Here is a 72089-nt window from a genome sequence, read left to right as displayed (position 1 = left end):
TAATCACTACCACATTTATTATCACCTTTTAACTTCCATTTCTAACTTTTAGCACGCGAATTCAACATCAAAATATACCGCGCATACAAAATACTGAATATCTGTACCACATTCTGATTGGTCAAAATATTTGTAAGCTGCGCCCTGATTGGTCAATTCAATGCGGTATCTTTCAAGTAACCAATAGTTTGCTACTGTTTTCTTCCAAACCTCGACACTCTGTTCAAAGACTATGCAGCACAAATATGTCGTGCTGGTATAAAATGAAATATGAGGTCTACTTCTTACTACTTACTACTTTCTATCTTATATATTAAGAAGGGACCAATAATAATAAAAAAAAATTGAAAATTGCTTGTGTCGTCTATTATAATCCGTTCGAAATTATTCGATCAATGGTGAATAAGATTTACCCTCATTTTGTCAATATTTTATAACTTTGAAAATAAGTTTAAAAAAACAATGATTACCTTTAGTTGAAATACTGATACTGACAGTAAAAAAATAAAATATATACTATAAAAAATATGTCACATCTGCACATAATATTTATCAATGGCTGGCGAGGCTTTTTGGCGCCAAGCCTGGCGACGTCTGGCTCCCTTCAGATGAAATCATTTTCCATGCTTTAAGAGATGTCATGCAAATTTTATAACGTTATTCTATGTTTAATGTACCTATTTTATGAGATATCTGAAATCAATTTTTTATATTTCTTTGAACTATTGAGATCTACTGAAGGCAATACCGACGATATTGCTAACATTGATTTTTATTGTTCTCATTTTTTTAAGAGCTGTGATCATCAATAGGTAATAATAATGAGCTATTTTAATACGTAGATATGTGTCATAAAAACTGACATGTAGGTAGGCATTGAGTTACTATACCTACTACGTACAATAATACCTCAATGCATGTAGGTAGGTAATTGAATAGTGAGGTTGCTAAAATAGCAGTAAAGCTTTTTATTTTGGGTGCACCAGAAAACTATTCACGCAAACGCTTATAATTTTTAAGGCTTTTATAGGTAACTGATAATATTTTAATACAATATTATAAAGCTGAAGAGTTTGTTTATTTGTTTGTTTGAACGCGCTTATCTCAGAAACTACTGGTCCGATTTAAAAAATTGTTTCGGTGTCAGATAGCCCATTTGTCGAGGAAAGCTATAGGCTATATATCATCACGCTAAGACCAGCAGGAGCTGAGCACTGCGGGTAAAACCGCGGAGCACAGCTAGTTAATATATAAAACATCATATGTAAGGTAAAGGGTAATGAATAGACTAGGTTAGATTCGGTAGGTTTTTGAGATTGTTCAACTAGTTGTTACCTGTTTTCATTATTGATATATACGATATTATACTACCTACCTATTTTATATAATTAGGTGGGTATTATTTTAAAATTATAATATTTTGTTTATATTTTGTTCAAAACAGTATTTACTCACCTCATTTATAATCTACTAGATTTCCGCCCGCGGCTTCGCCCGCGTTTTCAAAGGAAAACCCGCATAGTTCCCGTTCCCGTGGGATTTCCGGGATAAAACCTACCCTATGTGTTAATCCAAGTTACTTTCTATATGTGTGCTAAATTTCATTGTAATCCATTCAGTAGTTTTTACGTGAAAGAGTAACAAACATCCATACATCCATACTTACCAACTTTCGCCTTTATAATTATAGTAAGTAGGATATCTATATACTTAATATAAAAATAAATCTCTATTTCCCATGGTCACGGCATCACGCGTGAACGGGTGAACCGATTTCGTTTGTCCTTTTTTTATAATATTCCTTGAAGTACGAGGATGGTTTTTATAGAGAGAAAACGTAAGACATGTACCACGGGCGAAGCCGGGGCGGACCGCTAGTATAATATATGTCTAGACATGTCAGGTTAATATTAATAAGCATAGGTACTTATATCGTACATAATTTTCTATATTTAAGACAGAAAACTGACATAAACAATATAGGTACCTAAATCTCTTTTTCATCACAAAGATAGATACTGAAATATATTCTGAAGTAAGTTAATTTTAAGCACAATTTTGCAAACAACTTATAAGTTCAAAAGGGAGTTAATACATGAAAGGTTAAGTTACGGACCCCTAGTTAGCGAATAAGTTTAGAAGCATACCTTGAAATGCTTAAATTACTTCTGTTCATACCTTAAAAACAAAAGAATGAATACCATATTTTAGAAACAGTCTTATGAATATATCCGATTATTATAATATATGATTATTGAAGAAACTTTAACGACCTCATAAAAATTTTATAAAACATATTATGTACAAAAATTAACAAACGACTTAACTATTCCTAGTCCTATCGAATACACACAAAAACTTCAAAATCGATCAATCCGTTCTGAAGAGATTATCTTCAAACTGAAACGGAAACCTTATACCTATAAATATTTAGCACATCCCCTGATCCCGTACTAGCAAAGTATTAACCAATTTATTCAAAGGCGACAGCAGATAGATCGTAATTTGGTTAAAAAGGCCTTGATTAAATTCAGGACCACATGGCGTGCATGGCATGACGTTACACATCCTATCATTGATATATGATACTGGAAACGCCAAGCAATGAAATGCTTTTAATTATTTTAGTATTTCTTACAAAAAAAAATATCGTGTGTGCCGATCACACGTGTCAGAAGTGAAACTTATTTGTCTTGACAAATTGAATCTTGATTCAAATTGACCAAAATCGTCGCCTTGCTCTATGACGTGACGGTATTGCCATCACGTGACCTTGAAATTTTACTAGGTACTTTTTAAGTTTCACTTAAAAAACAACAGCAGTGCTTATGTTAAAATCCACACAATTTTGTTGAGATAATATTAATAGACTTATGTCTAGCAAGTAATGAATCTGGAGATAGAGAGATAGTTTTGATATATCAGTCACTTTTTACAAATCTTCCAGTGACTGATTACATCAGTAGGTATTTGAAAATTTTTAAAGAATAAAAACAGTTTGATTATGAAGCGGGATTCGAGCCTGCGTTCGCCGTAGCGAGAGCCTGACCACTCGGCCACACAATTATATTTTATAAGCATACTAGTATAGTACAATTCAAACTTAATGGCGCGGCGGCTCGGAACATCGTACGATCCGATGCGCAGAAAACAATTTTAGGTATCAGCGGGACGGGGACCTGTGTGCACCCGCACTCGCACCTGCACCTAACTTCCGAGCCGCCATTAAGTTTAAATCGTACTGTACTACGTAAGTGAAAATTAAAATGCATCAACATTGTTAAGAATAATAATGAACCCTCTTCATTTAACAATTATCATATATTTCATAAGTATTTCAACATTCAGATACGTACTTTTCAAAAATCCATTTCTGGTTTATCTATCGTGATAAAAATAATAAACCACATCTAGTACTATAATTCCGTGATAACGCAGTTAATAGAAGGGCAATCAGCCATTTTCCCGCCGCAACATCGACCGTCGTATGTAATAACACGGCTATGTGTGTACACGTGTATATGGGGAACGAACATAGGAACGAACTATTTATCAAACACGGTTTGTATCATCTTTGTAGACAATACACATACTTTCATTTGTTTTTTTTAGATAACACTAATTTCATTTATTTAAGATGAGTTCAAATTAAGTACCGGTCTACCTATTTATATCAAATTTTTAGTTTTGCACGCCTCATAAGCGAAGCGTTGAGGTGGGTACTACTGTCACTTCGCGCAAAACATCTGATTTTTGAAACTTAAAATGTCTTTATGTATCATACATTGCACTTGTAAGATAATACATACACACACATATTAAGAAAAAACACTATTTTTAACGTTCATGATATTTTTGATGTCATTTTTGTTATTTAAACTAGTTAAAAAACAGTTTAAAAAAGTTCTGTCTTGGACGTCCGTGTGTCTGTATGTGCGGATCCTTTTTCTTGTTAACACGATAGCGACCGAAATACTTTACTAATCGAGTCTTTTTTTTCTCTTACGCTTGAGTATGCTCAGGAATAGAACCCTTTCATTTTTCAGGGTCTGATTCAATGTGGTTTAATTGTTATTAAATAAACAAAAATAATAATTAATAAATATTTATTAAAAAAAATTATGAGGCGTGCACTTTTGGATTTTCCAAATTATTTTTTTTTAATTTCCCATCGTTCTCTTTCTGGATGTGTGCATTGAAAATAAATGTATTTTCTTTATTTCTTTCAAATTCAGTAATGTAATAATTTAACTTTTAATAAAATTCTGACTTGTAACGTTTGTAGTATTAAAATGATCATTTATTATTATTTTAAGGCTAATTATAAAATATAAAGAAAGGAATTTGTTATATTTTTAATGTTATTTCAGTAGCTACCTATTGCGGAAAATAATAATCTTGCCTTCATCCAATTTTAGCATGAATTTATACAAAAATCCACCCAAAATCTACCTACCTACTACTACTACTACCTAGTTATTTGCACTTAATTTGTGGCACGGTCTATAAGTGCATTAGCGATGTCTAGACATTTAATTAACTCCTATTATAATATTATGTATTTGTATTATAATATAATTGACACTTGAGTGAGTGATAATTGAATTTTACCTAAAATTTCTCTCAATTTCGTAAGCCAAACTACGCAGAAAATTGTACTAACTTTAGTTATTTGTGTTTATATTACAAGTACTAGGGATAACGATACCGATACCGATATATCGGCCGATATAATCGGCAAGCCGATATATCGGTATCGCCGATTATAAAACAACCGATATCGAAATCAAACAATTCAAAAAACCGCGCCCAATGAACGATGCGGGAGGTCGCCCGCGCGCGGACACTTTGTTTTCTGAAAAAACTCTACCACTAGTAAACTTTGATAACTGATTGTATGTGTATTACTTAAAGTTTAACTGACTTTGTAAACTAATAATACGGTTAACCTGACAAAAAATAGCCTATATTTTTCGGTATAGATGTAATTTTTGAAGTTAAATATTTTTTATTCGATACAGTATAGTAGAGCCATTTTAATAGGCAACATTTGACAGTTCAACAAAATTCAACAATGTAACCTAGTAACGACGACATAGAATAACATGATATTTCGTTTTGTTAGAACTGCACATTTGCTTAACTTTTTTCAAAAACGATTACATATTTATAATAATAATGACCGATACAAGTAATTTTAAGATTTCATATTACTGATAAACCATTCTAAACATAATAAACAATTTCTGAATTAAAGAACTGACGTCGCTACAATTTTGTGTCAATAAACTTTTTTTCTTTTTAAATACCAGAGACGTTACTCTAAAAATCGAAATCTGACATCTAGAATCGAATGCATTGATTACTTGTGAATAAAAATCATCATAAATTAATAAATGTGTTTCAAGTTCGATTGACAATTGTTTCAAGTCAGTATCGATTAATTCACTTTAATCGATGTTTTTAAGCAGGTTACCTCTCTTCGAAGATAAAATTGATAGACGTCAAATGTTGCCTATTAAATTGGCTCGACTATAGTTTTTTATTCATATCGAAAATAGAAGGAACATGTATTCTGGTTAAAATATTATTGTAGACTTATAACATATTATATTATATGTATTTAAATTAAAATTAAATTTGATTCAAATATACCAAAATCGCCGCGTTACTCCATGACGTGACGGTATAGCCATGACGCGACCTTGAAATTTTACTCAAAAGTGTCACTTAAAAAAAAACAAAAATACAATAATTTACAGCTAATATTTGACAAGATAATGTTATCTATAATAAATATAACTTGTAATACATCTAAATTCATACGGCGTAGAGAAAGACTTAGTAGTAAGACTACGCTAGTAAAGCTTGTGCTAAGGTAAAGCATAATACAGTTTCGATCATGCTCCACAATCTGTATATTTTAATATTATGAAGAACCTATTGTAAAATATTTAAAACTATATATTGATACATTAATACTACCTTATACATCTCTACATCTATACTAAATTTATAAAGTTGATGAGTTTGTTTATTTGAACGCGCTAATCTCACGAAAATTGGTCCGATTTTAAAAATTCTTTTGGTGTTAGATAGCCCATTCATCGAGGAAGGTTATAGGCTATATATCATTACGCTAAGACCAACATGAGCGGAGCCACGAGGGTGAAACCGCGAAGCGCAGCTAGTTAATGATATTAATAATCTCTTCGTGATTAACTTGAAAATCATCGGTAATTTTGTCCACCACGCTGTCCAAATGCTTTTGCACGCCTCATAAGCGAAGCGTTGAGGTGGGTACTACTGTCACTTCGCGCAAAACATCTGATTTTTCAAACTTAAAATGTCTTTATGTATCATACATTGCACATGTAAGATAATACATACACACACATATTAAGAAAAAACACTATTTTTAACGTTCATGATATTTTGATGTCATTTTTGTTATTTAAACTAGTTAAAAAACAGTTTAAAAAAGTTCTGTCTTGGACGTCCGTGTGTCTGTATGTGCGGATCCTTTTTCTTGTTAACACGATAGCGACCGAAATACTTTACTAATCGAGTCTTTTTTTTTCTCTTACGCTTGAGTATGCTCAGGAATAGAACCCTTTCATTTTTCAGGGTCTGATTCGATGTGGTTTAATTGTTATTAAATAAACAAAAATAATAATTTTTAAATATTTATAAAAAAAAAATTATGAGGCGTGCACTTTTGGATTTTCCAAATTATTTTGATTCTCATGACGATAATATTTGAAACTAGCGGTCTTCCCCCGCTTCACTTTGTACATGCTTACGTTTTCTCTCCATACGAACCATCCTCGTACTTCAAGGAATATTAATAAAATAATTAAGGAAATCAGTTCAGCCGTTCTCGAGTTTTGCGCTTACCAACACATTTAGCGATTCATTTTTATTATATAAATTGAATTCAATAAAACATTAATATTTAGTAACTATGACACCAGTTCTTAAAAAAAGAATAACCAAACACACATAATATGATTTGGACCATCCTATCCTATCCTACTAATCCTACTATAATATTATAAATGCGAAAGTTTGTGAGGATGTGTGTGTGTTTGTTACTCTTTCACGCAACTGAACTGAACCGATTACAATGAAATTAAGCACACATATAGAGGGTAACTTGGAACACATAAGATAGGTTTTATCCCAGAAATCCCACGGGAACGGGAACTATGCGGGTTTTTCTTTGAAAAGGCGGGCGAAGCCGCGGGCGGAAAGCTAGTAGCACATATGGACTCACAGTACCCATACCTATTTAACTCCAAAGTCTAAAGAGAAGGTAGAGACAAAGAAAATTAAATTCGAATCTCCAGGGAAGGAGATTATAACCATCAGATGTCAAATATGACGGATATCAATTATCGATTTGAAAATCGTTGTTCGAGTCGAAGGGATCGACTTGAATTAAAATAACTTGGCGTTTGGTGTGAAGGAAATTATGTGATAATTTAATTATTATTATTATATTACCTACTTACAATATTAAATATAAGGTCTTTTATAGACTTTTATTACTTTTATACTCTATTCAATATATAAAATATACTTTACCTTGTATTTCTCAGAATTTCGATTACCAAAGTACTAAAAATAAATTTATATCTTAATTTATTTTTACCTTACAGGCTAAATATATCTTTACAATTTCCTCTATCAAAGCTCGGAAATTTAATAACTTTTCCAAAGATTTTTATCACCGGTTTTGAATGTCACTTCAATCAAGAATTTTCGAGAAACTCGAAAGTAACTCCCTTGAAACTCATTTTAGTAAAAACAATTTTTATTTATAGACGATATAAAAAAAGTAATATAAGATGATAATAAACATACTTATTTTATATATTACTAGCGGTCCGCCCCGGCTTCGCCCGTGGTACATATGAAAAATAGATGTTGGCCGATTCTCAGACTTACCCGATATGCACAGAAAATTTCATGAGAATCGGTCCACCCGTTTCGGAGGAGTATGCAGACTAACATTGTGACACGAGAATTTTATATGTACCTATAAGATGTATCGCTCTCATACGGATGTCGGATAACCTGTATGACTCTCTTTAGGTTTAATCGTATGAGATGGATAGTTTTTATAACTCAAAATACATTCCAACTTAGCTCATCTATACTAATATTATAAAGCTGAAGAGTTTGTTTGTTTGTTTGTTTGAACGCGCTAATCTCGGGAACTAATGGTCCGATTTGAAAAATTCTTTCGCTGTTAGATAGCTCATTTATCGAGTAAGGTTATAGGCTATGTATCATTACGCTACGACCAACAGGAGTGGAGCCACGGGGGTGAAACCGCGCGGAGCAGCTAGTAATACAATTATAATGTAGACAACTTTCACTGATATTTATGGTAAGATATTTGACTATCCTAGATTCTAAATTATGGTTCCTATAGATACACCATCAGTTTCTCCAATTCCGCCTCAACGTATACCTTGGACCCACTCATTCAGTTCAGATCAGTGAGCGGAAACATATTAATATTTGACTGAATATAAAATTGTGGGACGTAATACTTTTAACACGACACATAGGCGCCTTCCTTTCTACACGTGTGACTCACTATAGTGAGGTTCTGGGTTTTATTCTCGGTGATTTATACAAAAAAAAGACGTGTGGCACTCGGGGACTGCCGCGGTAAAGCTATTGCATAGCATGCCTTCAAGCCACACCTCCATGTCCGTCGGAGTGGGGAGCGTGAGGTTTTTTCGTTACGGAATTTCTAGATTCGGTCCCCGCGCTAAAGGCCCGCGATAGAAGCTATGCAATAGCTTAAAAAAACAACATTTTTGTCTCGAACAAATCGCAGTTAACAAAATGAAAAAAAAATGCCAAATACTACAGTATAATCGTAAAGACATCACCATGACACAGATTAGATTAGTATCTAGTTATCTCTTTTGTATTAGGTCTAGGGACCACGATGTCACAAAGCAGTGTTATTTCCAGTGTGGAAAAGTTATGGCACTAAACCACCTCTCTTATTTGTTCAGCCTGAAAATAATACTGCTTTAAGACATCATGGTAACCTCTTTGATAATTTCACCTTATAAAGAACATAAATCCTTTTGACTATTTGCAACAGCCAGCGGCTATTATTTCCTCGTGGTACAAACATCAGAGAGCATGAATGCCAAAGCTGGCATTACTATTCAAGAATTGTCCGAATGCCGTGTCTGTTTTGATAGACAATTGCAAGCCTACAAAATGTGCAGGCTCACAATTCGTATCGGGGCAACTGTGACTGTGTTTGCAATTTTAAGAGAAGGGTTTTGGTAGATGAGAGGTGTAACGTGAGGTTTCATTGTATATCTGTGTATGTGTCCAGAAATCTTGTTAGGTAAAATAGTGAAAATTGCATATAAAATATACTCTACTTAGGTAGTTTAATTTAGGTAGCATCAGAATTCAAGGATCCAGCAAATTATATGTTTTACGGTATATTTCCACGGTGATTTAGCAATAAATAATTGTGTAGTGTTTGTGAAAAATTCTTCATGCATTTAAACCTATATACGTGTACTATATATGTACAAACTGTCTATATCCTCATATCCGAAAGATGGCCGTAAGTAAAAAAGCTTCAGACATTTAAACAGGACATAGCTAGGCTAGTCCCTTTCCAAATCATACCATTTCTTACATAATTCATTTACGTATGACAATCCATACTAATATTATAAATGCGAAAGTAACTCTGTCTGTCTGTCTGTTACTCAATCACGACTAAACTACTGAACCAATTTGCGTGAAATTTGGTATGGAGATATTTTGATACCCGAGAAAGGACATAGGCTACCTTTTATTGCAAAATATGTACCACGGGCGAAGCCGGGGCGGACCTCTAGTTTGAAATAATTATTAAATCTTCTAATCAATAAGGATCGCTCACCAACCTCTGCGCCAAAATCACTATAAAGTCACTACATATAGAACATATTAATCCATCAATATGTCGAGATACACTATCCTTTACAAATTAACCCTTCATTTCTATTTACCCCTTATCAAGTCCATATCTATTATATCAGCTGAATAGCCGTCTACACAAGCCTTTAATAAATCTCAATTGAAAAGGAAAATAAATAAAACCTGTAAAGATAATTACGGCTGCGCTCTATGGAAATGTTTTGTTTTTGTTTAAGCTTTCTAAACTTAATTTACAAACCATTAAAGATAATACATTTTTCTGAATAAATCTGGATATTAATAATCTTTAGGAAATAAAATCTCAACATCAGCAGTACCTACCTACTTTTAGCAATAGAGTTTCATTAGAATAAATATATGATTAGCCCATTGTGCGCTGCCACAGACATAATTTCCTCCAGGAATAAACCTAAGACCAGAGATTACTTAATAGTTAGTTAGTACTTAGTAGTAGTAACACGCTACAGCTTTATTAAATGTTTAAAACTTAAATAAAACAGATCGAAAATAGACACAAAATAAAAATAAGGACATTTACACCGAATCTAGTATAATTAATATCATCTCCATTAGACAGGTTATTAACAAATCTCAACACCAATTTTTCGCATGACTACCGTACACAAGAAATCTTTACCTACCGTCAAATTCGAAAAACAAACCCCTAATTAACACCCTTTGTTTAGAACTCTCCAACTTTATCCAATATCCGCGAAGCCGAAATTCATTTGTGGATAAAAACAATGGAATAATAAAGTGGATAAAATAAATAATTGTTGAGGCAATTAAAATTTACGGCGGTCGTTAAAGCGAACGTTAATTGCGATCGCAACGGGTGGATTTTTAAATATATTCTTAAAGTTTATTGTATGTGATATTAATTGTGCCTTCATAAGTGATCTTTGTTATTTATTATTAACTAGCTGCGCTCCGCGGTTTCACCCGCATGGCTCCGCTACTGTTGGTCTTATCGTGATGATATAGGCAATAAAGCCTTCGTCGATGAATGGGCTATCCAACAACGAAAGAATTTTTTAAATCGGACCCTACTGGTCCGATTTGAAAAATTCCTGAGATTAGCGCGTTCAAACAAACAAACAAACTCTTCAGCTTTATAATATTAGTATAGATTTTCTACAGTGTGTTATAAGTAGCTGTGCTCTGCGATTTTACCCTATGGCCAGCCTGCCATTCCTTCATAAATTGGCTCTGTAACACTCGAAGAATTTTCAAATCGGAATAGTTTGGAAAATCCAAAAGTGCACGCCTCATATTTTTTTTTAATAATTATTTATTAATTATTATTTTTGTTTATTTAATAACAATTAAACCACATCGAATCAGACCCTGAAAAATGAAAGGGTTCTATTCCTGAGCATACTCAAGCGTAAGAGAAAAAAAAGACTCGATTAGTAAAGTATTTCGGTCGCTATCGTGTTAACAAGAAAATCCTCCGCACATACAGACACACGGACGTCCAAGACAGAACTTTTTTAAACTGTTTTTTAACTAGTTTAAATAACAAAAATGACATCAAAAATATCATGAATGTTAAAAATAGTGTTTTTTCTTAATATGTGTGTGTATGTATTATCTTACAAGTGCAATGTATGATACATATAGACATTTTAAGTTTGAAAAATCAGATGTTTTGCGCGAAGTGACAGTAGTAGGTACTAGGTACCCACCTCAACGCTTCGCTTATGAGGCATGCAAAATGATAATAACAATTTGATCAGTACTTCCTGAGATTATTGTATTCAAACAACTAAACATTGGTTTATATTATTAGGATGAGAAAAAAAACATATATCATAGGTATGTAATATATTCTGTTTTTACACGCTTTATTTGCTTACAATCTCTCTTACAAGCTTTATATCAACTGGATCTAGAGTTTTTACAAAAAACAATTGACTTGGCAAATAAACCCTGTAATAAACACCAATACAGATTTACACAAATGTTATATTGACATAATGTATTATCCACAATACAGATAATAGCCATTATATTTCCGTTAGGCCCATAATTGCTTCTTAATTGCCGCTTAAAACAATTTACGGGTGGGATTTACCATTCGATAGATGTATAACTCCGCTTTATGGGGAATAGGGATTGATTGTAATGATAAAAATACAGTAAATAAACACACATTTGAAGAACAGGCATGTAACCGTTTAGAATCGGAACCACTTTAAACGGAATTTAATTCAAACTTTGTACACTTATTAAGGATCGATGACAATACACAGGTACACATACGCACACTTAAGACACATAGGTTTTATGTTTTAATCAGAGCTAGCGCGCAAGAGCAACTTTTGTCTCCGCAACTATTTTGTCTCTCCCATCAACTCTATGGGTTAATAAAAAAGTCTCCCGGGAGTTGCATCGCTACGTGCGCGCACTTTCTTACTAGCCCATAGAGTTGATGGGAGAGACAAAATAGTTACGGAGACAAAAGTTGCTCTTGCGCGCTAGCTCTCAAACTACTCCTATCACTAAAAATTCCAGCATATTCTTTCACAAATACCTCGAAAGCCTATGCATTTTTTATCTGGTGGCAAGCCTTACTTACACTCGGTTACCATATTCCAACTATGTACTTGGACAGCAATTCTCAGCAGATTATTATTTTGTTACATAAACTTTACGAATAATACAAATAAAATATACTTAGGAAATCAGTTTTCATTTTATATACAATTTAGTGTTGTGTAGACGTGTGAAATATAAGATTAAATTTTATTGTTTCTTCTTTTTGGCAATTATTTGTTTTAATTATTTATAAAGCTATTGCATAGCTTTTATCTCAGACTGAGCGCGGCGATCGAATGTAACGAAAAACCTAACACTCCAACCGGCACAGCGATGCGATTCTATGCATTTTAGCTTTACCGCGGCAGCCCTCGAGTGCCACACGTATTTTTTTTTAATTAATACGTGATATTTGCCCTAACTAGGACATGATTATATTATTATAATAGTAAAGTAATATTACTTTACTGATACCCATATTATAAGCCTGTGTAACTACGAGGTCTTTAGTAAGTACATGTAAGTTCCTATTATAGCGTTGATCAGCGGCACTCATATCTGTTTAAAATCATGGATTGAACTAATAATACGTTATTAAGTGCCAAGAATATAAACTGATGGTTTAATTCAAATCCGTTCACCGTAATATTGAAACACAATGAAAATAAAGGGTATTTAAGCGCAAATTTTCATAGCCATTTGCATAACAGTAGACCGTGGTTCGCCAATAACAAGCAGTTTAATTTGTTAGTGTTAATATGCATAGCTTATGTATTTATAGCATTATATTCACCCTTTGACGTTCCAATTATGTAGCTAGGAAGCTGTTTAGAGCACTTATTATTAAATGTAATCGTTGTTTTCCAGGAAATACTGGAACGATGCAAAAATAAAAGATATTTCAACTATTATTGTTTTATCAACAGAACCAGGGCGCAAATATTATTAAAAGCGTAGGATGTAAAAAATGTGTGCGTGTACTAGTGTAGGACATACGTAAGAAGTGAAACTTCTTTTTGACCTTATTTTTCAAAAAATAATTTACTTTAAGCAACTTAACAGAAATACGTCGAATCACGCGTGGTAGGAATAAGAAAAAGATGGCGCGTAACGGAAAAATGTCACGCGTAACGAAAAAATGTTACACAAAAATTTTTTCCAACCCCGATTTAAAGAAGTTTCACTTCAAAAATTCAAATTTGTCATATACAAACTTAAAGTATTAGAAAAATTGGTAACAATAAGAAAATATTTAAAATAACATATTATAATATAATAATACCTTTTTGTGACCGGAATATCATCCCATTTATTGATATTCTAATTCATATTTCATTACACTTTCCTTATTAGAAATAATTAACATTCCAATTATTTAATAAGGCCACCAAATTGTTCATTAAACGTACCCCTAAGAGTCACGTTTTTATAGCCAATGAATTTTCCATCCTTGTGTCTAAGTAATTAAAATGTACGACACATTAGCGGTGAAATATTACTTGCTAATACAGACTAAAGTGTATAAAATCTTATTCTATCCTACTATCTTGTATATAAATCTCCACAATGTTTGTCCTCAATGGACTCCTAAACCACTTACCCGATTATAATAAAATTCGCACACCATGTGCAGTTCGATCCAACTTGAGAGATAGGATAGTTTAAACATGTAGGTACCACGGACGAAGCCGGGGTGGACCGCTAGTAATAATATAAACCTTTATTCAGACACAAAAAAGGATACCAACAGCACGGTCTCTTTTCCCAATCCTGGCAAAATCAGCTCCTCCATCTTCCTTCACTCTCTTCTGGACGGCTGGTCTATACTACTAACCTATACTTAATATTATAAAGCTGAAGAGTTTGTTTCTTCGCGCTAATCTCAGGAACTACTGGTCCTATTTGAAAAATTATTTCGGTGTTAGATAGCTCATTTATCGAGGAAGGCTATAGGCTATATTATATCATCACGCTAAGACCAACAGGAGCACAGGGTGTATATTATAAATAGAAAAGTTTGTGAGGTTGAATAGATGGATGTATACAATTCAAACTGATTCGATCTGAACTAAATTTTATATACCTACAGATATTATATTGAAGGAAGTCACATACCATATTATTTCCATAGAAACATACGTAAAACACTCCTCTTTTTATACTGTTTTTATCTAACATTCCTACCAATATTTACCATATCCGACCACTGGCCGGTACATCGTGTTCTATTCGTATCCCTTATCAAAGCACTAGCTCATAGCAAACAGTGAGCATGAATAATTCATAGCGGAATGTCTAGCGTTTGCCTCGAAGACGACTCTTGAATCCCGATGTTTCGCACCATATTGTCTTACTATTTTTATGGGTGTAGGGACAATTGGCGGCAATTTGCTGGTGTTATTAGGTAAATAGAAAAAGTATTTGGGAATAATGTTATACGGTGCCTGGGAAATTGCTTCTAGTATTGATTGTTATGTGTGAAATTGCTTTGATTCAGACAGAGTCATTCGTTTTAGAGGGATATTAATTAGGCATCTTCATTCTTCGCAGGCTTCAAGAATCAATGTTATAGCTAGTATGCCGATAATTGCATCCCTGCTAATGATAAGTGCTTTAAACTTTACAATTAGTAATGAAAATACTGAGTTCAATACCTGGTGGAACCCAGAAATAGTTCCAGTATGTCTAGATATACTAGACCAATCCTGTATACTCGACCGTAAATGTATGTAAAACATTTCTGTTCAATCAAGCCATTCCCATCAAGGGGTACTGAAAATCAAGTATATTTTTGACCAATGGTATACAATAAAAAGTAACTATTATAACATTAAAGGCAACAATTTTCACACTCAATTGTTTCAGTTATCAGCTAGAACATGGTCGTTCGTGCGGAAATAATAATAATTATGATAATGTGCCATCATCCACCGTGGCAAGGGAACAATTAATGTCATTAATTTGTATAATTAAACTCCATTAAATCCTTTGAAAGTGCCCAGTTTTAAATTAACTGCATGTTTTCGGTTTATACGCTCGAATTCCTTTGATGGCTTGTTGGAATAACTTCTCAATTAAAGCTATTATATTCATGATATTATATGTATACTAGATTTCCGCCCGCGGCTTCGCCCGCGTTTGCAAAGGAAAACCCGCATAGTTCCCGTTCCCGTGGGATTTCCGGGATAAAAACTATCCTATGTGTTAATCCAAGTTACCCTCTATATGGGTGCTAAATTTCATTGTAATCGGTTCAGTAGTTTTTACGTGAAAGAGTAACAAACATCCATACATCCATACATCCTTACAAACTTTCGCCTTTATAATATATATTAGATGTAGAGAACGTTGTTTAATAAAAAGGGTAGATAATTAGATATCAACAGCATCTTCTTATGAACCAAAAGAACAACTGTAGAGTTTCTTGCTGGCCCCACTCTGTAGAAACTGCTTTCCGAACCGGTATTTTTTCTTGACGATTCTGAAAGAAGTCTAGGTCTAAGTCTAAATATACGAGTTTTTGTTTGTTGATTTTGTGTATCGAATCCTCTCGTGTAGTACCTATACAGTAGATGCATGTGTTGCTGAATTCAAACTTCAAATATATGTATTTTTGATATATTTAAGCTAAATTTTAACATACTCATCTTTGAATTTATATTTTTGTTTTTATGGCATTCAAATGCTTCTATAAATTTATATACTCATCTTTTCCTAATAAATGTATTGAGTTTAATACTATGAGCACAATTTCCTAATATACATCTATTACACTAGAAGCAGACTAATTTACCTAATACACATCTATTACACTAGAAGCAGACAATAGTCACAGAATATTTGTCCAGTAGTTACATCAAACCAACTCTCTGATAACTACACCATTAACTATTAAGCCATCTTCACGAAACAGTATCAAACGGCATATCAAATAGTACCATTAGCCAAGAATGAATATTAATTTCAATTAAACTGTCCCGAATTTAGGCTCAATAATATGACCTAAAAAATAATCGAAACATCTTTAAAACGAATTTCGCAGAAACATTGACGGACGATCTTCAGCTAAAATAATACGGGGATTGTGGAAAAAATTCTTTTAATTTTTTTCCAAATAATAAAGTCGAGTGTCAAAGGGCTGGAACAGAATGGAGCGCTCGTGAGCGGCTACGGAAGTTTTGTTTGTAGTTGTAGACGGGCGGTTGAAACGCTTCTTTCGAATTAAATAATGATAACAAAATTTTCCTTTACACTACAATTAGTATATTAATAAAAGTGATACTAACAATTTCTCAATAATTCAACCTTCTGTGCAATATCCACAAAGCAGAGTCAGCATAAGAAAATAAACAAAATGTTGTGGGATAACAAAAACAAAACAAAGAATATTAAAATTATTTACGTTATATCTACTCATACTAACAATTTTGCCCGATGAATTCCATCGAAATTTTTTTTATAAATTACTTCATCCATTATTCTTGCCGGGATTTTCCAGTAAGTAGTAATTACGTATAATATTATCATGACTCCTGTTGAAATATTTAACAAAACACTGATACTATTGCTCCCACTAAAATGTTATTCAAAAACGCTCGTTTACACTACACGGAATACTAAGGAAGAGTTAATTAAGCCTTCCTTATTATAATCGCGAACTGTACTTACCTTTCCCTGCTGCAGATTTTTCCCTAAATTAAGAAATTTTTTAAAGCATTCTAGCTTCCTGGGGGAATTTTTGCAAACAATTTTCTTTGATAAATTTTTTGAAAGGCTTATCTTTTGTGAAAATTTGACATTTTGATAAGGTATACGAAGCCCTAAAATAAATAAAATGACTAATTTATTTGATGATAAATTTCCAAAAGATAGTCTATTTATAAAACAGCACAAATATTCTACGAATCCAGGATAAAACGACAACAATTTATTTAAAAAATACCAGATAATTCGCGTGATCCTGGCGTTATCGGCGTTTAAAAATGTTACAAAAATAGTATTGGAATTCCAGAATGTTCCAGCAAATTCTCGTAAATAATTCCACTGAGCACTTACCGAAATAGCGCTAAGTGCTAAAGTGTAACTGTTGTGACTTCGGCTAATCCTATTAAGTCGGTACCCACTTAAGTTCCATGTGGTTTAGTGAATAACCTGACCATACATATACTAGTCTATGCGTAAAATCTATACTAATATTATAAATGCGAAAGTAACTCTGTCTGTCTGTCTGTTACTCAATCACGCCTAAACTACTGAACCAATTTTCATGAAATTTGGTATGGAAATATTTTGATACCCGAGAAAGGACATAGGCTACTTTTTATCCCGGGAGAATGACGTAATCCCGGAAATCCCACGGGAACGGGAACTATGCGGGTTTTTCTTTGACTGCGCGGGCGAAGCCGCGCGCGGAAACCTAGTTTTATATAAATTAGAATTGACTAAAATTTCTTCGTAACAACACTCCCAACGATTGTAAGTTGTTACAATGCCTAGCTTAAGAGACACCTGTTTTATGTACTGTTATATTCATTACCATAATATAAGTACAAGAATAACGTTCTTCAAAACTTTTCACTAGGGCGGCCAAAGCAATCTTGCCACCTTGCAAATAAAGGTTCATTGAAATTATAATATTATTTAAGTGCTAACGTTATTTACCAAAGTTATATTTTCTACAACATGATTAAAAAAATATCCACACACATAGAAAGATAGACAATGAAGCTAACAAAGGCGTTATTAAATCCCTTGTATTTTCATTGCAGAATATCCAAGAAGTAAAAGGCATAATTAACCTTAATTCCTTGTCCATTGCAATTAAAACATCTAAAGAAAATGAGTTTATGCGATAAAAACAATAGAATACTTAACACAAAACATGATGTCCAATAACAAAAATATTCAGTCAAAGTCAGATGGTATGCTTTGACACACAAATCGTAACCATTCCTTCGAGTGCATATTACTTCCTCATTCCGATTCCAGACTAAGAATTGCTGGTTCTAGCTATCTATGTGAACCAATATGATGTAGATTCACAACGCTAATATAAGCTAGACAGCGATTTTAAAATGATGGAAGTTCCTTGATGGATGTTCATCTAAATACAAAAATGGGACAAAGAATAATCGATTAAGCTTCTTTTCGCGCACAACTAATTTATGGAACGAACTTCCTCATGCGGTGATTCCAAACAGTTACGACTTAGGGACCTTCAAGAAAAGAGCGTATACTCCTACCTTAAAGGCCGGCAACGCACTGACAATGTCCCCGGCATTGCTGGTGCCTATGGGCGACGCAGTGCACTTAACATCAGGTGACGCGTCTGCTCTGTTGCCTCCTCTTATATAAAAAAAAAGATGAATATTCGTTCTACAAAGCTGTTGGTCATAGGCGAATGTGAACTTTCAACAGTTATTTCAATCAAAAGTTCAATTAATCGCTTTTAATCTGATTCTGACTCCTTTAGTATGATTTAAAGAAATGAGCAAGAGAGCTAACTTTCTTACATACTTAAATAAATAAAATTTTGCATATTTCGGAGCATTTATAGCTATATTATCGCCTACAATTACTTTCTTCTTCCAAAATGCATGTGTGGCATTGCAAAGCTATTTCTTTTCAAAATTCGTTAAAACAGATGTACTAGAAGTCACTAAATCGCTAAGCTCCAAAACTTATTCGATAGTATTAGAGCTAAAAAGTACAGCAAACCTTCAGTATCTTTAAAGTCACTTATAACTCAGAAATCTCGAATACTAAAAGAGAGCAAGCAGAAAAAATGCTATCGGAAATGGAGCGGCACAGCCACGGCATCTAAGTGCCCTTTGCCACGGAACCCATCAACTTTCCAGCCTTTAAAAAGTAACTGTATTGTCAATCGAATTTGTCTCCATTAGGAGGCAGCAGTGACGTCTACCTAATTTCCTCTAAAAGCGGCCGTCCGCAACTCGATTCGCGATCGTTTTCCGTTCGTTCCCTTGATTTTATTACAACAATTCCCTTTTGCCCCCACTGCCTTGAATTACTTTGATCAAACCTCGATGTTCCAATGATTCGACGAGGAATTCAATTGGCGAGCTTTGAGCGAACAATTTGTTATTGAGCAGTTTGGTGTATTGTTTTGGTGATGTAATGTTAAGCGGGTATTCTTATCGTGTGCATCCATACATAGACTCTTTATAGCATGACGTGTGAACGTGTGATCGTAACTATAAACTATGGGTGTATTTTTCGTGTCTAATCACAATTTGTGTGTAATGTAAGCTCAATTTAACTTAATTATAAAGAAATGCATACATTTAATAACATTCTAGACATTCTTTACATACTCAAAAGAACTTATTATAGTGATCGATTACTAAAATTTCACCATATTAAGCCTCCTAATTTAAATGCTATTTGTGCGTTATTTTGTTGCATAAAGATATATTCCGCTATATAGTTCGTCTAATTAAGTTAGATAAGGTCAACTCTGGAGTTTAGGATTATATATATTAAGTTTATAGGATTATATAGGATTCACCCACGTAAAAAATGGTTTTCAAATTATCTCTTTATCAATATTAATACGCAGTTGGTTGGCTTCTTGCACGTCTAATATAGTGTTATCTTCAATATAATAGCCGTACAAATATAGTGCTTATATGTTATTAATTTTACTAGTATGTATTACAATTTTGAATGCAGTTTTTGTTAAATGATCTTGCCGTGACCACAGTAAGAGGAGTAGAATTAATTGATTAAAACACAATATTATTTGGTGGAAAAAACTTATATATATTTCCTTAAATCTAATTAAGTACATTAGTTAATAGATAAATGAACTATTATAGTAAGGGTAACCATAGAATAGTTTACAGATTACATGAACTAAATTTTCAATGATAGAAGGAGAATTATATCGGCATCTCGTAAAAAATCATGTGAGAGAAAGAGACAGACTGACTCTCTTGATAATGCGAAAGCAATACATTTTTTGGAAACATTCTCTATAGTCCGGGATACATCGCCCATTTTTGCAAGTGATTACTATCAAGCTAATTTTTCGTGAGTAGCTTTATTTTGATGAGATGCCCAATAATTTCATGTACGAAACTCTCGATTGTGGTAGCTATCAGAGGAAACAAGGATAAAATATTTTGATTTGATGGTTCTCAAATATTAATTACTAACTGAATGTTTTTTTTTGTTCAATCTCAAGATAATTATCTAAATTATTCGAAAAAATATTTGTCCTACAAAATCTATGGTTTAATCAAAGAGTCCCCCTTTCCAATGTGTATCGATAACGAAGTCATCATAAATGATTACTAACAAGCTGATTTTTTTATTTTCACTTATTTAATACTTATATAATTCAACAGACATATTGTCCTACAAATTGCGTAATAAATATTTGAGAACCGTCAAATCAAAAATTTTTATCCTTGTTACCTCTGTAAGCTACCACAATCGAGAGTTTCGTACATGAAATTATTGGGCATCTCATCAAAATAAAGCTACTCACGAAAAATTAGCTTGATAGTAATCACTTGCAAAAATGGGCGATGTATCCCGGACATAATATTTGCCTATAAATAATAATGTATCACGACAGTAGTTATTCTCATTTCAATTAAATTAATGTTAAATAAACATGTATGATTTAAGAGGTCTTAAAAAAGCGATTTTTAACATTTTGATAAAAAATTTCATAACCATATTTCGAATCTATAGGTACGTACCTATGTATTTTGCATGTCTAAAATCGATATTTTTTTTCACAAATTATGCACGTGTATATTATTGTACTTACTTTTATTTTCATATTTACACCGTGTTACATCAATGTAAAAACTAAAATACATTTTGCTTTCCTATCAGAATTAGATCATTAGTTAATTTTAATTATACTTGAAATATTAAATCTCTTTTACATATTCAAAACCACATAATTATGCATTTTTATTGTTAATTTTTCAAAGGCGCTAATTCTGGCGCTGACGGTACAGGAGTGACAGTTTCTGAAGGCATCAGAAGGTCGAATTTCTTTGGATGAAGCATGCCCTTTTTTGACGCGTATATGAGTAGTATGAATATGGAGACGGAGAAAGACAGCACCTGTAAAAGAAATACATTTTTATTTACATTTAATGAGCATCTAATGAGCCTATGAATCGAAATAATTAATGTAGGTACTTTATACTTGTCAATGGTTCTGTCATACTAATACCTTCTAAATGAAATGGATCTGTTGACAATTAATTTTAACGAAAAGTAGCAAATCTCTACCACAATATACAGATACATACAGTAAGAGCTAGCGCGCACGAGCAACTTTGTCTCCGCAACTATTTTGTCTCTCCCATCAATTGTATGGGGAGTTGCGTCGCTCGTTGCGGAGACAAAGTTGCTCGTGCGCGCTAGCTCTAAGGAAACTTCATACAAAATGTTCGAAATGGCTCCCCCCCCCATCAAGCGTGTTTACGAGGGTATTGAGGGGGATCGATAGTAGCGGGTGACACATCCACAGATTTTGAATGACAAAGATACATAGTATAGAAAAGTGATGTCAATGACTTCACGTTAAATAAATATCGATTGTTTCAGTTTGTAGCCTTACTATATTATTGGCTTCGGTATCTATTGTAAGTATTCTTTTAAAAAAAAATATTCAATCTACAGTTTTGACTTTCCTACGATTTTATTATATGTATAGATATTAAAATAACCATCACATAAATATGCCTTTATTCGAAAAAAAAATTACAAATTATTTACTGAAAAATACTTTCGTCTACTACGACTAATTCGGAATTTATTGTTAAATTTTAAGGTGTAAAATATTCTCAGTCTTATGAACAGTTTTTAGTAACTTATGTTTAATTCGTTGTAAATTTATTCAGCCACTTTACAGTTTATGTGTTCTCTCTTAAAGCAGCAACGAAAATGTTATCCATTTTCTCGACATATTGAACAAAATCATCTGGTGGTTTAATTGGTATAGTTGAATTCAAGCAGCCGAATATTGCGCAATTAGTACGTGGCATTTTTAAAATGATCGCTGAAATTAACTAATTTACAAGCACGTGTTCAAATTAAACTGAAATAATATATTTCACCAAAATGTTAAAAATATTAATTCATAAAATATATATATTATAATTATTGTATTTTTATCGATACGTGACGTCACCAATTTGTCAAGCACTATTAGCCTGTCAAACTATTTTCTTTTTCATCCTAAAACAAAAAGGTGGAGGTTCTACGCTCGTATAATAATAATTTTAATTTATTTTTGCATATTTTGTGTTTTGTAATTTAATTTAATTTATCGTTTCAAAAATAATTTAGTAGGTATACCTACATACAAGTATTGTAATTTCTGGTTTAAAATAATTATTGAATAAGGTGGAGTCTTGTAATTGCAACTAAAAATATTGGAGTCATTACTTCATCTCAACATAATTCTATAAATATACGGAAAAAAATATTTCTTAAAAATTTGTGAATAAATAAATTTAATGCGGATATTATTTCACCGTCATAATCACGAAAAACTGTGAAGAATAAAAAAGTATTTCCAAAAGTCCTTAAAAAGACAGCAATAGTTGCAATTACCCGTCCTGGCGGGTAATTGCAACTAATTGCTTGTTTTACTTATTTTTCTATGTGTGTTTTCTGCGCGTGTATTTTAATAACAAGCTTTGAAACATATTCATAGGATTATGATATCTAGGCTCTTGAAATAAAGACCAATTTCGCAAAAAAATACTTTTTAGCTGTGGGGCGGGATATTGCAACTATTTTCTCAAAAATAGTGATGGGAACCTTATCGTAATTTTATCGACTGCCATGGTAGCAGAATTAAAACTCAGGGATATACTGTTTTATATATATTTTAATTAGAATATATCTAATCACATAACAAATTCTTAATTTATTTAAATTAACGAAACATTTTAAACACAGTAGGTACTTAACAATTATTTAGTAATGAAAAAGTCTGTTTTTACTCTTATTTCTAAATTCTACACTATTATAACTTTATTTGAAACACACTAAAAGCCTTTTAGTTATCAAACAGTCTTATTTTACTCTTCCTTTGAACTCTTAACTATTTTACCTAGCTTCATTTTAATTAATTAGAATAATTAAATCTCAATCAGAATACCTAATCAATTTTCCCAACAGAAGAACTCCAAGTACTTGTTTACTTACATTCAAATATCTCTACCTTGTAAGGAAAGATTACCATGTCTTCTTCATTTATCACAGCATCGGGTAATCGTGAGATCACATCTTCTTTTTCTATAATGGAAATACTTATATCAATAAGTCACTGAGTAACAATCATCGAAAAATAGCAATCAGGCGTTTTATAATTTAAGTTTAATATCATTGGGTTGTATCGACCTCATCGACATATTTATGTCCACTGTCACATCACTAACATTTTCATACTTCATACAAAAACTGTCAGATAATTGCAACTAACCTAAAAATAAATAAATAGTTGCATTAATAAGACTTTTCATATTTGGTCTGGTAAATGTAACTGCACAGAAAATTCGGAGTAGAAGCATCGTAGAATAAAACAAGCACGTACAAAACGACTTACCGTGGTTGATTAATACACTCCTTGTAAAAAAACCCGCGAAAAACCACAAAAAACAGTATTTTTGATCAAATTACGCACCGCGTGCATTCAGCGCTGGCAATAACAAAATTCTGGAATGACAAAAAGCCCTGTCACTCACACAATTCTTGACCGATGAGCGCCATATATATTTTTTTATTAATATTTTTACTAGCAGAACAATATCACGCCTGTTGTTGTGCAGAACAGCAATCCTAGAGGGCGTTATTTAAGATAGTTGCATTAACCAGATAGTTGCAATTACAAGACTTGACCTTATATGTATAATAAAAATATCAAGCATTATAAATAATTTAGGTACATTAAATAACCTTCGGCGTCCATAACAAAACAAGATTTCTAAATATCTTATCTTAATATATATGTACCTATATAAATCTCGTGTCACAATTTTTGTCCTCAATGGACTGGATATGGATGGAATGGATAGTAAAATTCGCACACCATGTGCAGTTCGATCCAACTTGAGAGATAGGATAGTTTAAACATGTAGGTAGGTACCACGGGCGAAGCCGGGGCGGACCGCTAGTAGCACTGATACTTTACTTTAACAAGGTGTATTAATTCGGATTGTTTCTTCTTGTAAATTCATCTTTAGGCTAAGCCATTTTTGTATTTTAACGAGTTTTAATCTCAAAATGACCAAAAAATCGACTGTGAAAAAAAAGCAAACAGAAATATACAGGCCGAATTGATAACCTCCTCCTTTATTTTTGAAGTCGGTTAAATATCAAAAAGGTAACAGATTCACATTCACATTCACATTCACATTCACATTGTTCGTTGTTCGTTGTTCGTTGTTCGTTGTTCGTTGTTCGTTGTTCGTTGTAGGTTGTTCGTTGTTCGTTGTTCGTTGTTCAATGTTCGCTGTTCGCTGTTCGTTGTTCGTTTTCATGTTCGTGTTTGTGTTTGTGTATGTTCACATTCACATTCACATTCAAATTCACATTCACATTCACATTCACATTCACATTCACATTCACTTTCACATTCACATTGTTCGTTGTTCGTTGCTCGTTGTTCGTTGTTCGTTGTTCGTTGTTCGTTGTTCGTTGTTCGTTGTTCGTTGTTCGCTGTTCGCTGTTCGCTGTTCGCTGTTCGCTGTTCGCTGTTCGCTGTTCGCTGTTCGGTGTTCGCTGTTCGCTGTTCGCTGTTCGCTGTTCGCTGTTCGCTGTTCGCTGTTCGCTGTTCGCTGTTCGCTGTTCGCTGTTCGCTGTTCGCTGTTCGCTGTTCGCTGTTCGCTGTTCGCTGTTCGCTGTTCGCTGTTCGCTGTTCGCTGTTCGATGTTCGTTGTTCGTTGTTCGTTGTTCGTTGTATTTAGATTCCTTGATATAATTTCTTCTCTATGTTTATTATAGTCTAATTTAATTGATTTATTCGTTGTTTTAAATAGTTGAGTAAGTTCTTTTTTCTGTTGTTTGGTTTTATTTTTAGTATGTATTAATTCAGAGCGTTTTTTAATTAGTTGTAGGGTATGTTCCGTAAGTATTCTATTTTGTTTCTTTTGAATAGGGTTACTGTACAAGCTGCTTTTTATGTGTTTCTCCAATAAATCGTAATATATTTGGACATTTTCTGAAAATTTAATATTTGTGTCTTTTAGACTGTCTCTCAGGCGGTTTTTGTATGATTCTATTTCGTTTTCTGTTTTAGGACTTTTGATAATGTTTTTGAAGTTTCTCCTGCTTTTCGTTTTTAGACACATGGTAATTGTTGCCCTTAATAATCTGGGGTCAGAAGAGAAGCTGACTTGATTGAGAACTTCGATATTGCTGATCGTATGGGGTTGGTTGGTCATAATAAAATCGATTTCATTTTTAACTTTTTGATTAGGTGCCATCCATGTCCATTTTCTCTTTGCTTTTTTCTTGAAGAATGTGTTCATGATGAATAGTTGGTGTTTAATGGCATAATCTATTAGTTGTTGTCCCCTTTTATTGCGTTGCCCATAGCCATATCTTCCCATGCACAGTCTTTCTTCTGGCTTAGGATGACCGATTTTTGCGTTAAAGTCTCCCATTACTATGAGATTCTCTCCAGGAAGAAGGTGTGCTTTCTCCATGTCGATGTAGAATGTTTGGACTTCTTCCTCCTTGGATGTCTCCGTAGGAGCATATGCCTGAATTATAGATATTGTAACCTGTTCTAACTTTAGCTGTAACAAAGCTACTCTTTCGGAGATTCCAGTGAAATTGTGTATATTTTCTTTATATTTTTTATTAAGCAGAAATCCAACGCCATGATGGCCTTTCGTTTCGCCAATGTAACATAAAATATAATCTTTATACTCTTCTATATTACAACCAAGTCTTTTCACTTCAGATAGTCCTAGTATATCAAAATCTATATTTTCAAGTGCGTAAATTAGTTGGAGATATCTCTCGGTGGATGAAAGGGATCTTACATTGTATGTTCCAATTTTTATAGTGTTTTTATTGTTTGTCTTCGTTTCTGTATTGTAATCATTGTAATCGTTGTGTTTGGTTAGAAAATTTTTCAGTGGAGGGTAGTGGTCTGATTCCCCTCGAGGACCAGTCGGCTTGGGGAATATTTCTTTATTTATATTGTTACGTTTAAATTTGGCTGTTGTCTCGTTCCGGTGGCTGATGTGTGTATGTCATTGTCTCTGATCGTTAGATTTGTTTATGGAGGAGAGAGAGCTGCTTCTACCCCTCATTAAATCAAAGGCGTTTGCTCTGCAGTTTTTAGAGGGTGCATGTTGTTTCCGTGGTTGCTGCGAAGTTTCAGGTGTTATTGATAAGTCTCGTTTACGTTTCTCGTTATTTAGTGGTTTTTCTTTTATAACTAATTTGTCGTAGTCTAGCACCGCAAAATTCCCCTTCTTTCTTTCTTCTAGCATTTTCTCTCTTAATTCTTTTCTTTTAATTTGAACTTGATAGTCTTCAGAGACATAGGCGTTTTTAAATTTCTTCTTATTTTTTAATATTTCTCCTTTTTTCCAACTATTAAGAAATGATATAAGTACTGGTCTGGCCCTATCGTTGCTGTTTAATTTTTTACCAATTCGACGTATTTCATTGATGTCTTTAATATCCAAAGAAATCTTTAAATCAGTGCTAATTTTTTTTGTTGTCGTTTGCAAAAGTTCCATAGTAGATTCTTCAGATTCTTCTAGTCCATATAAAATTAAATTGTTATGTCTTCGGTTTTTTTCTAACATAGTAATTTTTTTCTTCAGTTCTCGGTTTTCTAACTTCAAATCTTCGACTTCGCGTGATAGTGGGGCTAACTTTTCATCCATTCTCGAAATTATGTCTTCAGTCTGTTTAGTCATTTCTATCTTCATGCGTTCAAAAAACGTCTCCATATTATCCATAATATTAGGTTTTTATTTTGGGTTGGTAACACTAATTTGAAGTTGGCAACACCAGTTTAGAGTTGGCAACACTTCGGGTCATATACACTTCGGCACATATCGGGTAAGTCTGAGAATCGGCCAACATCTATTTTTCATATGTACCACGGGCGAAGCCGGGGCGGACCGCTAGTATATGTATATAAATCTCGTGTCACAATGTTTGTCCTCAATGGACTGGATATGGATGGAATGGATAGTAAAATTCGCACACCATGTGCAGTTCGATCCAACTTGAGAGATAGGATAGTTTAAACATGTAGGTAGGTACCACGGGCGAAGCCGGGGCGGACCGCTAGTAGCACTGATACTTTACTTTAACAAGGTGTATTAATTCGGATTGTTTCTTCTTGTAAATTCATATTTAGGCTAAGCCATTTTTGTATTTTAACGAGTTTTAATCTCAAAATGACCACAAAATCGACTGTGAAAAAAAAGTAAACAGAAATATACAGGCCGAATTGATAACCTCCTCCTTAATTTTTGAAGTCGGTTAAATATCAAAAAGGTAACAGATTCACATTCACATTCACATTCACATTCACATTCACATTGTTCGCTGTTCGCTGTTCGCTGTTCGCTGTTCGCTGTTCGCTGTTCGCTGTTCGCTGTTCGCTGTTCGCTGTTCGCTGTTCGCTGTTCGCTGTTCGCTGTTCGCTGTTCGCTGTTCGCTGTTCGCTGTTCGCTGTTCGCTGTTCGCTGTTCGCTGTTCGCTGTTCGCTGTTCGCTGTTCGCTGTTCGCTGTTCGCTGTTCGCTGTTCGCTGTTCGCTGTTCGCTGTTCGCTGTTCGCTGTTCGCTGTTCGCTGTTCGCTGTTCGCTGTTCGCTGTTCGCTGTTCGCTGTTCGCTGTTCGCTGTTCGCTGTTCGCTGTTCGCTGTTCGCTGTTCGCTGTTCGCTGTTCGCTGTTCGCTGTTCGCTGTTCGCTGTTCGCTGTTCGCTGTTCGCTGTTCGCTGTTCGCTGTTCGCTGTTCGTTGTTCGCTGTTCGTTGTTCGTTGTTCGTTGTTCGTTGTTCGTTGTTCGATGTTCGCTGTCGTTGTTCGTTTTCATGTTCGTGTTTGTGTTCGTGTTCGTGTTCGTGTTCGTGTTCGTGTTTGCTGTTCGCTGTTCGCTGTTCGCTGTTCGCTGTTCGCTGTTCGCTGTTCGCTGTTCGCTGTTCGCTGTTCGCTGTTCGCTGTTCGCTGTTCGCTGTTCGCTGTTCGCTGTTCGCTGTTCGCTGTTCGCTGTTCGCTGTTCGCTGTTCGCTGTTCGCTGTTCGCTGTTCGCTGTTCGCTGTTCGCTGTTCGCTGTTCGCTGTTCGCTGTTCGCTGTTCGCTGTTCGCTGTTCGCTGTTCGCTGTTCGCTGTTCGCTGTTCGCTGTTCGCTGTTCGCTGTTCGCTGTTCGCTGTTCGCTGTTCGCTGTTCGCTGTTCGTTGTTCGTTGTTCGTTGTTCGTTGTTCGTTGTACGTTGTTCGTTGTTCGTTGTTCGTTGTTCGTTGTTCGTTGTTCGTGTTTGTGTTTGTGTTTGTGTTCGAATTAAAATTCGAGTTTGTGTTTGTGTTCGTGTTCGTGTTCGTGTTCGTGTTCGCTGTTCGCTGTTCGCTGTTCGCTGTTCGTTGTTCGTTGTTCGTTGTTCGTTGTTCGTGTTCAAGTTCGCTGTTCGCTGTTCGCTGTTCGCTGTTCGCTGTTCGCTGTTCGCTGTTCGCTGTTCGCTGTTCGCTGTTCGCTGTTCGCTGTTCGCTGTTCGCTGTTCGCTGTTCGCTGTTCGCTGTTCGCTGTTCGCTGTTCGCTGTTCGCTGTTCGCTGTTCGCTGTTCGCTGTTCGCTGTTCGCTGTTCGCTGTTCGCTGTTCGTTGTTCGTTGTTCGTTGTTCGTTGTTCGTTGTACGTTGTTCGTTGTTCGTTGTTTGTTGTTCGTTGTTCGTTGTTCGATGTTCGCTGTCGTTGTTCGTTTTCATGTTCGTGTTTGTGTTCGTGTTCGTGTTCGCTGTTCGCTGTTCGCTGTTCGCTGTTCGCTGTTCGCTGTTCGTTGTTCGCTGTTCGTTGTTCGTTGTTCGTTGTTCGTTGTTCGTTGTTCGTTGTTCGTTGTTCGTTGTTCGTTGTTCGTTTTCATGTTCGTGTTTGTGTTTGTGTTTGTTCACATTCACATTCACATTCAAATTCACATTCACATTCACATTCACATTCACATTGTTCGTTGTTCGTTGTTCGTTGTTCGTTGTTCGTTGTTCGTTGTTCGCTGTTCGCTGTTCGTTGTTCGTTGTTCGTTGTTCGTTGTTCGCTGTTCGCTGTTCGCTGTTCGCTGTTCGCTGTTCGCTGTTCGCTGTTCGCTGTTCGCTGTTCGCTGTTCGCTGTTCGCTGTTCGCTGTTCGCTGTTCGCTGTTCGCTGTTCGCTGTTCGCTGTTCGCTGTTCGCTGTTCGCTGTTCGCTGTTCGCTGTTCGCTGTTCGCTGTTCGCTGTTCGCTGTTCGCTGTTCGCTGTTCGCTGTTCGCTGTTCGCTGTTCGCTGTTCGCTGTTCGCTGTTCGCTGTTCGCTGTTCGCTGTTCGCTGTTCGCTGTTCGCTGTTCGCTGTTCGCTGTTCGTTGTTCGTTGTTCGTTGTTCGTTGTTCGTTGTTCGTTGTTCGTTGTTCGTTGTTCGATGTTCGCTGTCGTTGTTCGTTTTCATGTTCGTGTTTGTGTTCGTGTTCGTGTTCGTGTTCGCTGTTCGCTGTTCGTTGTTCGCTGTTCGCTGTTCGCTGTTCGCTGTTCGCTGTTCGCTGTTCGCTGTTCGCTGTTCGCTGTTCGCTGTTCGCTGTTCGCTGTTCGCTGTTCGCTGTTCGCTGTTCGCTGTTCGCTGTTCGCTGTTCGCTGTTCGCTGTTCGCTGTTCGCTGTTCGCTGTTCGCTGTTCGCTGTTCGCTGTTCGCTGTTCGTGTTTGTGTTTGTGTTTGTTCACATTCACATTCACATTCAAATTCACATTCACATTCACATTCACATTCACATTCACATTCACATTGTTCGTTGTTCGTTGTTCGTTGTTCGATGTTCGTTGTCGTTGTTCGTTTTCATGTTTATTTATTTATTTATTTATTTATTTAAAAAAAGGCTTACCAACTAGATACATAATTTTTTGTTCAAACAATTCAATATTTACTTAAAATAAACATTAGTATTTACGTATCTAAATTACAGGTAGGCACCGCTTTAACAATTTTTCATAAAAATTAGATTATATCTGAATAGAAACCAGAAGTAAAAACTTAAATTACAATTTGTTTAATGTTTTAACAATATGCTTTTTGAACGAGCTTAGTTTTGAAAAATAAATATCTGTGTTATGATCAACTGCAAATATTCTATTATATAATTTTAAAATAAGTTGTAACGGGGAGTTCGAACCATATTTATTTTTTGAAAATTTTGTGTACATAGGGCAAAAAGTACTTAGCCGACAATTATAGATAGGCACCGAGAGACCAATTTGCGACAACAGTGATGGACAGTCTATCTCATTGTTTAATAATTTATGTAGGCATATTAGCTGTGACGCGCTTCTGCGCGCTTCCAAAGACTCCATTTTAAAAAAGTTTAGCTTTTCGCTATAATTTGTAAGAATATTGTTTTTGGTGATATAACTTAATCTATTAATAAATTTTTTCTGTACTGATTCAATACGAGTAATATATTTTTTATAGTAAGGACACCAGACAACTGAATTGTATTCAAGGTTGGACCTTACGAGAGAATTATAAAGTATTTTCATAGCGAGAGTAGATTTAAAATCCTGTGTATTACGAAAAATAAAACCTAGCATTTTAAAACTTTTGCGAACCACCAGATCTATATGTGTATCAAATCTGCATTCCTCATCCAATGTAATACCTAAGTCTTTAAGATTGTATTTTTGATTAATAGCAATATCATCAATTTTATAAGTTGTTTTGAATCTAACATGTTTTCTGGAAAGTTTTATAAAATTACATTTACTTCCATTCAGTTGCATTAGGTTATTCTTACACCAGAGAGATACTCGATTTATATCATCCTGCAGTTTTTGTTGGTCTTGAGAGCAATTTACCGATCTGAAAAGTTTCAAGTCGTCCGCATAAACCTCATATTCAGATTCCAAGATAACATTTGTAATGTCGTTAATAAATAATGTAAACAATAATGGGCCTAGATGGGAGCCCTGGGGAACTCCAGATAACTGATAGTATTCTTTAGACTGATATCCGCTAAGCCTAACTGTTTGTGGTCTAAGGTATAAGTAAGACTGCAACCAGAGTAAAACCTGTTCTGAAAGACAAAAAGTGTCCCTAAGTTTTTTTATTAGCAGATGGTGATTCACTGTATCAAAGGCCTTACTGAAATCAGTGTAGATTGCGTCGACCTCATTACCGTTACTTATTTTTGTTATTACTGAGTTAGTGAAACTTAGCAAATTGGTAAGTGTCGAACGTTTTTTTGTGAAACCATGCTGGTTCACAGAAATAAGACTCTTGGTGTGCCACGATATGTAACCATAAACGAAAGACTCAAAAATTTTCGCGGGTATCGATAACAACGTAATAGGCCGATAATTTTTTACTTCACACTTATCCCCCTGTTTAAAAATTGGCACTATCAAACCTTTTTTCCAAAAAGTTGGAAATATTCCGCTGTTTAGAGATTTATTATAAATTATAGATAGAGGAACTGACAATTCCGTTGCACATCTTTTGTAGAATACCGTACTGATACCGTCATAACCCGAGCCTTTATTAATATCGAGTAATTGTAATTTACGCTTGACCTCCCGTTCATTAATATTTATGTTATTACGAGCACACATAGTTAAAGATGAAAGTACGTTTTGTGACGACAAGGATGACGATGATTGACTGTATACCGAAGAAAAATGTTCAACAAATAAGTTTGCTATTTCATTACCATCATTTGCTGATTTATCATTAAGTACCATAACAGATGGAAAGTTGCAGGCATGACTCCTCTTAGATTTTATGTAAGTCCAAAAGGATTTAGGATTTTGTAATATATCGCCCTGTATTTTAGTTATATAATCTTCATAAGACTTATCTAATATAATGCGAGTTCTATTTTTTAATAAATTATACTGCAGTTTATCCATTTCGTTTTTATATATTTTATAGCGTTTACGATATTTTTCTTTTTCACCTAACAATTTAATAAGCCTATTTGTGAACCAGGGAGGATACTTAGAGTTGCGCCTTTGCTTAAGTGGAACGTATTGCTTTATTAAATTTCGCAAGATAGAATAAAATTCGGAAACCATAGTATTTACATCCATGTCGTTGGGTAGCCTTGATGTCCAATCAATCACAGATAGATCATGCTTAATATTATCATATTTACCATTGAAAAAATTGAATATGTCATTCCGTTCTGTGACGTTGTGTTTTAGGTAAAGAGGTGTTTCCAAACTAACATTTACGATTAGAGGGGGATGATATTTATCAACTATGGATAGGGGCTCCAATGCTTCCGCGACTATGACATTATTTAAATTTGATAATACCAGATCTAATATTCTATTATTACAGTTAACAATTGCATTATATTGCTTATTGTTACAGAGAGCCATGAAGTCAATAAGTGAAACTGCAATCGGGTTATTACAATTATGTGGACACAAAAAATTGTCGTAATGTTCTTTTCTAATCCAACTTAAATTACTACCCATATTAAAGTCACCAACAATCAGGTGGTTTACCGACTGATTAGCAGCAATGGAAGATTTATTTAAAAAGTTTTCTAGAACCGCACTATTGATGGGGGGAGGAATATAGACCGCACATAAACTAATTCTCTGCAATCCATTTGTAGTAGGAAATTCTATTGCTACCCATAAATCCTCAGCAGTACTTTCAAAATTAGTCATTCTAAAGGATTTCACTGATTTATGCACGGCAATGAGTACTCCACCACCCTCTTTATCCCTAAATAATGAGTTAGACTGTCTATCTCTTCTGTAAATTTCATAAAATTTCATAACGATTATCAAGTATTTCTCCATCAAATATATTATGGTTAAGCCATGTTTCAGTCAATACTATTATTAAGTAGTTATTTGCCAGTACGTTCTTGTGAATCTCAAGTAGCTTAGTTCTCATTCCCCTGATGTTTTGGTAATAAATACTTGGTTCAATTTGTTTTTTAATGTTTCGAACTCGATTCATAATAAAAAATAAAAAAAAAAAAATACAAAAGATATAAGTAGTTACTTACTAGAGCAAAATAAAAATTAGGTTGTATCTCAATTTGAAAAAAAAAAATATATAATTAATCACCGAATTATTTGAGTAGCTGTTGAAGGTGATCAATACTTAGGATATTCCTTGCAGGACTCGCCTCCTCCTTACGAATAAAAATTTTCCCGTTTCGCACCCAAACAAATTTATAACCGTTCCTTTTAGCCTGTTTACGTGTTTCAGCATGCAGATGTTTGTTTGCCAGTGTCAGATGTTCATTTACGTATACTGGTGATTCAGGACCGGATATGGCCAGAAGAGATGATGATAGTTTTTTGTCTTTATGGGATTTATTGTAATTAATGACAGCTGCAAGGAAATTATCCCGGATGAACTTGTTAGGAAACTGACATACAAGATTTCTTGGTTTCTTGGATTCTCTATTAGACTTAGCAACTCTCGTGGCAATTAATATATCTCTTGGCGATGTAAGGTTATATCCAACTACGTTACAGATTTGTTCCACAATTTTGATCGTGTTCTCGTTTTTGTGTTCCGGAATACCGACTATTTCTACGTTGCTTTGCCGTGCAAATTGTTCCATAGACGATAATCGGAATTGTAAATCATTTAATGTTGTGCTTAAAATGTCTTTTTCAGCGCGGAGAGAGACTATTTCGTCTGTTTTTGAATTGACTACGTCTAGTAATTCGTCGTATTGGTTATGAAGCAATGTTGTAGTTTCCTCTAGAAGTTGCACTTGTTGTTTAATCGGTTCCAATTCACAAATCAAAACTTCTCGAATAATGCCTGGTAACTCCTTTCGAATAGCGTCAATAATCTTTTCCTCAATTTTGCTTATAATATTTGGCGGGAGAATATTTGAATCTTGCGCGTTGTTAATAGCCTGAGTTACAGGGGCTGTAGTAGTGTTACCGACTTTCGTATTTGGAGAACAAATCGGGCATACCCACTGGGATCTTGGCTTAGAATCGCTTCGCTGACCAACACAGTCGTTATGATAATGTTTTCCACATTTTATACATTTGAGCCTTTTTTGCGTTACAAGTATTGTTATTAAACACTTAGCGCATTCTAAAGGCATAATGAGAATATAAATTAAAAATTAAAAATTAAAATTCTTATATGACCGTGGTGATTTGATCTTGGGTTCGTCGAGTCGCTCATTGAAGTTCGTCCACAGAGCTATTCGGCAGTTACTTGCTGAGGTGAATTAGACAATCATATGTGACTTACGTTCTTGAATACAACACGAATAGATGGGTGGTGGACGAGAATTATTTTTAGATCCACCTCCAAGTTGTATAAAAGTCACTTACATGTAAATTCAGTGTAGTTTATTCTTCGAAACATAAACAAATCAGTGAAGTGTTTACTTAAGTGAATATCACAGTTTCATAAACGGAATTTAAACTTCGAAGTGAACAACAATTTATTACGATTGAGGTAATTTAAACTATTAAAATTGAATTAAAACAACGAGAACCGTGTACACACTTTGACAATTTTTGACAGATTTGTTGTTCGTGTTTGTGTTCGTGTTCGCTGTTCGCTGTTCGCTGTTCGCTGTTCGCTGTTCGCTGTTCGCTGTTCGCTGTTCGCTGTTCGCTGTTCGCTGTTCGCTGTTCGCTGTTCGCTGTTCGCTGTTCGCTGTTCGCTGTTCGCTGTTCGCTGTTCGCTGTTCGCTGTTCGCTGTTCGCTGTTCGCTGTTCGCTGTTCGCTGTTCGCTGTTCGCTGTTCGCTGTTCGCTGTTCGCTGTTCGCTGTTCGCTGTTCGCTGTTCGCTGTTCGCTGTTCGCTGTTCGCTGTTCGCTGTTCGCTGTTCGCTGTTCGCTGTTCGCTGTTCGCTGTTCGCTGTTCGCTGTTCGCTGTTCGTTGTTCGCTGTTCGCTGTTCGTTGTTCGTTGTTCGTTGTTCGTTGTTCGTTGTTCGTTGTTCGTTGTTCGATGTTCGATGTTCGCTGTTCGTTGTTCGTTTTCATGTTCGTGTTTGTGTTTGTGTTTGTTCACATTCACATTCACATTCAAATTCACATTCACATTCACATTCACATTCACATTCACATTCACATTCACATTGTTCGTTGTTCGTTGTTCGATGTTCGTTGTCGTTGTTCGTTTTCATGTTCGTGTTTGTGTTCGTGTTCGCTGTTCGCTGTTCGCTGTTCGCTGTTCGCTGTTCGCTGTTCGCTGTTCGCTGTTCGCTGTTCGCTGTTCGCTGTTCGCTGTTCGCTGTTCGCTGTTCGCTGTTCGCTGTTCGCTGTTCGCTGTTCGCTGTTCGCTGTTCGCTGTTCGCTGTTCGCTGTTCGCTGTTCGCTGTTCGCTGTTCGCTGTTCGCTGTTCGCTGTTCGCTGTTCGCTGTTCGCTGTTCGTGTTCGTGTTCGTGTTCGTGTTCGTGTTCGTGTTCGTGTTCGTGTTCGTGTTCGTGTTCGCTGTTCGCTGTTCGCTGTTCGCTGTTCGCTGTTCGCTGTTCGCTGTTCGCTGTTCGCTGTTCGCTGTTCGCTGTTCGCTGTTCGCTGTTCGCTGTTCGCTGTTCGCTGTTCGCTGTTCGCTGTTCGCTGTTCGCTGTTCGCTGTTCGCTGTTCGCTGTTCGCTGTTCGCTGTTCGCTGTTCGCTGTTCGCTGTTCGCTGTTCGCTGTTCGCTGTTCGCTGTTCGCTGTTCGCTGTTCGCTGTTCGCTGTTCGCTGTTCGCTGTTCGCTGTTCGCTGTTCGCTGTTCGCTGTTCGCTGTTCGCTGTTCGCTGTTCGCTGTTCGCTGTTCGCTGTTCGCTGTTCGCTGTTCGCTGTTCGCTGTTCGCTGTTCGCTGTTCGCTGTTCGCTGTTCGCTGTTCGCTGTTCGCTGTTCGCTGTTCGCTGTTCGCTGTTCGCTGTTCGCTGTTCGCTGTTCGCTGTTCGCTGTTCGCTGTTCGCTGTTCGCTGTTCGCTGTTCGCTGTTCGCTGTTCGCTGTTCGCTGTTCGCTGTTCGCTGTTCGCTGTTCGTTGTTCGTTGTTCGTTGTTCGTTGTTCGTTGTTCGTTGTACGTTGTTCGTTGTTCGTTGTTTGTTGTTCGTTGTTCGTTGTTCGATGTTCGCTGTCGTTGTTCGTTTTCATGTTCGTGTTTGTGTTCGTGTTCGTGTTCGCTGTTCGCTGTTCGCTGTTCGCTGTTCGCTGTTCGTTGTTCGTTGTTCGTTGTTCGTTGTTCGTTGTTAGTTGTTCGTTGTTCGTGTTCGTGTTCGTGTTCGTGTTCGTGTTCGTGTTCGTGTTCGTGTTCGTGTTCGTGTTCGTGTTCGCTGTTCGCTGTTCGCTGTTCGCTGTTCGCTGTTCGCTGTTCGCTGTTCGCTGTTCGCTGTTCGCTGTTCGCTGTTCGCTGTTCGCTGTTCGCTGTTCGCTGTTCGCTGTTCGCTGTTCGCTGTTCGCTGTTCGCTGTTCGCTGTTCGCTGTTCGCTGTTCGCTGTTCGCTGTTCGCTGTTCGCTGTTCGCTGTTCGCTGTTCGCTGTTCGCTGTTCGCTGTTCGCTGTTCGCTGTTCGCTGTTCGCTGTTCGCTGTTCGCTGTTCGCTGTTCGCTGTTCGCTGTTCGCTGTTCGCTGTTCGCTGTTCGCTGTTCGCTGTTCGCTGTTCGCTGTTCGCTGTTCGCTGTTCGCTGTTCGCTGTTCGCTGTTCGTGTTCGTGTTCGTGTTCGTGTTCGTGTTCGTGTTCGTGTTCGTGTTCGTGTTCGTGTTCGTGTTCGTGTTCGTGTTCGTGTTCGTGTTCGTGTTCGTGTTCGTGTTCGTGTTCGTGTTCGTGTTCGTGTTCGTGTTCGTGTTCGTGTTCGTGTTCGTGTTCGTGTTCGTGTTCGAGTTCGTGTTTGAGTTTGAGACTGTGTTTGTGTTTGTGTTCGTGCCCTATACGCAAAATGTAGAGTTTCCGTTTTTAAGCAAAACTGTTTAGTATTTTACAATTTCGAAAATTTATTTTTAATTAGGTAGGTATCTAAATAATCTGTATATTTCCCTACGTAAATAAAACTCGTAAGAGAAGAAATTGCTACAAGACAATAACGTTGTTATAGACTAATTACCACGCTCGCAACTGTCTGTTACTCAATCACGCCTAAACTACTGAACCAATTTTCATTAAGTTTGGTATGGTTATATTTTGATACCCGAGAAAGGACATAGGCTCCGTTTTAACTCAGGAAAATGACGCAATCACACGGGAACGGGAAATATGGGGGTTTTTCTTTGACTGCGCGGGCGAGCCGCGGGCGGAAACCTAGTTGCTTATAAAATATAATAATTATTTTCTACTATGTATATGTATGTATACAGTATAGTATGCGACAGAAAAAAACGTGTTAATTACGTAAGGCAAGAACGATTCAAAGGATTACAATCATTCTAGTATGTTGACTCTACTATTAAAATTCTGAGGAGAATTTAAATAGTTTTAGAGGAGAGAATCCGGGGTGAAGTGTTTGTTAAAATATTCTATTGCTATAACTATAATGATGGACTAACCTTGAATGAGAGATTAGTATTTTTAAACCTACAGCTAGCATATACCTAATACGATCAAGTCTTATTTCTATATTCATTTATGAATTTACACTTACAACAATTATAAAGTTTAATTATTATTAATGAAACTTTGTATTAAAAACTTTAAACTCACCGCAGAAACTCCGAACGTCGCAAAAACTTCAGATGACATAAACATTTTCACAAAAAACGTAAACAAACGCACAAAAACAACTTACTTAATAAAATTACATAAATTATCACAGATTCACATAAACATAGTTTCTTTAACTGTTATATTTAATAAACTATGCAGTAACTGTATTGCAATATTGTTGTTGTAAGTTAACTTGTCTACCTGTGACGCGTGACACTGACAGCTGGCGGTGCGGCAACGTCGCTTATCGCATTAAGTAGCAGGTGGCTCTAACGTCATTAAGGAAGGTCAGGCACGACTTTGTAGATTTATTAATTCGTTTATTTTGTCTGGCGTTTTAATTTGTTCTGTTAGATAATATTGATGTGACAATTTTTCAGCTTTTAAATAACTTTAGGTCTTTATTGTTTTAATTGTCGAAACTTAAAAAATATTTATACGGAATGGGACTCTGTATTTTTTTTCAGGAATAAATTTAGTTAATCAAAAATAATGTTCGTAATGAAAGAATCAATTTCAAAATGTCTACTTAAAAACGGGATAAAATATTAATTATTATGATCTAATTCTACTACAAAAAAATACCCTTTAATATTTAGTAGAACTCGTATGTCGACATGCTCCGTTTCGTTTGTAAACATCCTAAACGTCGAAACGTCACCTGTTGCAGCAGAGCGGCAACGTCTCAATCAAAATGTGCGCGTGAGTCATGGAATATGAATTCAATTTTTGGTTTTCACTACATTGCTGCTTATGTAGAGCGGTTCTTTACAATATCATGTTGTACATGTCCTTACAAAGAAGCAAGCTATATTGAAGTAAAGTATTATGCCATTTGCAAGAGACAGATGACATTTAACTAATTTTACCTCTGGCGAATTTTAATTTAAAACTTTCTATTAAACGCAAATGTCAAAAATTTTCAAGCAATATTACGCTGTTATTAAATTAAAGAAAATAGAACTTTATAAATAAATTTTTGCCTATGTTAACTTTGCAAGAGCCGTCAGTATGAAAGGTAGAGAACTTACGTAGAACGAAATAATACTATGTATTTCTGAAACACCTGAGACCGTGTTTGATCTTGGATCCGAATAAACTTGAATATTTCTTCACCTAGGAATAATTTTAACTACTATATACTATTTAATATAATTGCTTTAATGTATGTATTTGCTTATCACTTTTTTATACAAAATGAATAGAACTCAATTTACCTAATCAACCTGATCCACCAAACATTGTGTTGTGAATTGTGATGTATTAAAAAAAATTACGAATTCTATAGACCTGAAAACTATAAGAAGATTTAGAGAAAAAATAAATAAATAATTTTTACATTAACTAGCTATAAATATTCTGTCTCTAGTTCAAATCAGAGCACTGTATATTCGAAAAGAATTTTCTATTATCACCATTCACCAAACATAGCATAGATCCTTGATAGATATTGCTTTTTATAAAAACCGCCCTAAAATCATTTATTGGGACCCATGCTCCATATAGACTACATAATTAAATAATAGTTCTGGTAGAAATTATTGTTTAAAAATTATAAGATGTTTTGCGTAAGTAAATAGGTAATTAAAAAAGATAAATTTGCGTAAATCTCTAGAGTCTAGCCAACTATCGCCAACAACGAGCTATTTAAGTTATAACTATCCGAACAAAGAAACCACTCAACAAAATGTATTTTTGCGATTGATAGAAGGTTATTATGATATAAGTGAGGACAAGACATCTCAAGATAATCAAAGCTTATAAAATAATAAGTAAATCCCTTAAAATGAAAAATTCCCTTATCACAAACGATTCCATGTACCTACTTAATTCATAGAAAATCCAATCCATACTAATATTATAAATGCGAAAGTAACTCTGTCTGTCTGTTACTCAATCACGCCTAAACTACAGAACCAATTTACATGAAATTTGGTATGGAGATATTTTGATACCCGAGAAAGGACATAGGCTACCTTTTATTGCGAAATATGTACCACGGGCGAAGCCGGGGCGGGCCACTAGTAAGCAATAAATATCACACGGCAATAATCCGATATAATATCAAATATTTTCCAAAAACTAACTATGTTAAACTAACTATTAGTTCATTATGAAGAAATTCAAAATCAATATCTGATAAGGATAACAACTTAAAACATTTCGTTTATTAAATTTAATGTTTAAATATTCACTCATTTATTACTAATAAATTTGAATGTAATAAAGAAAAATAAATCTTTAAAGGTCTTTTTAGATAGCCTAGATAATTAGGTAATGTCTGAGCTCTAGCCTTGGAAAGACAAGACATTATTATTGTAGGGCTTCTACTTACTTAAGTTTTCCTAGAATTTGTTTCAATTTACAGTTTCTAGACTATCTCGTGTCTCAATTGACATAAATAGAAGTAAATTAATAGACAAAAACAAAAAACAACTTTATGAATTGAAAATAAACGATCGCAATGTCATATTATGAAGTCTTCTAAAGAGATCTAAAGAGAGAAGAGAACTCTGTATGTAAAATAAAAATGTATGTACCTGCAAATACGATCTGTATACACCTTGTGCTTTTGTTTTTTGAGTCAAATAAACTTTATTTATTTATTATTTATTTATTTATTCTAAAGAGATGGACGAACTTAGATAATATATTCACATTGCTACAAACCTATAAAGCTCCATGTTGTATATTACTAGCTTTCCGCCCGCGGCTTCGCCTGCTTTGTCTAAAACCTAATAAATTAGGTATATGAGTACATACTAAAACCTTCTTCGAGAATCACTCTATCTATATAATATATTAAAAAAACCGAATTATGTAGTTGCGTAGTTTTAAAAATTTAAGCATAAATAGGGATATAGGGACAGAGAAAGCGTTTTTGTTTTATACTATGCAGTAGTTATGTAAATTATGTTTACATTCAAACCAAATTGTAATAATTTATTGACATCATTATTGCGATTACGTAATAAATTAACGGGATGAGGTTAATTTAAATGATAATGAAGTACTTTAATAGCAGGACAAATAAAACGTCATTATAATAAAAAAATATATATTTATAACAGTTTAACGCCTAACTCTATAAAATATTGAAGCAAGTCGTGCTGACTCCGCTATACCAGCCCACGTTTCTGAGTTTATTTGAGGTATGTATTGAGGAGGTACTAGAAACCCATATTCATTCATATCTGGCAACTCCAATGTGAAAGAGAAGGGTACGCCAATGTCCTGAAATAATAGTACAATACATTTATTCGAGCAGATATAAAAACTCATTTTTGTTAGTAAAATTTTGCCTAACCTAATAATAATACGGCTATTTTATGATGGTGGTAGATGAATGTGATATTATTACAGAATGATTTAAAATATTTCTATTATAACTAACGACGTTGCAGCAACACGAAAAAACTTAGTCTTCATATTTACGGTGGGAAGAAGGCAAAATATTTGTACCTAAATAAATTTAAAACCAACCTGTGCATAATCCTGAGAAGTACCCGAAGCAGGGTACAGAACAAATCTGCTATTACCAACCAAATAATCGTACATATTAGGCAGTTTATTCCCATCTATATGAGCTCCCATTGCAGCTCCAACCGTATGAATTTGAGCCACATTTGCCGGCAACGTAGCATTATCGAACCCGTACAGTATAAAGCTTCCATAACTGTGAATATTCAAATAGATCTGAATACGATCCAAGTGCGAGTGAAGTATGTCTCTAACGTGTCTGTTTTCGATTTCAGAGAAGGGGTAGGGACCAGCATAGAGGCTGGAGCAAGGGTTGTTGGAAGCGTTGATCTCCATGAAGAAGATGTCAAAGTTACGGTTGAGGTCCACGCCGCGGCATTCCTCGTGAATCTCTGGGTTAAATGAGCGGCTTGCGCGCCACATGCGTTCCTGGAATAATTATTATTATTTTTATAACTGTTTTAATACACAAATATTATAATCTGTATTTTGGTAATGGTTAACTGTTATATTATAGTCTGTGTAGTATGTATAGTAAAAAGGGACTGTTTTTGCCCTTCTCCTGTCTCTTTGGTTTGTGGTCTAATGTTCGTGTTCGCACAATCTAAATTGTAATGTATGTAATGTAATGTAATGCTTTAAATTATAAAATAAAGTTTTCATATCAGCATTTAAAAGTTGTGTTTTAATAACTACATCTTCTTAATATATACAAATCTCGTGTCACAATGTTTGTCCTCAATGGACTCCTAAACCACTTAACCGATTATAATAAAATCGCACACCATGTGCAGTTCGATCCAACTTGAGAGATAGGATAGTTTAAACATGTAGGTACCACGGGCGAAGCCGGGGCGGACCGCTAGTAATATATAAAAAATAAATTTAGCTTCGACATATGACTTTTTCACATAAACTCATAGAGATAGAATGTACATGCATAAACTTAAACTTTTTGGTTAGGTATACAATAACTTATTCCTTAGGAAAAGATTTTGATCATTAACGAATTCTATATGATAAATACATTCAGATTGACACTTTTTAACGTTATAAAATTTCTCACATAGGAAAATATTACATTAACACGAATCATGTTTAAATTTGGACAAAATACTGTATTATTTGGAAATTTAGCTATTACGTTTCACCTACATCAGTATGAGAATATTCATATCCATCTGGGTTGTAAACAGGCAGTATGATCCAGTCAACATTATCCCTCAGATCTCTATCTTCATCCCGCAAACTTTCAACCAAACGATGCATGGTATACAACGCTACGGGAGTAGTTACCCATTCTCTGGCATGCATTGCCGCGTCCATGAAGTATATGGGCTTGCTTGGATCTTCGAAATTCGTTGTTGATATCTGAAAGAAGATAGTCATGTAGATGAAAATTATTTTCTACTTGATGTTAACCAGCACCGTTAAATAGAAGACTGAAGTCCCTATTGGGGTAAAGGACATGCACTATGTATACAGCTGTTTCACTGGTCGATTTTCTTTCAGAAAAAAGTAGGTAATGAGCCTTCTGTGTCCTTCCAGACCTCCACCAGGAATTAAAACCAGGACCATTTTGTAATTTTAACTACAGATAAGCGTAACAGAACACCAGTAGTTGTAAAACCATTATTGATACCTTTAAATATTTCACTGGTCGACCTTCAAAGCTCAATCCAGCTGTCACCACCTTTGCAATATTTGGATATTCCCGCGCCAATCTCTCCATATACGCATCAATCTGTAAAAAACATTATTCATTTCGTGAAATAATAATATCTCTGTAGTCTATTTTCGTCGTCGCTAAAATAAGACAAAGGATAAAGAAAAAGGATAAGTGAAAAGTTTCTCGAAATACACGTATTATATAAATTTTATTTTAACGGTATGAGTAATGGCGGTGTGGATAGTCTGGGGATAAAATGTATATTTAAACAGACTGCAAAATAATGTTATCGATTTAAATAATACTAGCTTATCCACGCAATTTTGTCTGCTTGCTAAAGGTCAAACGTCTTCTTCTTTCTACGTCATTTAAAGCCTTGGATATTCCAACACAAAAGTAAATTGGTTATTAGTTGGCCAATAGTTCCTTAGAGAAGAGCGTTCAACTGACCGTAGGTGCAATACCGATTCTTTAATTCATTAATATTATATTGTTTTATTACCTCTGCTACTCTCGCATATTTATTGTAAACTTCCACATTTTGACGGCTTCTTGTCCACTTAATGAGATCTTCGTCAAAATTTTTAATCTTGCTGAAAAAACAAGGAAACCTTCCCAATTACGAATCTAAAGATTTATTGAAATAATGGAAATGGGGATTTATTTAAACACATTAAAGGGGTTTTAAGAGTCATTTCAGAGGTAGACCTTTTACAGGATTACTCTCTGTAATTAATTCATGAAAAACCGGTTTGTAGATGTTTGTAGATACAATAGTGTAACTATCTATCACGCGTGTGAAGCCGTATTCTGAAACTAGTATTATGTATATTATGTTACAACGATTGGACCCTATGTTTATAGTCCAATGTCAATAAATAGATAGATCCCAATCATTAAAAGGCATATATATCTAATATATCAGGGTTTGTGAATAATTGAATTGGATATCGCCCCCAGGATTCAAAGACTCATGTATTAAACATAAGAAGAACGTATTTCTTTGTTTCTTCGACAAACATTAGTATAATTTTATATGAACGTATAAATCTTTTACTCCGCTAGCGATAAAATACGCATAAAAGATGTCCTCAGGCGAAATTCCCGCGACAAAAGTTAAAAGTAAAAAAAAAACAACAATACGTTTATGTTCTTTGTAGGAGACATTGCTTTTTAGCAATAAGGACGTCTTTTTCGACATGGATTTCTGTGTTTCTGTTGTGTGTGTTTCTTATTATAATTAATAAATGGTAGTAACGAAGGAGCTTTACATTTTAAAGAAATTTAACTACAAACAACATCACACAAACACGTTAACTTTCACACAAAATAATAGAGAACGACGTATGATAAAGTCTTTATCCTTTCATGAAAGAATCTGTAGGTAAATTTTTTGTCCCTTGAGAGCTCCCAAATTAAAATACTACAGAATTTGCACCTCAGAATGATTTTTATCCAATTTTGTTTTATAGTTGTGAGCAATTTGCTCGATAAATATGCCATTAACCGGGTCCACACTGACCGCTACTGCTAAGCGCAGCAATTCGCGATGCTGCTCCCCTATGTTTGCAATAATTGAGGACACACATAATAATTATATGAAAGTTTAGCGTGGATACAACAGAAACCATAAAACACGTAACCTCGCAACATTCCCCTCACGAATATAATACTCCATCCCTTGCGAATGTAAATGTTTAACGAACATTTCCCTCTGCTTAGGTCCGACCATGATATCAGCGTGTCTAGCCCCAGGCATGCCTGCACGCCAGATGTCTAGATCTAATTCATTTTGAAGCCTTTGTATTAAATTAATATCATCCTGGTTGCGGATAACAACGCCGTAGACCTTGTATCTGAAATTGGGATTTAATTACGGTCCTTGACATCTTTGGGTACATGTTATTGCTAGACTAGTTGCTGCCCGTGACTTCACTCGCGTTTTCGAAGAAAATCTACTTAGAAAGTAGTCGTTTTATCACATTAAAAGTAGCTTATGTCACTCTCTCTAAACGTATATAAAAATATTATGGTGTGCTTGTTGATTTTTACATTTAAATTACTAAATTTTGAAATTTAAATACTTCCCTGTTTTTTCCATAAAATAATTCACTCAATAATATTATGCAATTTCACTATTATTTTTATGAATAATTTTTTTATCAAGATTAATTTGTGCACTTGACTTACCCCTCATATTGTTCATATTTACCAAAAGATGTTTGAACAAAAATTAATAGAAATAACGAGAAAATTTTCAAATCCATGCTTATTACTTATTGATTGCACCTGGACGTTTAGAATAAAATCAAAATTCCTTCTACTATCAGAAAGGATTATTTATAATCACATAACTATAATACTTATCTAATCATAATAAATTATTGATGTAAAACAAGCAAATTATTGTAAAACATATTGTTAATGTACTTTGATTGATACATTTATGCAACCTAATTATAAACAACTTATCTTTGAATAAATCTAAGTAGTTTTTCAGTTTACTAGCTTTCCGCCCGCGGCTTCGCCCGCGTTTTCAAAGAAAACCCCGTACTGTCCCATTCCCGTGGGATTTCCGGGATAATTAATAGTATGTGTGTTATTCGAAGCTACCCTCTATATGTGTGCTAAATTTCATTGTAATCGGTTCAGTAGTTTACATGAAAGAGTAACAAACATACACATACATCCATCCTCACAAACTTTCGCATTTATAATATTAGTAGTTATTTATAATATTAAAGGCATGTAATATGAATTTACTAAAATAAATTTATTAAAACTTTATTTTTTGTCTTGTCATGCTTGCTGTCAGCTATTGAAGGTAGTAAGATAATTAAATCAATTACTCGCTTTTTAAATCATTTTTACGTGCTTTTATTCAGTTCAGTTTATTTTTTAGAAGCCTGAATTACGAATATGGATATGCAATTTCAAAGTATATGTAGTAAAACACTACACACTACATTTTCAAAGTATAAGTATGTATAAAACTATAAATGATATAATTTTGAAGTCTTCACAGTGAATATAAAGTCTTTTATCTTATAATATTATACTAAATGCTTGCAAAATAATAAAAGAAAAAAGAAAACTAACATTCGTTATAAAAATGTAAATTTCAGTTTTTGAGAAAGAATTGCGTTTCGACACGTACGTGTAGTTTTAATATAAGTTCTTCTTTCCACTATGAAAACTGTAGATAAAATATTTATACTGGTAGATTATTTAAAAAATACTAGATTTCCGCCCGCAGCTTCGCCCGCGTTTTCAAAGGAAAACCCGCATAGTTCCCGTTCCCGTGGGATTTCCGGGATAAAACCTATCCTATGTGTTAATCCAAGTTACCCTCTATATGTGTGCTAAATTTCATTGTAATCGGTTCAGTAGTTTTTACGTGAAAGAGTAACAAACATCCATACATCCATACTTTCACCTTTATAATAGTATTAAGACTAACGAAGTAATTACCAGCTCTTTTATAAATTACTAGCTATGCCCACGGATTTACCCGCGTTACCTACTCTGCTCTTATTGCTCTTATCGTGATGATATAAAGCTTCCTTCCTCGAATTATGGACTATCTAACAGTGAATGAAGTATTTTTTCAAATCGATCCCGTTGTTCCTGGGATTAGCGCGTTCAAGCAAGCAAACAAACAAACTCTCTCGCTTATAATATTGGTAAGTATAGATCTCAAGTCACTTTTATAAATAAGATATGTAGAGTCCAATAATTAGGAACCTACTCAATTCTTTAAGTGTGTATAATTTCCTCTTTAATATTTATAGGTTAAATTTGTAAGAAGTAACTTTCGAAACTATTGCACCGAATTTGGAATATGCCCAGCAGCAGGGCAAAAATCCTATTTTTTTTTTTTAGTTTTGAATCGGAGCTGAAGCAAGCGATTAGTTGTAGGTAAGGGCAGAAAAGGAGACTAAAACACAACATGTACATTGTTAGACTTTATTAAATATAATGGCAATAATTTACTTATTATTACACACTTTATGATACAAGCTTCAACCACAGTAAAAAGATACAAACTTATAAAGAATTTATCAAAAACACACATGACTAATTTTCATCAAATAAAAGTAAATATTAAATTACTTCTCAATATACAATTTTCACGAACTTCACTTGTTTGTATTTACTTACTGACTCTTATATTCAATTAGGAAAGTAAGAAGTTTCTATAACAAAGGCAATTATTAATACACTCATTATACATTAAATAGATAACAAGTTTGTACTAAGTGTATAAAGATTAAAGAAGATGGAGTACATTATATAAAGATAAGTATATTTAAATATAGCTGTTAGAAAAACATGCTTTCATAAGAGAAACTCATGAAATTATTGTATTGTCACTGAACCTTTAATAATAATTTTGATACGTGTGCAAAGTTTTAAACAAATGAGCTCCCCTAGACAAGTGGCTTTCTATTAGCGTAAAGTTCAATAGAATAGATTATGAATGTATGAGATTGACGTAATCAATCGTCGTCGTCGTAATCAAACGTCAATTTCATACATTCATAATCTATTCTATTGAACTTTACGCTAATAGAAAGCCACTTGTCTAGGGGGGCTGGTCTTTTAAAGCGTGAAATAATAATGGTACCTGCCTAGTCGATTAAAAAAAATTCATCATTTTTAGTACTCGGGTACTAAAAATGATGAATTAAACTTTCAGAAGATAGTTATTCTCCCCCTTTATACTATTACTATACATAGGTTGCCTGAAAGAGATCGCTCTTTAATGATAAGGCCGCCATGTGTGGTGATTTAGTTTTAAGTTTCTATTTTAAGGTTCAGTTTGTATGCTAGGACAATAAAAAATAAAAAATAAATATTTAAATATTTAAAGTCTATCACGATAGAACAAGTACGACAATCTGGCAGTTTCCGCTATACCGGCGTAAGTTTCTGTGTTTATCTGTTCAATATATTCTGGCGGTACCAGAAAATTGTAGCCGTCGAATTCTGGCAACTCGAGCGTTATGGCAAATGGGACGCCAATTGCCTGCAAAAATTACAAAATGTTAATTAAATACATATAAAACATATACATTGTAAATTTAAAATGCAGTACGACTTGGTAAGTCATGTGTTAGCAGTTAGATAAATACATGTACTTTAAGATTATAGTTTTAAAATGCAGTACAACTTGGTAAGTCATGTGGTAGGGCTTATTGTAAAGTTACTTCTTAAATCCAATTTATCTAAAAATAAATTTAAAATAACGAACTCCTTTATTATTAAGTATTTAAACAACATTTTTAGTAATCATTTTTTATGAAAACATGCCAACATTAGATTGATTGAGCAAAACTTTCATTATTTTTCTTTAATATTTCACTACTTTTTTATTAAAGTGAAACTTTTATTACATCGTCTCAAACTTTTTGGTCTGTGTAGCGCATGTCGCGTACGTATCGCGGCTGCCGAGTAGGTATCTACTCGGCAGCCGACCGTCACGCGACATGCGCTACACAAAGCAGTATTCGGAACCGTTCGAACAGTTTCACTTTTACCGTGGTTTCATAAAACCACACAACATTTTTTGTTTTGTATTACGCGTGAGTGTCTTGTATTTTGTGGTGTCGGTGTAAAATAACTATTTCCTTTCTTAAACATTACCTGAGCGTAATCCTGAGACGTCCCCGACGCGCCATACAGAACGTAATTGCTATTCCCAACCGCGTAGTACGGAGCGTCCGCCATCTTCCTTGCATCAATATGCGCTCCCATAGCCGCAGCCACATAATGCAACTGCGCCACATTATGAGGCAACGTGTTATTATCAAAACCGTACAAGATAAAGTTCCCATAGCTGTGCATGTTCATGTAGATTTGGATACGGTCTAAATATAAATAGAGCATATCTCTGACGTTACGGCTTTCGACTTCAGAGAAGGCAAATGGTCCAGGGTAGATGTCGGAGCAAGGATTGCTGGAGACACTGAAGGTGCCGAAGAAAATGTCGAAGTTCCTGTTGAGATCGGCTCCATAGCAGATGGGACTGATCGACGCGTTGAAGGAGCGACTGCGGCGCCACATGCGGTTCTGGAAATTAATACTGTTTTATTAAATAAAGTTTGCTTTGTTGGAGTGGTGCATTTCTTGTTTAATAGAAGTTCGACCAACTCAAGTTCGAGAAAGAAGCTCCAATTCATAAGAGTTTTTTCCTGCCGCTTAGTTCATTATCCTATTTTCATAGCGAACGAATTTCATTTGAATGAATTAATTGATTTTCAAAAACGAATAAACAATGAAAACAATGCGACAATTAAAATGTAACTCAGACATTAATTGATTATACTCTTATTCTGCTATTGTTACAGTTAATTATTAAATAATTTAAAATTATAAACCCTGAAGATGAAGAATTCCCTGAAAAATTATTTTTTAATAAATAAATGTTTTGCCCGTTTATACATACCCACAGTATATTTTAATTTACTATTCTATTCTCAATTTGTATTTAACCATAATAATAAATACTTTATGTATTTATTTGTGTTTGATTTACGCGAATAATTGTGAATGTCCTGAAATATTTATTTAAACAAAACAATAATATTTGTATTCACCTCAACATGAGAGAACTCCCATCCATCCGGGTTGAACACAGGCATGATAACCCAGTCAATGTTCTCCAAAAGATCCCTGTCTTCAGCTCTCAAGTCTTCAACCAAGCGATGTATGGTGTATAGTGCTACTGGTGGAGTCACCCACTCCCTGGAGTGCATTGCCGCATCCATGAAGTATATGGGCTTGGATGGATCTTCGAAATTCGTGGTTGATATCTGAAATGTGTTTAGAATGTATGTTGGAGATGTTTGAATAGAAACTCTCGATTAATTTGTTCTGGAAACTTAAATTTTTCTGTACAAAATAGAATGAGATGATATTAATTTTTTGTCGACAAATAATGATAATTTATTTATCTCAAATCGAATAAAAGAATACGAAGCTCTATACGAGATGCATGATATTCTTTTAATTCGTAATTAAAATTATATCTTCTTTATGTTAAGTTCTATAACAATTTTCTTACACATCCTAGTGCAATAATTTATTACTTTGCAAAAACAAAGTGTAATAATTCATCTATAACTTCTCATTTAATTTTATAAATTTCTTTATTAAAATTATAACTGACCTTAACATATTTCATTGGTCGTCCTTCATAGCTGTTACCTGCATTCACTACAGTCACAATATTAGGATATTCTCGACCCAGTCTGTCTAGATAAGCCTCGATCTAGGAATAAAGTCGATTAATTATTATTTTAAGTAAGATTTGAAACATCGTTAACGAAGTTGAATTTGTATATCATGTCATTAAGGTGGACATTAATTAAAAAGTGATGTTTCATTTTAATGAAATTTCATTTAGCTCCAAAATTGGACTTATACAGTGTATATAAAAAAGAGAGCGGAAGTTAAACGGATATTAAACGGTCTTATGATTATTCAGCATACTTCATACTTCCCTGCATAATAAAATGTTACACAATTATGCTCAATGCTGATTTAAATTAGTTTTAAATATATATGAATATTATGAATAAATATATATGGTATATACCTCAGATAATATACTAGTATGTATTAATAACAATGTGTAATGTAGAGACAGTACAATATTGATAAGAAATAGAGTGCCAACATTGATTGAACATATTTTATATTATGCTAATAATATTTTAAAACAATATTCAAATTTTGTTTAAATGTAAGTATAAAAAATAGTTAAAAGATTACCTCTCCATATCTAGGATACGTGTTATAAATCGCATCACTGTTCCGTCTCAACTTCCATTGATTAAACCTTGCTTCGAAGTCATCGAGGGCCCTGTAAACAAATAAACACTATATTGTATATCATTAACCTAATTTATTTTCTTATATTGGAACTATAAGTCATACATCATAAGCAGATTTTCTTCTTCTATGGGAACAGGATTATTCATAAAAAGGTAAAGTTGACGCAGTCTCTGCAAGTTATAGACTAAATAACATTATTGCATATGATTCATTTCTGTTAGATTAGCATCTACTGACTAGATTGATCGTCAATTTTTTATCAGTAATAAACAGAATAAATTGTAACCAACACCTAAGAAGATAAATGTTTGTCACACTAGCATGTGAGTGAGATTTCAATGCATTCGAACTTAACAAAAAGAAAGCCGTTTTCAATTACCTTCTCATTTATACGGAATCTCTCTTAAAATAAAAACAATCAAATCAAATTACACAAATCAAAATATTCTTGTTATCGTTCGCTTGTGAAATCTTATAACTTAAATGGAAAATTGATTCAAGAATATCTAGGTCGTTCGTAAATTAATCGGCTATTATAATGATGTTTTTGGTATATTTCAGGACTGTTTCGTATAACTTCATGAAAATTATAAGACTGAGAAATTTTTAGTGTCCCTTAGACACACAAAAAACAAAAAAAAATAATAATTTTGATTACTGCGGCGGATTGGAGAGTTGAGTAGGCGTTGCTCCGGTATGGCAAAAAGATACGGTTTGTTTGTTTGTACGCGCTAATCTCAGAAATCACAAGTCCGATTTGAAAAATTATTTCGCTGATTATTTCGATAATCGATAGGTCATTATATTATATGATCACGCTAAGACCACACAGGGGCACAGCTAGTACTAAATAATCTGTCGAATATTTAGTTTGTTTAGTTAAATCAGAACATCAAAGCATCTCGTAAAGTTAATGTAAGCTGTGAATAAAAGGACCATAAACATACTGAGGACTAACTCGTGTTTATGGCCTGCTTTCGTCGAGATAACGCTCAGCCTTGCAGGGTCGTGAACATTTTAATTACTGAATTCTTTAATAGTATGTCATAAAGTTAATTACGCGTTTAATAAGGTAGCTCGTAATGAGATCAAGAGGTTGGTATTTTTTCCTTTTCGGGGGAGGAATTATGTCGGCTTTTTTTAACCCATTGACCACCGAGCGCCCCGATCGGGCCACGACACAATAGATTTTCTATTGTGTCTGTGATTCCGGGGACTGATGGATGAATGTCATAACCTTACATCTATACTAATATTATAAAGCTGAAGAGTTTGTTTGTTTGTTTGAACGCGCTAATCTCGGGAACTACTGGTCCGATTTGAAATATTCTTTCAGTGTTAGATAGCCCTTTTATCGAAGAAGGTTAAAGGCTATATATCATCACGCTACGACCAACAGGGGTGGAGCCACGGGGGTGAAACCGCGCGGAGCAGCTAGTTGTTATTGTAAACCGTCGTGACAATCACATGTGACACTCATATGATATGTGAAGAGGAAACATATCGACAGACAGATAGAGCTGCTTTCGATTATGATGTAATTACTAATTTTATAGCATTTATAAGATAAAACAAATAAATATAATGCATGAAAGAACTTAAAAATAACCGATACTTTTGATTCAAACGATAAAATAGACCCTTGTGCAAACATTATATTATTCTGAACACAAACTCAATATATTTGACTTGGAATAAATATTAAAACGTTTCAACGCTCTTCAAACATAGTCTCGAGGGATCGTAACTACATTGGAGAAACACTACTTTATATATTTTCTTTTAAGACATTTTATTTTGGGATTCATTTATTCCAGTAACTATTCAACATCTAAGCTATGTATTTAGTATTGTTATGTTATCTATAATAATATTATAAAGCTAAAAAAGTTTGATTGTTTGAACGAGCTAATCTCAGGAATCACGGGTTCCATTTGAAAAATTACTTCACTGTTAGTCCATTTATCGAGGAAGACTTAGAGGCTACTAGAGGTCCGCCCCGGCTTCGCCCGTGGTACATATTTCGCAATAAAAGGTAGCCTATGTCCTCTCTCGGGTATCAAAATATCTCCATACCAAATTTCATGCAAATTGGTTCAGTAGTTTAGGCGTGATTGAGTAACAGACAGACAGAGTTACTTTCGCATTTATAATATTAGTATGGATAATATATTATCATCACGCTAAGACCAATAATTATGAGCGAAGCAATGCGGGGAAAACCGTAGGGCACATCTAGTGTGTAATATTATTTCTAATCTGGATATAATTTAAGCTGTTAAATTCAGCATTTGGTCGAGTATAATTGCTCTTATTACGAGTGCTATTGTCTCGGTATAAGTTACAATATTAAGTTCAAGTATTTCTGTAATTGCTTGATAATGTTACTATTACAAAAGTTAAAAATGTTTCATTTTTGTAATTCTTATTTTTATTTTAATATACCTATCTATAATTCACAATTTTTACAGATTTTAATTAAGCTAAGTTGTCATTAAACTAAATTTTTCACATGTTCTTATTATTTCAAATCTACGCAGTCTTTTAAGAAATTATGTAACTGTTTGGCTATTCAACCTAGCAAAAAATCTTCTACTTAATCAAAATATTAAAAAGCAGTTCATTAATAATAAGCAAGACATTTATCGACCATGTCAGTCAATAAAACACACATTTACCTGACAACATCATTGTTGTGAACATAATGCTGAATACTAGCTTCGTCCAGTCTTGCCAAGAACTTTTCCATATATTGTGGCCTGACCATGATATAGGCATCTTTGACACCAGGCAAGCCAGCCCGCCATATGTCTAAATCCAAATCACTTTCTAGTTCTCGTATTAGTTTTATATCATCTAAATTCCGTAATACGACACCGTGTACTGTTGATCTGGAAATATACATTGATAAATATAAATTATCTATATAAGTATTAATTTAAAATTATATATGTATGTTTATCAGCCATCTGGTTAACACAAGCGAAAGCTTAATATGGGATCATATCGTGCTGTGTGTGTGAAAATTGTCCTGAAATAATTATTTATTACATATTTTATATGTTAATTTTCCTATAGATATATAGGATATTTATAGGATATTTTCCTTTAGATATAAAGAGTATACGTATGATAATTGATACATATTGTAATATTGTAAACGTAAACGCAAAAGAACGGTAAAAGAATAAAAAATAGTCAAGTTCGTTAAACCGTTAAATAAATTCTTGTTTCTTTCAAAACATAGCTACTTTTAAATTAATCCCCTTTGTATATTGGCTTACATACAACAAACAGATTAGTTACTATACTATAGATTTTTAAGCTATTGCATAGCTTAGAATTTGAGAGCGGCGACCGAATGTAAAAATTCCGTAACGAAAAAACCTAACACCCCCACTCCAACCGGCACAGAGATACGATGCTATGCAATAGCTTTACCGCGGCAGTCCTCGAGTGCCACACATATTTTTTTACTTATAAACAAGATTATATTAAATGTTATGTTCAGTTTTTTTTTACTTCGGATCAATTTACTTATACATTGCCAAACAAAATACGGAAATAAACAAAACACAATAAAATATTGATGGAAAAGCTAAAAGCAAAGTGTTCCAAAAGTTATTTTAAACATTGAAACAGTCAAACAACTTAAGCTGATTTTGTCAGACGAAAGACGACTTTTATGTATTGTTTTGTGTTTCCTTAGAACAACGTGGATTTTAAATTACAAGAAAAATACAAACATATAATTGAATAAAACTATGAACTCAAAAATACTATTTTCCTGTACTCAAATTATTTGAGAATACTTTTTGAAGTGAACTTCTACTTCTTTAGGCGCATTGAGAGTAAAATTTCAAGGTCGCGTCATGGAAATACCGTCACGTTATGGAAGGCATCGATTTGGGTATCTTAGAATCTTGCCAAAGAAGTTTCACTTCTGACACTTCTATTTATTTCACTTTCACTTCTATTTATTTTCATTAAATAGAATATTGACTATCTTATATATAAAATTCTCGTGTCACAATGTTAGTCTGCATACTCCTCCGAAACGGGAGGACCGATTCTCATGAAATTTTCTGTGCATATCGGGTAAGTCTGAGAATCGGCCAACATCTATTTTTCATAATATGTACCATGGGCGAAGCCGGGGCGGACCGCTAGTAATAATATAATATTTTGTTAACTAATTTAAATGGAATTTATGATAAACAAAGAAAACATGCATTTGAGGAAGATAAGACTTAATGAATCGACTTGTTGGATATTATCATTTTGACTCTTATTAATTAAAATTATTGAAAAAATCTAGCGATTTTTTGTGCTTTACCTAGAAACCTAGAAACTTCCGAGCACTTTCCGAGTGCCTAAGGGCTCTCTCTTAGGAGTAGAAGTTATTAAGAATAAACTTATTTGTTTAAACATTTTTTACTCTACTAGCACAGATAATATATACTATACAATTGAGCCTCGTACTTCGTACTTTGTTTAAAAACAATTTTACGTCATATTGATAAATAAATAATAATCCATACTTAATATTATAAATGCGAAAGTAACTCTGTCTGTCTGTCTGTTACTCAATCACGCCTAAACTACTGATCCAATTTTCATGAAATTTGGTATGGAGATATTTTGATACCCGAGAGAGGACATAGGCTACTTTTTATCCCGGAAATCCCACGGGAACGGGAACTATGCGGGTTTTTCTTTGACTGCGCGGGCGAAGCTGCGGGGGAAAGCTAGTAATAAATAAATATTATAGGACATTATAAATAATAATTTGCTTGATAATATTATTTGAGGAAAATCTCTAACACAAATTAATTTGGGGACTGATATGAATGAACTGAATATGGCATACGTTATAAAATTAAAATATATAGAATAACATATAAAACTTACCCAACATACTCTTCATGTTTACAAAAACATAAATGGATTAACACAAAAAGTGTAAATAATATTTTTAAGTCCATCTTGCTCGATGGTAATATACTAAATATTGTATCATAATATCAAAACAGCTATCAGCTTTTATCTAATCATGGTGTAATCTACAATACTCATTTTATTTGATATAATGTACTTGCCTTATCCTCAATTTCATAATAGATTTTGCGGATACTAAATTGATAATGAAATTTAAAAAGTGATTAATCCAATGCTAGATTTTAATCTTGGCTCCGATCTAGCCTATGAGTTACTGTATTTAATTTATTAATCAGTTTGGTCGAAATATTTTTTATAATATTATAAACCAAAATTTTCGACAAAAAAGTTCCTACCATTTAGGATTAATCTATCTATAGTAATTATTAGTTAAATTTGGTTTTGTATTATTTTGTCGCAAAATGAACCGAAAAACTGCTTATTTTTGTCAGATTCGTAAACGCGTCCTTAAATTTACTCATTATCTTACCTAAGTTGGATTAAAACGGGAGATATGTTAAATCAAGCACTAATTTTATAGCAATTGTACCTGTACTTTAATATAGTAAACTCAACCTACTGTGTTCTATAATTTAGTCAAAAGCGTCGAAGTATTATTATTTATTAGAAAAAACTCTTCTTTATTTTATTTTTACTATAATATACTAGTTGTTTGAAGCGTCGACCGGCTCCGTCGCAGGCCTGGAAAAATTGTCTATGTTCAAATTACGAGAAAATAATATACAAAAATCTGCTGATAAAAGTAATCGCATAACAGCTTAGGTAAGTAATTTTCCAGTTTATCTTAATAAAATAAATCCAATTTAATTTGTATATTGTAGTGTAGATCCACCTCTTTCCATTTATAATCTATATATTTCACAAAGAAGTCTTACTAAAAGAATCCTATTTCATTTGCCTCATCATAAACAGAGAAAATTTGTGCATTTATGAGGCTCGTAACATTGCACGTCACCTGCCACCGAATAACTTAGCAACTCGTATTGGCAAAAGTTAATTTAGCAGTACATTACCGGTAAGTCGATCGAGGTTTACCGTACGCACATTTGAATAAGGGCTGAGACACACGGTGGAAATATCCTATTTAATATGCCAAAAAATAACATAGTTGTTCCCAGATAGATTTGGAAAATTAAAAGATCGAAATCTTAACTTTAGACCAGTGAGTGAAATGAAAATCAGCAACATTTGCTAATACATTTTAATATAATATTGAAATTGATCTTCAATAAATTTCATTTTATTACCTTACTAGCTGTGCTCCGCGGTTTTACCCGCAGTGCTCCGCTCCTGTTGGTCTTAGCGAGATGATGTTATATAGCCTAGCCTTCCGCCATAAATGGGCTATCTAACACCGAAAGAATTTTTCAAATCGGACCAGTTGTTCCCGAGATTAGCGCTTTCAAACAAACAAACAAACTCTTCAGCTTTATGATATTAGTAAAGATAGATTATAAAAATGTATTATTTGATGGATTCAATTTTACTGTCTTCTCCATAAAAGCATTAACTATTGACATTCACTTATATGATTGGCAAAGCTATTAGTTTCCATGGAAAGTCAACCACTACAGCTTTTATTTCTTAGAGTTTTTTTTTAATTAAAACGAAATAAAAAATTATTTGTCAGTCTTACTTGATACGGCTATAAGTAAGAAGTTCAGAAGATAGATGAGGGGCATTCTTGTACCTGAAAAACCAAAGTGTCCTGCACTTGATCGATGCAAGGAATCAATGATAGGAATGGATAGCTCTTGCAAGATTGATAATCGTATTTTGGATTCCAATACTAGAAAATAATAAGGATTTTAAGTATGCTTACATTTTCCTATACACTTTTATGCGTGCATATTTTTTGGCTTTTTTATGCACGTGTTAAATATTGAGAACTAATAGAACGGATTCAAAAAATTTAAAATTGATTAGAAACATTGTAAATAGATAGTTTGACTATAATTAACATCTGGCAGTAAATACGAGAAAGATTGAGCTTAAATAAAACATTGAGTGAATTCATACGTTTTACTTCCTATAAGATTGTATCATTTTAATATCCTGTGCATATATAACCGAGAAAAGTTATCTTCAGAAATAAAACCAGTTAGCTTTAAAGTAATCGTTCAGTAAAGATGCTGTTTGTTAGAATCGAATTTAAAATATGATTGACTAGAGGATATTGCATCCTGATTCTTGTTTAAACAGTCGTCCTTTTAATTTCTAGAAATTGATGTATGAAAAATAGAATAGATAAAATAATTGAAGATTTCTCTTATTACCGACTTCAAAAAACAAAAAGATGGAGTTTTTATGATCGCCTGTTATTACTTTTGCAACCACCCAAAAAAAAATTTCTCCAGTTTCGAGTGTATTTTATTTGTTTGTTACCTTACGACTGGGTGAACCGATTTTGATGATCCTTTTTTCATTTGAAAGAAAATGCCATACGGTCGAACCCATTTAAATATTCTGCAGTTCTGACCAGCAGTAGACATTTGGATGCGATTTAGTTTTTTGTTAAAAAATAATTATTTTTTATAAATCCTACGACATATTATTACTTACTTGCCCACATTATTTCAATATACAGAACATGTGCAATACATCACTTGGTATTTGTCTTTGCTTAATAAAACAAATACGTACATAATGTACCCTAGGCCTAACCCTCGAGATATATTGCGGTTAATTCAGCCTTATTTATGTCGACACAAAAGTGCGACACACTTTTACGCCCGAACTGGATTAACTTTCCCTTTCACTTATTTTGAAGGGGTTAATATACTATTATAGTACCATAAACTGTAGGTAGTGCAAAATAGCACCTATACAAAGTTATATAAAGTATATAAAACATCCTCATTAACTACATTTATCTTTAGTTTTTCTTATAATGCTGTGTACATCTATAATAGGGTCAAGCATTAGAATATTCTTACTTTCTATTTATTTTTAAGGAATGATGTATGCGCGATCTGTCGATGTACCCAAATAAATAAATAAATAAATAGATATTCCTTGCTATAGTCTGTGGTATACATATAAAAACATCTAAAGTAGGAAAAATTTGATTCTAATTACGCGTACTGCATTCATGCCTTATAGCATAAGTATACGTTTTGTGATTGAAAATTTTAACTAGCTTCGGTCCGCGACTTTCGATCGAACTACATTTACCGGTAAATTGATGAGAAGCAAAAACGGATAATAGAAACTTTACCGCCCATTTTGACCAAAAAATAACGTGATATTCAATTTCAAGTACATATCTATTATTATCTATATAAATCAGTTAAATAATCATCAGTTCAGTTTTCCGTCTTATATTCAAACTAGCCTACCGCCCGCGGCTTCGCCCGCTTTGTCTAAAACCTAATAAATTATATACTAAAACCTTCTTCTTGAATCACTATCTATTATAAAAACCGCATCAAAATCCGTTGCGTAGTTTTAAAGATTTAAGCATACATAGGGAGAGAAAAGGCGACTTTGTTTTATACTATGTAGTGATATTATTATGATTTTATTTATCTTAGTCTTCAAAATGAAAAACCATCTTCACGGAAGTATAAATTCATGACAAATATCACCCTATTTTAAAGAATAGGTACATATATCGATAGTCAAACTTTCAGAATAACCAATAGCATCCCGAATTTGTTTGCGCAACCGGAAAAATAACGAAATAAAACGTACATATCCACATAAATTCCTCCAAATCAGATGAACGTGCCAATTTATCAGCGAACTTGTAAGTTACGAACATCTTGTATGCTGAGAAAGTTTAATAGAATTCAATAGAATCTACAACGATAAATAACCCAAAGTTTGAATAGATAGCGAAAATATTTGTTCGTGCGGTGACGATTTTTCAATTTCCGTCTGCCCTGATCAGGAGATATTGAAGAATAATAATTATAAATTGAATTTTTATCTGTTTCAGGTGAATATTGTTTGAACTTTGGGCGTAATTCAACAGCTTCAGAATTAATGTTTTTGTTGTGCGATCTTGAGTGACTAGGTTGTTATTTATGAATCAATTTCCTTACGAATTTTTAACTGAAATTTTTTATCTCAAACTAGTTGTGCTCCGAGGTTTTACCCGCAATGCTCTGCTATATTGATATATTGCCTATAGCCTTCCTCGATAAATGGGCTATCTAACACCGAAAGAATTTTTCAAATCGGACCAGTAGTTCCTGAGATTAGCGCGTACAAACAAACAAACAAACTTTTCAGCTTTTTATTATTGAGTAAGATAAAGCAATATTTGAAATATTCTTTGAAAGAGGTAACTTTATTGGCATTAGGAGGTATTGTATTAGATAGTTTAATAAAAGTCCATATTAAATGTTTAATATTTTATAATAACGAATACTTGGAAAATCTAATCTAAAACTATACAACTATTGGAAATATGTAGAATATTGGAATATGTTTGATGTTTATTATACAGCTATACATTTATATTATACATTTATATTATTTATTTTACAGCTTTTATTATTTAGAAAATATAAAAAGAGCAAAAAACTTAAAATATAAAGACTTATTACAGCGATAAATCACATCTTTCGTTACATTAGACGTTTTTATTTTCTTCTACGTTATTTTGTTATTTCAACATGGTTTCTTTAAATTAGTTTACTTACTAAACTTTTCAAATATTATGTCCAAACAAATTATGTTTTCTAAATATATAGAATTTTCTGGAAAGAAAATAATTGCTACTCGAGTAATTGAACATTGACATCAAGATACTTTTTTGAACATGTTTTATTATAATTGAAAACTTAATATAACTTTATAAAATTGGAAAGCGAAAAAAATTGTGTTTTTGTTCTTTTTTAAGTGAATATGTTCAATTCATTAATAAAATATTATTGAAATACATAGTTTTAATATTTTATCTATGTAATAATTGAATGTTTTTTTATTATATTAACAGTGCTATATTTAAATAAATAAATGTCATAAATAAGTTAATAACTGTATTTTTATTATAATCCAGCTCTATAAAACAGTTTGGCTAATCGTGCAGTTTCTACGATCCCCGCCCAGGTTTCTTTGTTGATCTGTTCGATGTAATCTGGTGGCACTTGGAACAAATAGGTGTAGCCCGGTAACTCCAGGGTGTAGGAAAATGGTACGTGAAGCTGAAAATAAGGTAAAAATGTTAATTCTAAGCAATTGTTTTTAATAATGTAATGTAGCTTATTTCAAAATGTATTCACTATGTCGTTAAAGGCAAACTTACAAAAATATCTCTCTTCGCTAACATATATTTTTATAAAATTTCATCCTAATCGGTTCAGAGGTTTAGGCGTGATAGAAAGACGTGGGCACTAGGCAGGCAGATAGAGCTACTTTTGCATATATACATATAATATAACTAGGGATGTTTTGTGTTCAATCATCAGTTACATGACATTTTGTACTCGATCAAAATATTATACGATACACATTAAGAATGCATAAAAATTTATTTATCACACGACGATTAGGTCATTTGATGATAATTCCATAGCTGATAGCGATAACAATATTATGATTATCGTTTTTATGGCATGTATTTCGAATATTAAAACACGTTTATATTAAAAATGTTATCTCATATTAAACAGAGCACTGAGCTACAGCAAATTACAACTACTGTTTTGAATTTTAAGTCTATTAAAATTATGGGTAAAAATATTTTCCAAAGTATTATTATGCCGTATTTTAACTTTTCATTGTTAATTAAAGCGGAAGAGATTGCTTGTAAAGTTAATTTTTATAATGAACTTTGCGACTTCGTTCTGAATCGGGATTTTATGGAGGATAGATCTTATTCGCGAATATACAAGGGAACAATCGTTAACCAAAAAATGTATAAAAAGCTGAATACGCATAACCAAAAGAAATAACATAAAAAATGTATTCCAATCCTCACCTGTCCATAATCCTGCGCACTACCCGACGATTGGTACAACACCAAATTACTATTCCCCACTTTATAATAATTCGCTTTAGACAGTTTCAGCGCATCCATCGCCGCGCCCATCGCCGCTCCAACGTAATGTAGCTCCATGGCATTACTCGGTAATGTCGCGTTACCGTATCCATACAACACATAGTTCCCATAAGAATGAATGTTCATGTAAATCTGGATCCTTCCAGAATGTTCTAGAAGGATGTCACGGATGATACGCGTCTCTGGTTCGGAGAAGGCATATGGGCCCGGGTAAGTGTTAGAACAAGGGTCGGGGGAGACACCTACGGTGTTGAAGTTTACGTCGAAGTTGCGGTTGCCGTCTACGCCGTAGCAAGTTTCGTTGATCTCGGGACGGTAGGAACGCGTTCGGCGCCAGAGACGCTCCTGTGGGTATTAGTTTAGAATATTGATTTTTTGTATTATATTTTTATGACAGATACACACACACATTCTCACGCACGCACGATTCATATAAGCAGAAATATACACACAAACAAGAGACGCTACCTGGGTGTTATAAAAATTTGTTAGAATTTATAAAAACTCTCATTACTCTTCTCTTGAAAATCAAGTTAAATGAATATTTAGAACTGAAATAGGCAGTAAAATTTAGTTTATAAAAGTAGTTATTGCCCTAAAAAGAGGTGTAATCTAATAAATCTTTTTTAACATACATAAATACAAACCAAATAAAAAACTTTCTCAAATCATTAATTAATAACTTCACGATTCCACAACTTACATTAGTATGGGAATATTCATAACCATCCGGATTGGCCAATGGTAGGATAATCCAGTCGACATCCAATAGATCTCTCTCTTCAGAAGCCAAGTCCTCCACAAGTTTATGTATAGAGTACAAAGTGACTGGGGTCGTGACCCACTCGCGCGCGTGTAATGCCGCATCCATGAAGTAGATCGGCTTCGTAGTGTCGGCGAAGTTTGTTGTTGATATCTGGAATTGATGGTATAAGTAAAAAGGTGTAATGTTACACATCCCTCTCTTCAGAAGCCAAATCCTCTACATTTCTACAAGTTTATGTATAGAGTACAAAGTAACTGGGGTCGTGACCCACTCGCGCGCGTGTAATGCCGCATCCATGAAATAGATCGGCTTCGTAGTGTCGGTGAAGTTTGTTGTTGATATCTGGAATTGATGGTATAAGTAAAAAGGTGTAAGGTTAGTGCTCCGGGATTGGCAATGTGGCTAATTAGCCACATTTTATTGTTGTATCTTTTGCTCATGATATTTGAATTATACCGATTTGACTGACCGGTTGGCTTGGTTGGTAGTTGCCCTTCCAGTTTACCTTCCAAGCCAGAGGTCGTGGATTCGATTCCCACCCGGGGCAAATATTTGTGTGATGAACATAGATGTTTGCTCTGTGTCTGGGTGTTAATTATCTATATAAGTATTTATTTAAAAAAAATATGTAAGTATCAGCCACCTGGTTTCCATAACACAAGCGAAAGCTTAGTATGGGATCAGATTGTGCCATGTGTAAAAATTGTCCTGAAATATTTATAATTATTATTATACCAGAAATGGCAGTCAGCCCAGTAAGAACTGGGATGACTAATCGGAGTGCCGTTTTTGATGATCAAATTTAGTATATTATTGGTCACCTATCTACACCTTTTTACTTAAATTATAAATTTCATAATAAAATTAAATTGGATGTGTGTATGTTTATTATTCCGTCACGAAAACTACTATACGGATTTTGATGAAACTTTACTATTACATAAGTTGTATTAAAATAACATATGAGCTATAGAAACACGTGATTGCACGTCACACCTAGTCGGATACAATATTACACCATATTACTACAATATACAAATTAAACCAGTAAGGAAACTTCATACAACACGTTCAACGCACAACGCACACAAGCAATGGTGTTTACGAGAATCATAAGGGTATTATTATATTATATTCTTATATCTGTCAATCGTAATTTTAATACACTTACGATTCTCGTAATTTACACGCTTGCTTGTGTGCGTAAGCCATTTCACTTCGAACGTTTTGTATGAAGTTTCCCTACTGGTTGTATCTGTATACTGTGATATTACACACGTTACCTTCAAGTATTTAATGGGCCTGCCCTCAAAACTGTCACCAGCAGTGACTATAGTGGCAATGTTTGGATATTCCCTCGCTATTCTCTCCATGTACGCGTTTATCTGTAATATTGGTAAAACCCTTTAGATTTTGGATGATATTATAAACTAGCTTAAAAATTAAAGTATTTTGTAGTGAACGAAATTCTTGCCACTGAATATTGTTTATAATCACTCATCTGCTTTCTCTGTCCCTATCTATGTCCCTATGTATGCTTAAATCTTTAAAACTACGCAACGGATATTGATGCGGTTTTTTTAATAGATAGAGTGATTCAAGAGGAAGGTTTTAGTATAAAACTAGCGGTCCGCCCCGGCTTCGCCCGTGGTACCTACATGTTTAAACTATCCTATCTCTCAAGTTGGATCGAACTGCACATGGTGTGCGAATTTTATAATAATTCGGTTTAGTGGTCGAGGAGTCCATTGAGGACAAACATTGTGACACGAGATTTATATACTTATATTAAGATTTATTATGTTTTAGACAAAGCGGGCGAAGCCGCGGGCGGAAAGCTAGTAATACATATAATATTAACCTCTCTTTTCAAACCAAATGTATTTTTGTCGTAATGTTTTAATATAATGTAATGTATCCGGTCTATGAAACATTATTTTTACAATGATTTGATTTCTTTATAAGAAAAAAATCAATTTTATACATATCTTATTATACGAACGTTTAAATCGGTATATCGATTTAGAGGAATCAGAGATAGTTTCTATTTAATAAACTTAAAATAGAAACCATGTTAAAATTCTACTAGAATATAAATTATACATATTAAGTAGGTAAGTCGCAGCTTCCCTCTTTCACTACTGATACGATCTTAATGAAATTTAATTAAATAGATAGCTTTCAAAAGGAACTCGATTTTAGTGAAACCAGCCTTGTGGATAAGTATGCATTTTGTTAATTAAGAACTTATCTAATCGTTTATTGAATAAATCTCAACCGCTTTCGCACTCAATTATTATTATATTTATTTCAATAATAGACCAAAAATAATTTGGAAAATCCAAAAGTGCACGCCTCATAATTTTTTTTAATAAATATTTATTAATTATTATTTTTGTTTATTTAATAACAATTAAACCACATCGAATCAGACCCTGAAAAATGAAAGGGTTCTATTCCTGAGCATACTCAAGCGTAAGAGAAAAAAAAAGACTCGATTAGTAAAGTATTTCGGTCGCTATCGTGTTAACAAGAAAAAGGATCCGCACATACAGACACACGGACGTCCAAGACAGAACTTTTTTAAACTGTTTTTTAACTAGTTTAAATAACAAAAATGACATCAAAAATATCATGAACGTTAAAAATAGTGTTTTTTCTTAATATGTGTGTGTATGTATTAACTTACAAGTGCAATGTATGATACATAAAGACATTTTAAGTTTGAAAAATCAGATGTTTTGCGCGAAGTGACAGTAGTACCCACCTCAACGCTTCGCTTATGAGGCGTGCAATAAGACTTAAATTCAACATTAGTCAGGCCAGTTTTACGACTCACTGATAAAGTTTATCTATCAGTAGTCAATTAACCCTTTTTGTCATATTATATACCTACTTATTTCAATCGAGCGAAGACCCGCGTCGTATAATTAAATTAAATTATGATATACTAGCGGTCCACCCCGGCTTCGCCCGTGGTACATATAATTTACGTTTTCCGGGATAAAATATAGCCTATACCAATCCCTCTAAGTGATGGTAAAAGAAATTTTGAAATCAAATAAAATACAAACATACAAAAATACAAAGGTTTCCTCTTTATAATATTAGTATAGATAATTAATAATTAATTTAATTATATAAAACACTAGCTGTTCCCTGCGGTTTCACCCGCATTGCTTCGCTCCTGTTGGTCTTAGCGTGATGATATATAGCCTATACCCTTCTTCGATAAATGAGCTATCTAACACCGAAAGAATTTTTCAAATCGGACCAGTAGTTCCCGAGATTAGCGCGTTCAAACAAACAAACAAACAAACTCTTCAGCTTTATAATATTAGTATAGATATATTTTGTACCATACACATATTATCTAGATATTTACTATTTGAACCTAAACTATTGACTTTATGACTTTACTAGGTATATCGACCAGCTCCAATTGGTCACGTTTTTAACCACTCAATACACATTTAAAACATTTTCAACAGTAACATTTTACCTCAGCGTAACGAGGGTAGTCATTAAAAGGCATCGCACCATTGCTTCTTCTCATTTTGTAATTGATCACGTCGGCTTCATGATTCTCCAGCGCTCTGTTACAAATAATTCTTTGTATCAATTATATGAACCGTTTTATGATTTATCGTTATATGAATTGTGATAAAGTACTGTGGATGTAATGTTCCGGCACAATATTGTAATACTGTGGTTCCGGTCTGTATTTAAAGCATGGGAAATTCGATTTGTTAACGTGTCGAAAAATTACCATCATACTTATTATAACCTATTCAGCATTGGCTTTAACATTCTGATGTTCACATTAGAAAATCCAAGCATAGAATAAACTTTTCTAAAAGACTCTGAATTGGTTGCTGGAACTTATTTCACGCTTGTGTAATATGGTAATACATAATATATTATTTGACAACAGAAAAATAATGTAGCGATCGAAGAATTCCATTTTTAAATCCTTCTAGAAAAAAGGCGCCTAGCTTTTTATTTTTTAACAATACAGCCGGCGCGCCGCTAGTCTATTCAGCCAGTAACTTTTTTTTAAACTTTATTTTTTATTCGACCTCTTTGGTTGAAACGTAAAGATTATGAAGCCCTTTTTTTAAAAGGCCTTATAATTTATATTTTAATATTAATACTGGTTTTTTTAAGAAATATTTATACAATACTCACTGAACTACATCTTCTAATTGTACATAGTATTGAATGCTATGACTTTCCAACGTACTGAAGAATTCCGGCTTATTCTCCGGGGTAACCATGACGACCGCATCACGTACGGCCGGCAGACCACGTTGCCACACATCTAGATTCAATTTTAGTTCCAGTTCTTGCAGTATGTTTAGCTCTTCATCGTTATTTAACACTACGCCATGAACAGAGCAACTAAAACCGACATTTTATAGTTATGTACCTAAGCTTCATTTTTAGTAGGTAAGTGAAAACAAAAATAAAAATAAATATTTATCCGTGAATGAATTATGTAAGAAATAATATAGTAGGTATATTTTTTGAAAAGCTGGTTTAATTTTTTAAAAATTAAATAAATACCCTTCATAAATATCATGTTTTCCACTCCACACAAAATTTATATTCACAATTACAATTACAAAAAGTAATTTTACACCCATCTTTTTGGAATCAAATTACTTAATGCACGATCGGCATTTTACAACAGACAAAGTAATCTCTGAATATATAAAATTTATCAATATTATTTATTGTCTTATAAACCTCAATTGATATCATGATATAACGAAATATGCTAATCGTATGTATTTAGGTACTTACTATTACCTAATAACGTTTTTTAATAAAATTTCTTACAACTTCGTCATATGAAGAAATGATATATGGTCACTTTTTGTTACGACAGGCAAAACATAATATTATAATATTGTGTTGTCCGTAAGTTATAAGATAAAAAAGTAGTAAGTATGTACTTAAAAAAGGAGAATGGGCATTTTACTATGGAAGTTGGGCCTGAACCCTTGAGTTGGACCAATACACATGAGATATTGTTTTTATAATAGATCATAACACATACATAACGGGAAAAATATATATAAAAAAATAATCAACCGGGTTTTTGTACAGTCACATCAAGTTTTATTTCTTTGTGCATAATATTTTTTGCAATAAATAACTGTTATAAGACAATGACAATATCTTTATGTTACTCCAATTCACATTCACTTACAAATACGTACTAATCTTAAGCCTTCTAATAACCGAAATACACTAATATTATGTTTTGTAACAGGTACCTATACCGCGTTTATTATAGTTCAATGTAGTTAGACGTTTTTTTGTGGTTAAACTCAGTCACTCCAGTGACATTTAGATTTATATTTAGTTCACTCGAATTAAAAACACCGTTATTGTGCGCAAAATAATAGCCAAATAAATAAAACTTTTTGCCTTGACTGTACAAGAACCCGGTTGATTTATTTTTTTATTTTATTTTTTTCGTAAGGTATGTGTAATGATCTATCACAAAAACAATATTTCGTGTGTATTGGTATTAGCCCAAGTTTCAGGCCCAATTTGCCCATTCTCCTTTAGATAAAATATTTCATTAATCAAACCCTTCGAAACAACTTGACCGATTTTTACACACTGAGAGGTAATAAACTAATTTTTATAATTAGTTATTATATGTCATAAGTGATAAGCATTGGCATAATCCTGAACTTTTTAACCAATCCAGCTTTCGTCTTTACAATTTATAATTCCGAGCTCAAATCCGACTCGAGTTGCCAGATAAGAAAACTCCTTTTAAAACTTCAGAAAGAGTTCCTTCCGTGCAAGGACTTATTCAATACTTTAACGCGATTCCTAAAGTATACCATGAGTATACTTAGACTTAGAAACTGGTAACATTATTAACGAATTTAAAACTGATTTAAAACGCGTTGTTACGTCATAATTTTAGAAGATAAAGGCAGATAAAAGATATTAGATAGAGTCGATGAAAATACGCATGTGAGATTAAATTATGATAGTTTTTAAATATAATGAAATGAAATGAAATGAAAAATACTTTATTGTACACCTTATAGAATACATTTTACAAACTTAAAAAATATAATATAGCAATGTACAGTAGGCGGCCTTATCGCTGGCAGCGATCTCTACCAGGCAACCCAGAAAAGACGAGGAAAATAGATGAGTCAATAACATGGTGGTGCAAAATAAATAAAAGTATAATATATAATATATTTGTTTATGTCGAAATGATTATACATTTTCTTCTTATAAATTTACAAATGTAAATGTTAGTGCAGTACTTTTGCGTTTTACTCAATACTTGAACTAATTATTGCATATTTAGCTTATCTCGAATAAAAAAATAATTATTATTATCTTAACACTTCGTGGATTATTATGCTGTTATTTTAAAAGAAATAAATCATTTCATTTTCATATTGTAAAAGTAGGTAAGTTGATTAATCTATAATAGAAAACACAATTGAAACGGTTATATATTACAATGTGAAACTGTAACTTAAATCTACCTATATATATAAAACTCAAAGGTGACTGATATAATATATAGTGATCTATCAACGAACAGCCCAAACCTCTGGACGTATCGGGCTGAAATTTGGCATGCAGGTAGATGTTAGGACGTAGGCATCCGCTAAGAAAGGATTTCCCGAAATTCTTTCGGGAACGGGAAAAAACGGGGATGCACGTACAAAGTCGTGGGCGGAAGCTAGTTTAATATAAATGGTATATATCAAATTCAATGCTGAGAACTAGGTTTCCCCATAAACATAGATATACACAGACTGAGAAACCAAACAGTTGTATGTTCGTCATGAATGCTTTTGTTTCCGATATTGCGGGTTCAACATGACCTGAAAACAAATGACTGTGTGTCACGCAGTTTCTAGTAGTTTCTATTTTGCCTTATGTATAGTATGCACGCATGTCTCTTGTTATGGGCTGGAATCCTGGATGAAATGAAACATCTCCGTATAGGGTACAGAAGACTAAGTATCTAATTGTCTGTAAGAATATCATCAGTGAAACAAAATACATACAATTTGAAATCATTTAAAATAAAAGTGACTATAAGTATAGAATATCATCAGTGAAACAAAATACATACAATTTGAAATCATTTAAAATAAAAGTGACTATAAGTATAGAATATCATCAGTGAAACAAAATACATACTATGTAAAATCAACTGACATAAAGACGACTGTAAGAAGGAATGTTTTTGGATTCATGTTATGTATTATAGGAGAAGATTATGATTATAGTTAAGCTATTTCAATTATGTCGATTTGTGTTGCGTATAATATGCACCAGCTTTCTGCCAGCGAGTAGTCATTTAACAAATTATATAGGTACTAAAACTTTTCTGGAGATTTTGCTATGCATAGATGAAAACAGAAAGAAAATCGGGGCAGTAGTTTTTGACGTTATCTCGAACAAACAGACAGACAGACGCGGCTGAGGACTTAGATAATACTGAAATGTTGAATTAATTCATCTAGAATTCTATAAATGACGATAAGAATAAAAAAAATCTGTTGCGCGTCACGCCTTTATAGGTAACTTAAAATTCTATGTGTAGGTACAACAATAGGGAAAAATCTCTTTTATCAACGTTAAACCGCGGGGAAATATCTTCCGCACTATAATTACATAGCTCACCCCTTTCCTTAATCGAGTCTAAATCCGCGGCAATTTTTCACAAGCTGTCAAATGTCAGGAAGCATCTGTCATTTGTCAAATTGTCAGTTGCGACAGTGACGTCACTGACACTATCTTCATGTCACTGAATACAGATACGGTTTTGTGTTTGAGCTTTAATACATTATACTAGCTTCTATATGTGGTTTTACTCGTGTGTAGGGAACTGTATTAAACTGAGACCCATACTTTGTAAGAAGTTTAACTACATTTGAGATCTGCATTTTAGTTTTTACCTTATTTTTAATTCATCAACCATTGTGTTTTTAAAGTATAAATAGTACCAAGTTATTCTATTTTTAATGTACCTTCATTCCTACTGGTTTATTTGTAATGAGTTTTTGACGTTTTCCATTACTCGATCATTCTAAGTATATCAGCATTACAATATATAAAAAAACAGATTGTTTATATTTATTTTATTCAGTTAACCAAAACCTTAAATCTCGTACATGGCAAAACCGAGGGAATTTTCATCCATGGAATAATTCAAAACGTACGACTATACCCCGGTGTATTGTGTTTTCCGGGATGAAATGTTACCTGTCACTCTGTGTCCCATAAACTATTTCATAAAACAATTACCGGTCCGTGTGTTAGAGGATAACAATTTGTTTTTAAAAGGTCGGATTCTGGTCAATTTCGTTAGATTTGCTTTGAATATTAAAAAAGCAAAATAAAATGTAAAATAAATAAAAGTAAAGCACCTTAATTTCTTTTCACTTTCTGGAGCCGAGTCTTCAGATTTGCAGCGTTCTGTCTTGGACACAAACGAAGAACTCCCATAAGGTCGACTTAGGGCCTTTGGAATCTTCAATTCAAACTAAGTTCTTAAGATTACTTAATTCACATAAATAATCGATCTCCTCAACTTTATACTATACTACTTACAGATAATACGTATATATTAACAAATATAAGCATAGATTATTATGTATATAGATCACGACAGATGTACCCATTTAAGGCCAGGACACATTAAGTGTCAGCGATCAATATTGCACACATCCTAATCTATTAAGGCACGGACTCCAATTTAGTAGCCAATTAACGGACTGCTTCTGTTCAATTGCTCTTGATATTATACGTTATTATAAGTGTGTTGTAAGATATTAATATTGTAAAAGGGAAGATTCTTTTCTTTGTTTATGGCCTTAAAAGGGAAGATTTTGCGTTAATAAATAACTGTAACGTATCAAAGTCAAACTTATATGTATGTTTCAAATTAATTGTTCACACTTTGTGCTGACTTTAACGTCCATCAGCAATTTAATACAATTTCCTAAATTACC

The 72089-nt window shown here is 33.8% G+C and overlaps 4 protein-coding genes and 1 long non-coding RNA gene across 5 annotated transcripts in view; all 5 read right to left on the bottom strand.

The window, feature by feature from the left end:
- LOC149899330 (uncharacterized) overlaps positions 1–419 on the bottom strand; it is a 5497-nt gene extending 5078 nt beyond the window's left edge. The window contains exon 1 of the mRNA XM_090114645.1: positions 414–419. Within this exon, the coding sequence (XP_089970771.1) occupies positions 414–419 (6 nt within the window). The remainder of the gene's footprint in view (positions 1–413) is intronic.
- Positions 420–21397: 20978 nt separating this feature from the next.
- LOC149899329 (uncharacterized) lies at positions 21398–38565 on the bottom strand. The gene is made up of 2 exons (XR_016457969.1): positions 38347–38565; positions 21398–21621 (listed from the first exon to the last, which is right to left on the bottom strand). It is a non-coding gene; the product is annotated as an uncharacterized LOC149899329 (long non-coding RNA).
- A 2717-nt stretch (positions 38566–41282) lies between these two features.
- On the bottom strand, positions 41283–45785 carry LOC149899328 (carboxypeptidase B-like). The gene is made up of 7 exons (XM_090114534.1): positions 45689–45785; positions 45142–45354; positions 44001–44091; positions 43472–43573; positions 42985–43200; positions 41833–42258; positions 41283–41583 (listed from the first exon to the last, which is right to left on the bottom strand). The coding sequence occupies exons 1-7, from the start codon at positions 45763–45765 to the stop codon at positions 41422–41424; spliced, it is 1287 nt and encodes a 428-aa protein (XP_089970660.1). The 5' UTR covers positions 45766–45785; the 3' UTR covers positions 41283–41421.
- Positions 45786–48364: 2579 nt separating this feature from the next.
- LOC149899327 (carboxypeptidase B-like) lies at positions 48365–55852 on the bottom strand. Its single transcript, XM_090114644.1, has 7 exons — positions 55848–55852; positions 54016–54228; positions 51275–51365; positions 50670–50771; positions 50098–50313; positions 49145–49570; positions 48365–48527 (listed from the first exon to the last, which is right to left on the bottom strand). The coding sequence occupies exons 1-7, from the start codon at positions 55850–55852 to the stop codon at positions 48366–48368; spliced, it is 1215 nt and encodes a 404-aa protein (XP_089970770.1). The 3' UTR covers position 48365.
- A 5429-nt stretch (positions 55853–61281) lies between these two features.
- Positions 61282–67453, bottom strand: LOC149899326 (carboxypeptidase B-like). Its single transcript, XM_090114426.1, has 6 exons — positions 67261–67453; positions 66575–66668; positions 64356–64457; positions 63010–63222; positions 62226–62651; positions 61282–61449 (listed from the first exon to the last, which is right to left on the bottom strand). Exons 1-6 carry the CDS (start codon positions 67347–67349, stop codon positions 61294–61296), a joined length of 1080 nt encoding a protein of 359 aa, XP_089970552.1. The 5' UTR covers positions 67350–67453; the 3' UTR covers positions 61282–61293.
- Positions 67454–72089: the final 4636 nt, after the last annotated feature.

The sequence above is a fragment of the Colias eurytheme genome, chromosome 21 (assembly GCF_061535395.1).
Source record: "Colias eurytheme isolate Ceu_HAF_F1 chromosome 21, ilColEury1 Martin Lab GWU primary, whole genome shotgun sequence".
NCBI classification, from domain to species: Eukaryota; Metazoa; Arthropoda; class Insecta; order Lepidoptera; family Pieridae; genus Colias; species Colias eurytheme.
The sequence above is the reverse complement of the archived record's forward strand: the minus strand, read 5'-3'. Positions and strand labels throughout refer to the sequence as shown.

Bases quoted from the DNA above. Each gene is read 5' to 3' on its own strand.
- LOC149899328 (XM_090114534.1), bottom strand. From the start codon at position 45,765: ATGGATTTGAAAATTTTCTCGTTATTTCTATTAATTTTTGTTCAAACA. The intron at 42,259-42,984 runs GTAGGTGAAACG...TAATTATTCCAG, and splicing joins ATGAATATTCTCATACTGAT to GAACGCATGTGGCGCGCAAG. The intron at 41,584-41,832 runs GTTGGTTTTAAA...CTATTATTTCAG, and splicing joins CTTCTCAGGATTATGCACAG to GACATTGGCGTACCCTTCTC.
- LOC149899327 (XM_090114644.1), bottom strand. The intron at 50,772-51,274 runs GTAATCTTTTAA...CTTTATTCCTAG, and splicing joins CGTATCCTAGATATGGAGAG to ATCGAGGCTTATCTAGACAG. The intron at 50,314-50,669 runs GTCAGTTATAAT...AACACATTTCAG, and splicing joins GACCAATGAAATATGTTAAG to ATATCAACCACGAATTTCGA.
- LOC149899326 (XM_090114426.1), bottom strand. From the start codon at position 67,349: ATGGTTACCCCGGAGAATAAGCCGGAATTCTTCAGTACGTTGGAAAGT. The intron at 63,223-64,355 runs GTAACGTGTGTA...CATCAATTCCAG, and splicing joins GGCCCATTAAATACTTGAAG to ATATCAACAACAAACTTCGC. The intron at 61,450-62,225 runs GTGAGGATTGGA...CCTTATTTTCAG, and splicing joins GTGCGCAGGATTATGGACAG to CTTCACGTACCATTTTCCTA.